Source organism: Centropristis striata, chromosome 17 (genome assembly GCF_030273125.1).
Source record: "Centropristis striata isolate RG_2023a ecotype Rhode Island chromosome 17, C.striata_1.0, whole genome shotgun sequence".
NCBI classification, from domain to species: Eukaryota; Metazoa; Chordata; class Actinopteri; order Perciformes; family Serranidae; genus Centropristis; species Centropristis striata.
The window spans coordinates 23,312,288-23,373,235 of record NC_081533.1 but is presented as its reverse complement, the minus strand read 5'-3'; the positions used below and the strand labels follow the sequence as shown (position 1 = coordinate 23,373,235).

The following is a 60,948-nucleotide window of genomic DNA, read 5'->3' as shown; positions in this document are numbered from 1 at the left end:
AAGGGGCGCTCCAGCAAATATGTCTCATGTTTTCTTGATAATGATCAGTGGTGGAAAAAGTATTCAGATCCCTTACTTAAGTAAAAGTACTGATACCACACTGATGTGAAATTACTCCACTACAAGTCCAACTTATTTAGGCAAAAGTAAAAAAGTATCGTCATCAAAATGTACTTAAAGTATCATGCAGAATTTATGCAGAATATTTATGCATATCCTAAATATATTATTAGATTATTTGTATGGATGCATTTATGTAAGCAGCGTTTTATTTTTGTACGGGTAGGGCTCATTTTTGCTACTTAATATACTGTTATGAGGTTTGATTAAAACTTTAAACTTTGAAAACTCCTTGCAGATAAATGTAGTGAAGTAAAAGAGTACAATATTTGCCTCTAAAATGTAGTGGAGTAGAAGTATAAAGTTAAATTAAATGTAAATGTAAGTAAAGTAGACATACCTAAAAAGTGCACTTAAGTACAATACTTGAATAAATGTACTTATAGCTACATTCCACCACTGATAATGTTGCTATTTTTCATTATGATCATTATTATTACAGGTTTAAAAGACTTATCATGCAGATAAGTTCTAACAGAAATATGCTATTGGTTGCATTATGGGAAATGTATGAATCAGTGTGTTTGGCCTCAGCCTCTTCTTGTCCTTTTGGCTGGAATCCCACCTTCATGAAGGTGCAATACTCATCACCGTAGCACCCTGTTAAAGAAGTAATTTAACAGTTTGAGGATGTGTTACTATGCTTTCTAGACACGGGTTAGATGAGACAGTTCATACCACTCTCTGTCTGACTGTTTAGCAGAAAGCTTAGCTTAGTATAGAGACTGGAAACAGGAGTGTGTCCATGTTCCCTCTGCCCAATGATAACTACACAATGACTCAAACCTTCATATTTAACGTATAGGTATGAGAGCTGTATTAATACTTTTATCAAACACTCATCTACTTACTAAGAATACAAAAATCCCTCTGGTGAGTATGGTATACACATCAAATAGTTAATGATACTTTCTCAGAGCTGAACCACTGAAGTCATCTGAGATAATAAGCACAATAACTGCCATTGAAAAAGTGTTCACAATCAGGATTTCACTCTCCTCTACAAACACTCTTTGCACTGTTTGCTGTTCACTTTATGACTTTAAAACAGGCAAAGTCTACAACACACTGACCTTAAATGTGTAAACAGCTTGTATTGAAGACTCCAAGGAAGAAGTGTTGAGCCTTATTAAAGAAGCATAAAACACTACCATGTACTGTGTACCATGCTTCTTTTTCCCCCAATGAGTTCACCCAGAGTTTAATGAGAAAGACAGAAGTTTGTCGTCGGTCTTTCTCTTTCTGTTTTTCTTCCCCCACTCTGTCTGAAAGAACAGAGGAGGGAGGGGGAGACGAGTTCAGAAATTTAGCCTCGACGTGTAATCAAGTTACTTTTGGAGGACTTTCCTGTCCAGAAAGTACTCCAACAGCAGGTGGGTAAATAAAGAAAGAAAAAAGGGGATAAAGAGGGATGATGGGGATAAAGAGCAGCAGCAGCAGTGACGGGAACAGTCTGTACCTGTTATGCAAGCCAACCAGACACAGACAGGTTCATCCAGCCAGCATTCATCATGTCAGCATCTTTTCATGTCCTTTAAATGTTTTTCTTCCTTCGTCATCCTCAGTTCAGGATAAACACCCACATGCTCCCCCTCTCTCTCTGCAGCATTCTTTAACATGTCAATTAGCCGTTTTTCCCTTCTATCTTCCCATTTTCCCCGCTTCCCATCTTGTATTCCTGCCCTCCTCTCATGCTATCTCTCTGCAGTTAAAATGCACAGCGTGTCCGACACAAACCAGCCGCCATTAACTGTCACCACAGCAACAGAACAACAGATATAATGCAGAGAGGGAGAAAGGAAGGAAGAAAGACAAGAAAGAAAGAAAGTCTTTGCTTCTTTTTTCAAGGCTCAACTTTTAACGGTGTGATTAAGTGGTTGGAAACCGAGTGAAACAACAAAAACAGAGCGTGGCAGAGGGAGGGAAGCGGAGGATGAGGTCAGACTGTTTTACTGTCCCGTTTGGTCCAGAACAGAAAGCCTTTGAAACACTAAAAACTTTGTCTGATTGGCTCCTGATGGGACAAACACACTGAGGGGAAGTTGTGATGTAGCAAGTAACAGGTTTTCTTATTAACAGATCCACTATGGAGAAATATTTTACATTTTTGGAGCCATTTTTATTAATAGTTATATTTACAGACAGCACAGCTGTTTCTGACACACATACACACACTGACACATTGCAGGGGATTGATTAGTTTCATATTTAGTTGTCTGTTCAAAGAAACATAAAGGATTCAATAATATTATCTTGTGCAGGAAGTCGGCTCTGTAATTTATTGACCACATGTTGTCCATGTGCCCCCATGACCTATGGTCTGTTCCCCAGTCTTAAAGTTCCACTTTCCATGCTTCCTCCAAACAGTAGCAACAATGTTTTTTCTATTCAGTGGACCCTAAGATGCAACTTTGTTACATATTAGTGTCCTGGGTCAGTCCAGAAAGCACAAACAGAAAAAGATCAGCTCCTTTTGGTAAAGTCCTCGCCTCAAAGATACTCCAATCCTAAGCAGTGCAAAAACATGTTTCCCAGTCACTTCATAAGCTCGGCAGACATTTTATAAAAGAAGAGCCAAGCCGCTCTCTCGGCTTGTTAAAGTGAGGCCTGTAGCCTGGGCTCCTCCTGGCAAATCTAAACGGTTCTGTGTGTGTGTGTGTTCAAGTGAAGTGGCTGGCTCCAACCACACTGTGGCTTGGTACTCCAGTTATGGGTTTGACCATGCAAACACTCACTCTCTCATTCTCAAACACACACACACACAGAGGGTGGCCCTACAATAACTGCACTCCATTTCATAATGCAGCCGTAATGTGGTTTTCTCATAGTTGTGAGCTAATCTACTCCGAATGAATCCACCGTCTCAAATAATTATGCCAGTCCACAGATGGAAGAAATGTGCTTCGTCCCTACGAAAACTGCAACAATAAAGGCATCAACCAAGTTTTCTGCATTAGCACTTCTCTTTTCACAAAACATTTCATTTGCTGAAGCAAAACAAAGATGTCAAACATCTCCCAAGTTGTCATAGATGATATCTGGTGATCTTAGAGGCGCCTGGTGTTGCTGATTATACCACAAATTCGCAGATGGAGGCTTGGACACTTTGCTGTACAGCTCCCTCCCCCCGTCTCGTCCTCCCCAAAGATTGTTGTTATTGTTCACATTACTGCCAGGACCTCCATGTTTCCCAGGAGGCAGAGGCACCGGCTCCTTCCGAGTAAATGCAGCTCTGCCGGGCTTGGGCGCGGTTATTGGTTTGGGCCACCTCGGGCCCAGAGGTGTGCCGCGGCTCGGGCCAGGCTGTGGAGGAGAGTGTCTGTGGGACTCTGATGGCTTTCCGTAGGAGGGGGTGCTGTAATTTCCCTCCGGTCCTGACGGGGCCGCCACCTCTTCCTGTCTCTTCTGGCTGTGGGGTTCCAAACGGGCCTCGTCATAAATACTAGCGGGCATGCTGGTGCCTCCTTTGGCGCAACCCTCGGGTTCATCGTATATGTGCTCCGGACGAGAAGCAGGAGGGGAGGAAGCCCCTTCTGCCTGACCTCCTGGGGGTCGTCTGTTACTGTTCACCCCTCTTCCTCCACCTGTAGCCCCGTTCAGACCCAGCGCACTCGTTTTCTGGCTCAGCTCCAGGCTGATCCGGTCGTATACATGCGAGTACAGGTCTGGTGGCTTCCTGTGGTTGCTGCCTCCGAGGTGATGATCGCCACCTCCCAGAGCCTCGTCTCCGACAGGTCGGACGCGTGGGGTGGGCACAGGAGGGGTGGATGGGTTGCTGGTTTTGCTTTGACCTTTGATGCTGTCCACGGGGTCGGAGTAGAGGGAGTCGGCGATGAGCAGAGGCAGGCGGACTGAGTCTGCGGGCTCAGAATAAAGACCTGCCTGTTCATCAGCTGGGGAAAGAGCTTTCTGCCCCCTGGGAGCCTTTTGAGGGGCACCTCCCAAAACCCCCAGCATGGCTGGTGGTTCTGGTAAACTCCTCCCCTTGAGTCCTCCTGTTGTCCCTTGCCCCCTTCCTCCTCCTCCTCCATCTCCACCCTCTCTCTTCCCTAACACACCGTCAGCAGAGCCCGGTTTGCTGCCGCCTGAATCGCCGTCTGCCTCCCGACTGCTGCAGCTGCTGCTGTCTCCGCTCCCTGCTGTTACGCTGCTTGGAACGGCGTTACGTATGTGCTGCAGTGACGAAGGGATGTCTGGATCAAAGTTGTTGGGGCAGCTGAGGTGGCGCTCCTCAGCCAGTGCCTTCTGCGACTGGATGGCCTGGTCCACCAGCATGAAGATCTCGTTGCCTTGCATGGTGTCGAAGGTGAAGTTACCGGGACCTGAGTCGCAGCGACGGCCTGCTTCAAACGAAAACATCACCTAGGGAAAGAAAGAAAGAAAGAAAAGAAAAAAATGCTTGAATGTTTTTTACATGTGAAAGTGTGTGTGACAAAATATGTATATACTGAGGTGTCTGAATAAATGCCAAAATGGAACTGAAGTAATGGAAGCCAGTCACAGAAGTCCCAGCACTGTTTTCCAGTCATCACTCATTTATCATTTTCTTGGCACTAAAAGAGTGCCTGCTTCCTTTTTCCACTGAATTTGAGTTTTCTCTTTTCTCAGCATATCTATTTTATTACTTCACTGCTTTCACTTACTGGTAAACTCTACTTTAAACACAAACGTGCTTTCCCTGCTTTCTTTTGCAGAGACCTACACATGCACATCAATGACATTGTATCTTGGATGTGCACAGCATCAAAGTTAGTATCAGTCTCACACATGCATAAATAAACATATGCAGACAAACCAGACAGATGCTTTAAAGGTCATCAGAAATTTTTAGACACTGATCTCGAGCTCCGAAGCATCAAAGTGACACAAAAACAACCACAGTCTAAAGCTAATATCGTCAGTGACGGTGAGGCTCTGACCACATGCGCACACACCGAGCTAAAAGTACTTTTTGCACTTCCTGACTACGATCACGTCACACACCACACTCCCTCTGCCTGTACGCAGAGATGTTTTTTTAATCCCTGAATAGAAGCTTTTTATCTCTAATAAGCACAGGCACCCACCCGGTCTCGCCCGTATCTCCTCAGCAGCTTGTAGGGCCACACGAGAATTTTCCTCTTGGTCTTTGGATCCTTCAGGATTAAAGTGTCCTTTTCCGCTTTCAGCCAGTAGCTGCCCGCCAGCTGACAGCGATCTGACGCCTCGGTACGCTGGACGCTCACCCAGAACTCGTTCACTGCCAGGAGAGAATAGGAGAGGTGTATTTTTTTTTGGGTTTACTTACTCAAATGATCTTTTTTTGATGTAATATTTTAAGATTAGTGTCCTTACCCTCCTCCCTGGAATAGTAGATGAGGTTTTCAGACATCTGCAGGTCCTGGGCTCCTCCATTAGAGTCTGTAGTGGGACTGGTGCTGGTGCCGCCTCCTCCCTGCAGACACATAAATACACAGAGACACTGATGGTCAACCAGCTGAGAAAGAGGCCAAATTAAGATTTTGCTTTTTGGGTTATATGTTTATTAGGACTTTCAAAATTGGCCAAAAATGAACTTTGAATATTCCTTTATGCCTAAACATTACAAAAATGAACATACAATATTATGTTTGTATAGAATAACTTTGTAAAAAATACTAGTTGCATACGGAGTATAGATGTGTAGAATTTGTACCAGGGATTAAAAGATATCTCTTTCTCCATTTCAAAATAAAAGCATATTTGCCTCTGGGTGCAAGGACGTGAGATGAAAACACCTTTTTTGTGAACTAGCAAGCTAATTCTTTTTTGTGCCCAATTAACAGTAAATTCATCAATGCAGTAGTGTTGCGTCTTTTTATTAAAAGTCCAATTTCAATTTAGAATAATGTTCTTCCTGTGTGTACTTTTCAGTGTGTATGAACAAAAGGAGGGGAAACCTAGAATACAATAGAGCAGGTAAAGAGTGAGAGAAGGGAGAGAGACATAAAAGAGTTAAAGAGGCTACAACAGAAGATGAAGTCGTCCTCTTGGAAACTCCCTCTGGCTTCCTCTCTGCAAATATGTGTAATGTTTATGTGTGTGTGCGCACACAATAGACGCTGTGGCCTGTATAGACACTCAAGAGACATGTGGGAAGTTTTGGAAGACACACAAACAAAGAGAATTAAGCTGCAAAATTTAAAACAGCAGTTCTGCAGCTTTTTCCCCCAAGCTCAGGAGTTTTTCTTCATTGAAATATTTCTGATGGCTCAAAAAACACACAAAAAGGAAGCTGGTACCTTAGAAACTCATACACTCACACAGGAGAGAGAAAGTGTAAAGATACCTGAAATGCAATGTCACACATGGTATCCATCCAGTCCTTGGCGGTGTTCTTCTCTGCAGCAAACACGTGCGTCTTGTCATTGGTCTCCACGCAGAAAGCAGCCATGTTGTCTTTGGGACAGCTCTCCGTCAGCGACGGCAGGATGGAAATGCACTCAGACAAGCGGATGATCTTCTTGTCAAGCTTCCTGGTTTTCTCATTCGACCCACTTCCAGAGACTCCGCTGGAGCCGCCACCTCCGCCCGAGGGGGCGTCGTAGAACTCGAGGCGGGCGATGCCGTTTTGGCTGGCGGGGTAGAGGACGAACCAGTTCTTCTTCCATTTCTGATGAATGGGAAAGAAGGAAAAGTTATAGTGGAGGAAATTTAAAGCTGCACTGATCAATGATTAATGACAAAACCTACAGGGGAAAAATCACTGAACCCAGTAGTTACAAATCAGTTCCATTCCTGCAACCTACATTTTTATTTCATTTTTTTCACAGTATAATTTATTGAGATTTTCAGGGCATACGTGGATCAGTTTAAATGCCCCATTTCATGTAAATGGAAATAAAGAGTACTAATATTCATAATAAATTTTAAGTACAACAATTTCATAAACATAAAACACATAAATTATGTTATCATTATAATAAAAATAAATTAATAAGATAAAATAAAGTTGGTAGACTGCAATGGTAATATTAAGTTGAATAGGTAAAGAAAGACTAAATAAAATATAATTTACAGTTTAAAAAATTACAACGTCCATATAAATAAAATGAGTAAGTAAGGTATTCAAATGTATCACAATTTGACTTAAGTTTGTCATATTGATTTTCCTTCTTTAAGTTGACATTGTGTTTGGTTGTTCTTATTTAATTCTTAGTGTAAAACATATTTTTTTCATATTTAAAGTGCATAATGTGTAATGTTTTCCTTTTATTTATTTTTTTATAATTATGTATTTATTTTTATTTGTATTAGAACAATAAGCGACACATGTTTTGTTTCTTCTAAAAGCTATTTATTTATTTATTTATTTATTTATTTATCATTTTAAGCTTGGAAGGGAATCAAATAAAGAAGAGGAGGCTGGAAAACAGAAAGTCAGATATCTGTCCTGTTCACATCTGCCTGTGGAGGAAAGGACAATTTGCATGTGGTTTGTTCAGACAGCAATGGGGAAAATGCAAAGTTTGCAACAAATAATCAAAAACTGATGAAAAGGGAAGTGGAGAATGTGACCGTTTGAAGTCCACAGTAGATGTGAGTCAAAATAATATCCAGATCTTTCTCTTACTTGTGTAGGAGGTATGTGGTGATAAATCCAATGCAGTTTGACTCAGACAGGTCGTACACACCATTGTTTCCTCTACAATCAATTAATCAGCAGCAGCAGTATACCACAGTTACAGATTAGTCAACACTGCTTTGGAAAAGTGAGTAAAAGTTTGATTTGACAACCCAAATCACAATAGAACTGGTATCCAAACAAGGAAAAGACCTAAAATAATAAGAAGGAAGTGTGCTGTGGCCCCTAACAAGTTAAAAATATGTCCCAGTCCAAACTAGGGGACAGGTGCATCATCTGTTCCTGACAGCAGTGAGGAAGCAACAGCTAACAATGATCTCTTCCTCCACAAGGACATGACCAAAAACATGACACGCAATAGTGCACAATGCACAGTGTGCCAGATCCAGATGTTCAGGGCTCACAATGGACATGATGACACACTACAATCACGACAGAAACTGCTATAGCCTACATGTGATTATGGTAAAGCTGAATGAGACACCAAAACCCAACACTTGTTTGGAAAATCCCCGTGGTCCGCTGTACCCCCTGGGCTACCCGACATCACTATGCCTCATTTCAGCAGCAGAGAGTGTGTGTTTTCCCCTTCATACACTCATTTGGGCCGAGGCTGCCTGACAGTCTGAGAGCTGAGCTTGTGACAGGAAGGTCAGTAGTTTGACTATCCTTCGACCAGCTGGAAAAATTCTGATAATAAAAAAACAGTGGGAAACCCTAACAGGACAGGTCTTCAACTGCTCCGTAACCAACATAAACCAAGTAGTTCCGTTTTACATGAATGTTAACACATTTAAACAGAAATTGTCACATGTTTAAAGCAGCTACAAATAGCACACACGTCATTAGACATACACATACGGTTCGCTGTGTAAAAAAAAGGCTGCAGTTTCTGTGAATTTAGGCTACAAAACAAAAAACGTCCTGGTTAGGCATTATAAAAGACAGTTTAGCAGTAAATAAATGTACGTAAATGCTGGAAGCAAAGTAGGAGGGTGACATGAGCCACGGAAGTTACATAAAAGAAATGTTATGTAAACAGTAAACAGTAAAGTAAGACATGAAAATGAGCATTCACAATACCAGGACACTACTGTTGGTTCTATAATAGGGAAAGATATCTAATTGGTATTATTTTTGACTGGTTGCAATAGTGATATGATTCATGATATTGCATCATTGTGATCATTATGATGGTATGATGTTTTGCAAAGATTTTTCTCTCTCTCGCTGCAGCACCACAATACTTCATACAGAATTAGTACTTTGACACATACAGTACTTTGCCCTTTACAAATGCTCCGCCTCCTGCAATTTGGATGTTGTATTATATCACAATTTTAAAACATTCTCTTTCTCATTTCTCATAATTATTCAGCTCTGGTCTCTAACAATACATCATATGTTATCAGATCAGCATATGGTTTATATGTAAAACCATAATCTGCATGGTAACTAATGATTATAACCAAAGGCGTTAAAGGAGAATAATTCTCTCTTTCATGTACCTAAGTAAGGTAGTATCAGAGTATTTGAAGAGTTATGCTGCACAATTAAATATTAAAGCTGCAATTAAACAATAAGCACAAACCAGATAAGACTCCGCTATAATAATGTTTTTATAAATTGTAAACATAAAATTATTGCAGGAACAAAACTTGCAAGAAATGAAAAGAACAGAGGTGCACACAGACATAAAAGCCAACTTCATTAGTTTCTAGGTTTCATAAGTGAACATATGCACATGTGTATGCACGCACTCTGACCTGATAAACCAACTGCCAGAAAGGACAGGAAATGTGTGGGATTGTCATTACCCAGGATTCTCTTCACTTCCTTCTTCTGCATCCAGGTGTGTCTCAGTGTATGTGTCTATGTGCATATGTGTATATGCGTCTGTTTGTATTGTTGTTATTATTATTATTCCCTTGGTGCATTGTGGACCATCTGTTGCTGTGTAAGTGCATGCACACACACACACATACAAGCGAGTGTGTGTGCAGTACATGAACAGTGTGTGAAACATTAACCCCTGTTGCAATATGGGCCTTATATGTATGTGTGTGTGTGTGTGTGTCTGTGTGTGTGTGTGTGTGTGTGTGTGTGTGTGTGTGTGTGTGTCTGCATGTGAAACAGCTGCTCCATATAAGGCAACAGGCCGTTATCAGCCACTAATACACTCAGTGGAAATTATGCAAAACAGATCATGACACAGCGAGGGAGAGATACTTCCTCGCTGATGTCCTGCCTGTAAAGAGAACAGAATTAACTACAATTGTGCATACAATGTGTGTTTGTGTTTCTCCCTTTCGCTGCACAAACAATACCACTGTCATACCGACCAGTGTTTTTGCTGTTGCATTTTAAAAAACGGACAGTTAAAAAAGACAGATATCAGCTGCATCAATCTGAAATAATTCATTTCCATTTGACTTAAGTGTCCTTGAGCAAGTGCGACACACTATTTCTCCCTTGTTTCTTTGTGAAAAACATGAAAATATTATGAGCAGAATGAACGCACACTCAAGAAATTATGCCCCACTTGCATAATTCTATGTGTCTTTGAGTATCGAGAAAACAGCTATATAAATTAAATGTATTATTATAAATTTTTAACATTCTGAACATGGATATGAGATGAACACATGTAAGCCTTTTGTAAGCCAGTTTGGACACTGTTCCTGTTTATGTGCCAGTTTAGAACGTAATACAAATGAAGAAAATACATTTGCACGAGGCTAATGAATGCAAAATATTTGAAAGTATTTTTTTCTCATTTGATTTAATTTGATCAATTATTATTGTTGTTGTTATCATTATAATTATTATTATTATTCATTTTTATTTTTTTATTTTTTTGCACAAGAAACATGTACAAAAAAGACAGAGTATGGTTATACAAAGATGAAGGATACATTTAAATACACAATATACCACAACATTAGAGGTTACGTAGGTAACGTAGGTAACGTAGGTAACGTAGGTACCGAAGATACCGAAGTTGACGCAGTGGCGGTTTCGTTTTCTGTTGGAATCATTTTGCATAAAAAACAAATATGCTTCTATTTCTGTCATTGTGATAATTTGTTTAGGGATTAAAATCACATTTTCATTTTGTACGCATTTACCGGTTAACTTTTTTTCGATACATGACATCTTCTCTTGTATTCCAGTACTATCCGATGTGTGGATACACTTCTCCACACACAACTCAAAGACAGGATCCTCTCCATGTGTCTTCATGGTGTTGAACTAAACCGATCAACCGTGTTCCCACCGGCCACAGACAGACCTCAGTGACACACGCAGGAGCAGTGAACGTGTGTTTATCTGACAAAGTCAACGTTTGTTTGTGTATCGGAGCGTTTCTGTTTACAGTGATGTGTGTGCAAGAGAGGGAGAAGGAAAACAGTTGCAGTGTGTGTGTGTGTGTGTGTGTGTGTGTGTTTAATGTTTATTTAAGAGAATGAGTGGGAAGAAGTGTGAGAGAGAGTGAGAGAGACCACTGCTCTGACCACAGATCTGCTGCCCTAACCTCAGTCATCTGTTGTGTCAAAATACACAATAAAAGTCTCAAACATGTCGGCAGGACAGCAGCAGCAGTGTTCTGAGGAACTGTTGATTACACAATTATTGTGCTGCTTTCAGTGTCAAACTGATGCTCATGTTTACTGCACTACAACATATTTGATGCAATTTATTTTTATATAATTAATATATGTTTTCAGTAGTTGGAAGTGCACTAAAGTTATCTTTATAATTTATATTTTTGTATTATCTATTCAAAACAATATACATTTATAGTTTATACATTATTTATTTTTATTTATTAATGTAATTGTTACATGTAGTTTATTTTTAAGTTAAATTATATCTAAACATTTAGTTTACAGTCCATGGTTAAAAAAGAGTTTAAGGTTCAGTGAATGCATGATTTTTCCAAAACAATGGTGCTTTCTCTAAATAAAGAAAATGTTGTTTTTTAATTTTTTTGTTTAGCAGTATTGACTTGAAAACTTTAATAAATTACAAGTGACAAAAAAAAAAGATATTTCCAAAGCCAACGAGTACTCGTGTTAAATAATTGTGATAAAATTATTGACCAAAATAATCATGATTATGATTTTTGCTATAATTGAGCAGCTCCAGGATTTGTGAGGAGCAGAATGGACATAAATTGACGCACATTTGACGAGCTTTTAGACCGTTGTTCAGGTTGTGGATTACTACCTGAAACTGATGAACAAAACTAAAACACACTGAGCACAAATTTAAATCAAACTATGTAAAAATTAGATGACAGTGAATTACAGTAATGAGTCTTAACGTTATTTAACTTTATTTTTACCTCTCCAGAGAAATTTAAGAATATCAGCTTTGTTTTAATGCAACGTGATGAGTCAAGTAAAAAATATGCCAGATTTCCACACAATCAAAGCACTAAAATGCACATGCTGTATGTCCTATTTCATGGCGATAACGATGTCCACGAGTAGAATAGACTGGGTAACACAAGAGACAGCACACTTACAACCACAAAATGTCTCTGCAAAACATAAAGTGTTCTTAGTTTATCAGTTATTAGTGTTAAAATCAAAAACATTTTCTCTTGATCGACTTGACTCAGCAAGTGAAGGCAGGAAAGACCGTATTTTTTCCATCACAGCAAGCAGCGATTCCAACACTGTAAACAATTGTCTTGTAAATTAACAGTAAAATACTGGCAGCAGGGTTGCCAGCATTCTATTGTTAATTTTGAAGTTCCCTTACTGTTATCCACTTTACAGTATGTTACTGTGATAAAACCACATACTGAATTAGAGTAAAACCCTGCATTTCATTGATTTTTCACAGTAGACTAAAACACATTATAGTGCTGAAGCTAGTTGAAATATTGTTGCAGTATACAATGCAGTCATTTTCTGAAAATAGAGCATATTACTGTCTGAAAGCCAATTACTATGAATTAAGCGCTGTCTTTACAATAACCTCAGTAATCTTAATATACCATATACTGAATGAGTTAGTTAAGTAAAATACAGCCATTAAAAATGTGTACAAGAAGAGACTTAGAAAATATCATATAGATATATATCATATATTTTATAGGAAACGGCAAGCTACCTACAAATATTGCCCAGAATGCATTGTTTTCTACAGTATAATACCTTTTTAATAGAAAACAGTATGTTACTGTCACAATTTGTGTTTTCTTACAGCAACCTGTTACAGTGAACATAATCCAGGTACTATAAGTATTTTGTGGCTACTTTAAAAAAGCTTGTTTGGGCAATGAAACAGACAAAGAAAACCTCATCCACTGTTGTTTATTTAAATATATTCACTGTACTCCAATTGAATTAGTGTCCACTGTCGACGGCAGAGAAAAGAAATGGACTTTTAAAGTTTTAGTTCACAATTTTCAGACCTCCAGTTTCACATGCATATAGCAAACACATATGATATTGTGTTTAGAATATAGCAGGTGCAGTTTTACAGCAAATTATAAACCATTTCATGTCATGCAGGAAGTCAGTCTTACATGACAAAGCATGACCATGCAGCTTCTCTGACAGAATCAGCTGATGTCCAACTCAGACAAAAAAAGGCACAAATGTAATGCTCAATGTTTCATTGAGTGCATTTGTGCCTGACAAGATATGTATTTGGTACAATACAGAGCTGCAAATACTGACAGTAAACTGAATATCTTGAGTTATGTAAAAAAACAAGGCATTTTAGGGCGTCATATTGAGTTTTTGGGAAGAACAATGAATCGATAAAATGTAACACCCTGCGCTTAGCTCGAAGAGAGGGACCCACCCTGCACTGTGATCCAAAAGATAGGTTCGTGAAAATGTAAAATGCTTGCATTACCAACAACGTACAAGTTATTCTCATGCATTCAGGCAACAGCCACAGTGTCTGAACAAATTAGGAGGAGATGACGCATTGTGAAGAAAGTAAAATGCAAAGTTACACTCTGAGGTAAAAAAATGTGAAAAGAATCCTATCATTGAAAATTAATGTTGATGTGCCAGAATTAACTTTTTTTCAATTACAATCACTGTGAGTAAGAACTGATCATTGTTTCTGCGAATGTTTAATCATTCAGTTTTTCTTAAAAAATACACCCACCGCAGAATGAGTTGGTTCCTCATTCTACAAATGATCTACTGCTTTTTTTCTTAGAAGCACGAGTTAGTGTCTGAGATGCTACCTGTTATGACCACATGAGAAGAGAAGAGAAGAGAAGAGAAGAGAAGAGAAGAGAAGAGAAGAGAAGAGAAGAGAAGAGAAGAGAAGAGAAGAGAAGAGAAGAGAAGAGAAGAGAAGAGAAGAGAAGAGAAGAGAAGAGAAATCCCATTAATCCACTTTAATACCACTTGATCCTGACACACCCCGTCTGTTCAAGTAGCTGCTAGCTCCCAGCTGAAGCCGTCTGCAGCATCTGCCCACATCTGCAGCCTTTACTGGTGGTTGGCAGCTGCTAACATCAACATCAAACTAAAAGCTTTTTGTAGCTCTAGGGTGCAGCAAAACTACAAACTGCACATCCAAGCATCTTGGATCTAAATGTGTATGTGGCAGACATGCACATGCACGCACAGACAGTTAACATTTAACTAAATTGTGCACACAATCACATTTATGCTGCATGTGTTTGAGCCACAAGATAAAAACAAATAACAGCTCTACAAGTGTAAAAACTGTCACCACAACAGAAGACAGTTTAACCACATTAACTGTATATATAGTCTCAAATGCAGTCCAGACAGTAGCTCAACATCAGCACTAATACTTGGCATGCTTTACACGTCGGCGCTGTTCAGATGTGCTCCTGACTGGCTGAGACAGTGACATGCTTTGGATGTTATGAATACCTTTGTTACGAAGTGTACTTCAGACTTCAGAGCTCATATTTCCTGTATGTCCTGCAGTGGCATTTCAGAGGGGTCTGGGACATTGTTGTTATAATACTTTATGTTTATTTTAATAATGGACATTGAGAGGATGCTGAAATACATGGGTGTTTAGACAACTGTACTGTATGACTGAATTTGATAAAAGGAAAAAAAATAAGTTCAATGGATTCATTGCAAGAAGTTATATTTAAAAACAGTTGTGTAGTGGAGGAGCTTTTAAAACTTTGACTAAATTACGCTCATGATGACGCATTATTATACAACACATAAACGTCTGTAAGTGCCATACTAAATCACTGGAGACATCCTTTAACCACAAGTTTGAATGGAAGAATGACTAATTCAATTAATTTGTGGCTTTTTTTCAAAGACTTTATGAGTCTACCAAGTGTAATTTGCTGTCCAAGTGCCGAGGGTAGATCGTATAAATACTGACTGTTGTCGGTTGAGTCGTATATTAATTCGGGGAAAGAAAAAGTGCAATCTACTTAAGCAAACAGAGACAAAACAAATAATAACTATGTTAAATAAATGTTTGGATATTGAGTAAGTTTTGCCTCATTTGTTATTTATAAATTGTTTATCAGATCCAAAGAAAACAGCAACAACAACATCATATCAGCAATATACACGGTCGCCCATAAAATTGGAATAAAATATTTGTTAGCTCTTTCCATGAAATGATTGTGACAATGTGATTTATTATGGACATATAAAGCGTACATCTTCTCAAACTTTATTAATCAATCTCTTCCAAACATATCACAATAAAAAAAGATTCCACAATTAACAGAGGATTGTGTCTGAAAACCTTTTATATCAGTAATCGGTCCTGCTTTCTAAATATCGACATCAGCCGTTAAAAAACCCATGTCGGTTAACCACTAACAACATCAACAGATTTTTGATCAAACAAATTGTCGCTAAAAATTAAAATGTCTATATAGCCTGTGCCTTGTGTGTGTATGTTTTGTATGTAAAAACTCTGGTGGTTTGGGCAAAGTCTAACTTGAATTTTTCATTTGCATAACAGCACTTAAACCAATAATAATAGATTCCTTTACTCACTAGTCTCCCTAATACTGTTCACTGGATTGGATATGGACCTTGGAAACTATAATCTTACACACAATGTAAAACAGCCTGCTGTATAAACTCTATAATTGCCCTAAGAACTTGACACATGATGAAACAGCAGTCAGAAACAGAAACCTGGGTCGGACGTTGCTGCTGCACTCTGAAGTCACATTTTCCAACCATACACGTGGGAACGAGCCTATATGAGTGTGTGTGTGTGTGTGTGTGTGTGTGTGTGTGTGTGTCCACTGACAGCTCTAACGATTGCATAATTCACAAAGCAAACCTCAAACCAGTTTCAACACTTTCAGTTCGGCCAGCAGATGAGCTTCCTGTACTATTTCTTCTACTCTGGTGCTTTTTCATCCATTTCTGTTCTACTCTGCAAAGATAACATGTCATTTATGAAAACGCAGAGATTTTTGTTTGTTCATTTTCTATTGTATTTTCTAAAAGGCTTTGAAACTGTGTTTTGGAGATATGAATATCTATTGTGCATTGGAGATTTCAGGGCAGGAAACAGGGCCAGAACGTTTTGTTGATCCATGTCATATGACCAGAGAGAGAGACAGAGAGACAAAGACCCTCTTACAAATCTCAAAGAGTAAATGAGTTCTTATCCAGCGGTGCACCGAAACCAAAGGCAAGGTTGCATGGAGGCCATGGACTGAAACACACACACAGACCCACCCACAGGTGTTATCACTGACATTTAACTAAGTCCACTGCTGCTGCGTGATCTTCTAAATCAAAATGAGTAATCACAGAAACAGAGGCGATGCAAAGGAGACTTGTTAGCAGTGTTTGCAGTACATGTAGCGAAGACGAAGTGGAAATATGTCTGCCACCTTTGTAAAAAAAAAGGTCTGTTTCTCCATTGTCTCACCTTACCAGCTCTATGTAGTTCAAATTGTGCAGCCCTTTGTGGTGTGCTCATTGTGGGAAGTCAAGTCAGTCATGTTTGTTTGTTTTTTTATCATGCAGCTCTATTGCTACTCCAACAAAGTTAGGGGTCTCCAGCTTGTACACAACTTACAATAACTCTCAAACCTGGCCCTACTATCTCTCTGTCCTTAAAAAAGTGCATCATAGAATTTTACATTTACTGAATATTGCACCAGTGCACCAGGATTTTACTAGCTCATTAGCACATTCACATGCTTGCTTGCTCACACACAGAGATGCACAGCAGCTTTACTCCAAACCACCACATCAAAACAAGGTCAGATCAGTGAAACACAGCTGTAACTTCCTCTCTCTGCATGTACAGTTAGTTTGTCTTTGAAGACGCTGGGCACAATGACTGGACTCTAATTGCACCAATGTGTGCTCTATTTATTTGTCATGACGTAAAATGCTCCTTTACAATAGGAATAGCAGAAAAGTCCCATATGTGAAAATTAAAAACATGTTGAAGCCTTAATGGGACACTGCCATGTCCCAAAATAAAATGTCATAAAATACCAACATAATACTGCTATTAGAGTTTGTACTGCCTCATTAACAGGCTTTATTTGTCCCATAAACATATGGTACTACTTTATCATTTTAATACTGTTTTTGGAGAGAATATTTTTATAATTTTCTCACCCTTAACATCACTTTTTCATACCAAGGACTTATAGACTGTTTATGATAGGAAGCAGTGACCTTAAAGTGGACTTTTTTGGGGTGCCTGAGAAGCATTTTAGTTTTTGGTGCCGTCAAAACTTAGCGAATTAGTTTATGCTCTCACATATCAGTTGTTTATTATATCCCTATAACACTGCTCACAATTTTTAATGTTATATAGCATCCTCAAAGCATCCTTATTATGAGCTCGCTGTTATTTACTTCATTTCTCTCAACGCCACAGCCGTACTCTCAAAATAACTGTTTTTTCGTGGACTTACCTTTCCAAACTTTTGATGCTGCACATAAAGTTGTCCCTCCTTAATGTGGGTGTCCATGTCCCCAAACTCTCCAGGACAACTCCTTCCTCTAGAAGAACGAAATTTGACTTGAACTTGACTCAGGAAAATCACTTTTTAGGGGTTTATTTTTCCTATATCCCCTCACAACTTCCCCCTTCTCTCACTTCCGCTCCTCAGCCATTAAAACGCATTGGTCGTCCCGCTGGCGCACAGTTAAAGGTGGCATTGTGTGAATAGAGAGGACCAAACAGAGGCTGGGTGGTCCCGATAAAGTTAAATAGTGTCCAAATGTTGTCGGTGGGTCGCCTATCTGTCGCCTCTCACTCCTCATGTAGGGCTGGACCAGTGGAAAGCCACAATTAATAGATAACTTGAGGCTTCCGGTTACACCTTTCAGAATAAAAGTCGAATTGATGAACATTTTTAGTTGACTGATGGAGCAGACAAGCAGCTACTTTACAGCTATGTAGGTTTTTAGACTACACTGTAAAAAAACAATAACAATTGTTGTTTTTACGGTAAAAAAAAAAAACGGTAGCTGTGGTTGCCAGAACTTTACCGTAATAAATACGGTGCAACTTTTATTTGAAACCAATATTACGGTAAAATTATATTAGCACTGTTGATTTCACATTTAAGATTGCCATTTTATTCCATATTGTACCGTAAAAAATTAAAAGTTTTTACATCAAAAGAAATGCTGTTCTACAATATAATTGACAGGAAAATACTTAATATATTTATTATAAATGCTGCATAAATTAAAGATTTTACCATTAAATATTACAATATATTTCTGTTAGAGATGTGGTGTTTAGTAGGCTACATTTAACAGTGAGAAAAAGTATTTTTACAAAAAATAAATGCCAAAAATCATGGCTTGTATATATATTACAGTATAGTTTTTGCTACAAACCCGGTGCCAGTGTATTTTACAGTGGAGTAATGTATTTAAATATATATGTATATATACATATATATATATATATGTGTGTGTGTGTGTGTGTGTGTGTGTGTGTAGTGTCTTGGCTGATATATACATTTACAGTGTTTCATTGTTAATGAAACTGAATTAACCCATTAATCATTTTACAGTCTTTTAGTGTCATGGTTTAGCAGTTTTTCACCGTAAAATCTACAGACATTTTTACAGTGTAGATTTTAATTTAAGGGGCCGTCTAGGTCCTCAGAGTCAACATAGGACCCCTGTTGTTTCAACTGACGCTGTGCTTTCAGTGCATGATGTATGACCAAATATTTGACTTGCTATCTATTAGGGACTTTGTGTCACTGAAGTACTACATTAACTAAGGTTAGCTGACATTATTTCTACTGCATGGGCCTAAATTAAGTTGTTTTTTATTACTAAATGACCATAAACTAATTGTTTAATAAGCTCAAGACAGAGAGTCTGCTGTGTGCACTAAACTTAATGACAACTTATATTAACTTTTTTATATTTTATTTACTATTTATACTTTTATTAATATTTCATTATTATTTTATTGCTGCTGGCATCCCTGAGAGCGACCAAGCAAACAAAGTTTTGTTGTATAACTACAATGATAATAAAGCCTCTGTCTCTTACTCTGTCCCTGTGTCTTTTATGTCTTATGTCTTATGTCTTATATCTTAACTTGGAGCCAACAGTGTGTACACCATGAACTGCTGTAGAGTGGGAGTGGGAGCTTATATAGGCCCAACATTATTTTTTGTCCAAGGGAAACCTAACGACAATTAACAATACAAAAAATAAAAAATAATACATGCTATACTCATGCTAAATTATCAGAATTTAATGTATGTTCTAAATTCACCAAACTTTAACCAGAGTTACTGAAAAATATGAAAAATAAGACGGAAATTGACAGAAGTGTTAATTATCTCTTGAAGGAGGTATAATCCTGAGCAATACTGCTTTGTATCATGCAAATCATTATCATGACAATGATGTCAGTGTCGTTGACCAAACCAGAAGACTTTATAAATAAGTTCACACTGTTTCTTAGCTTAACAAATTTCTAAACTGAAAACACATCATATGGAGTTGAATCATGATAGAATTTTGCCAATTATAAGTTTGTTTGTCTATTATGTGTGTCTTTGTCTTGAATTATTCTTGGATCATATATCCATATAAATATTCAAATATTTATCTATTTTTATACTAGCTGTATATACCACATTTATTTATTCATTCATTCATTCATTCATTCAGTCAGTCAGGCAGTCATTCATTCAGTCATTTATTCCATACCTACTTCTGTCTTTGAGGCTGCTGCAACGTCTGAGTATTCCCCTCTTAGGCTTATCTTGTCTTTTGTTTTGAAATGTGAATTAGTAAACATCCGGTGGTGTACTGACTCTGTGCTGCTTGACGCAGCTGTCTCCCTGCAGGGGTAGTGAGCAGCGCGTGGTGAGCGCACCGAGCCGCTCCTCTCCTTCCTCTCCTCCCACCTCCTCACTCTTGTGTAACTTCACTGTAGGTTTCAGCTTTGACACACGCACTTTCTAACGCACATACTAACTATATGCGTGACATAAATTGTGATGTAAACTGCACTGATGAAGTTGATTTTGGCAAGCTGCAGGACATTACAACAGAACTATGCAGTTAATAGAAAACTGATATTCCTTATAAAAACAAACAGCATTGAGTAAGACCATGTTTATCACTATTCTTCAAAGATATACTTCAACTACATAGATATTACAGGACTTTTGAAAAGCCAAATAATGATACTTATTTTTAAGGAGTCTATGTTGGCAAAGAGAAGCTGGCCCCAAAGTTAATGTGTTACAGATGCCTCCTGCTGGCTCACACTGTAACTCAAAGTTGTCGTTCCTCTTTCCAGCCCATAACCAAATGGTGCTAAATCTATGTCAATATTACACTTGACACTGAGCATGGTTTTCTAGACAATAAGCCAGGACACCCAATGAGCTTTTTACTTTGCCAGTGTTCCTTCACAAGACTAGAAACCCTATTATTGTCTTGTCATTCATTGTCACAAAGCCATTCAAAGTGTAAGAACCTTTTTTTTGTAAGTAACAAGTAATATTTTCTGCTGTAGGCTACTCAATCTTTACTTTTTTATATTTAAAAAAGATAGATAGATAGATAGATAGATAGATAGATAGATAGATAGATAGATAGATAGATAGATAGATAGATAGATAGATAGATAGATAGATAGATAGATAGATAGAAAACTGGATCTATAACTATCTCTGTAAGTTGGAAATACACCGCTGCCACCTACTGGTTGTTTATCAACATTGCAGGTTGAAGCTCAGCTGCTGCTATCGCGATATTTGCGCTTCTTGACTGGACCAAAACAGGAAGCAAGACATGGCATCAGTGTTCGGCGGCGTAGAGGGGTAAGAATTAGTTAAAATATACGACACAATTTGAACAATTTGATTTTTTATGAATTATCAGTTAATTCAAGTGTATTTTTGAGGCTGTTATTCGTGTTGTTAAGGTTACCATGGAGATATTTACAGTGAAAGAGTTGCATTCTGGCCATGTCTGTCTCCTGAATGGTAGTTTTTGTGTTGTGTGTGTGCGTCTCGTGACCACTGCTCCTCCCTCACATGCCTCAGTTTGAATTTTGTAGCAACTCTAAACAAAGGTTTGAAACGAGATGCCCACATTTCAGGGGGGTATTCATAACAATTATGTATTTATGTATGTGTGAAAAGTGTTTTCCACTTAAAAACAAAAGTATCTGTGTCCTTATTGTCACAAATAATATATAGGCAATTTTTTTGAACATGCCTTTGTGACTTAAGCAAGATATGGTAACACTTTATTTTGAAGATGTCTACATAAGAGTGACATGAGCGTGTCATAAACATGACATGGGATGTGTCATGAACATTAATGACACTTTGAAGTAACATTAATGCTCATGATACTTGCCATGTCATGTTTCTGACAGGCTTGTGTGACTCTTATGTAGACACCTTCAAAATAAAGTGTTACCATATCTTGCTTAAGTCACAAAGGCATGTTCAAAAATTTCCTAAGTCATTTATTTCTCTTAAGTTACATAATTTACACACAGTGTTTTTACTATGCCAATAGCCATCCTTTGTTACATCCTTTTTGAGTGAAATGATCAATAAATGTCATATGTTAAATTTTTAGTGAAGTTTTTTGTGTTTCCTGCAAAACTTGAAAAGATGAGTTAGGCGATTATTTTAACAGGGTGACGATATGTTTTTTCTTGATGCTCCTCTATGGTATGTCCTCTATGCACATGTTTCTGTTTCTCTCATGCCGTCTATATTCTGTCTGTCTGTCTCTAGTGGGGGGACACACTCCAAGGCGGTGCTGCTGGCAGCAGATGGAAAGATCCTGGCAGAGACAGAGGGACCGTCCACCAACCACTGGGTGAGCACAAGTAGGGACAGAGGTAGATTTGGTTGTGGAGAATGGTAGGAAACACACTTTTTTTAAAACAATTGATGATTAAAGGGAATTTGGGGGTTTGTACTCGGCTTATATGTTTATCGAATGCATTTATGTGTGTGTCCGTGTGTGTATACAGTTGGTAGGGGTGGACAAATGTATTGAAACCATCAACGACATGGTCCAGAGAGCCAAGAAGGAGGCAGGGCTGGATCCAAACACGCCACTATGCTCACTGGTCAGTTAAACGCCTAAACACTGTTATTTACCTCAAATGAAAGTAATTGATGAAGAAATGAGAGTCAAGTGGACTGATTTGGATTTGGTGGACACTGATTTCTGTGTGTGTGTGTGTGTGTGTGTGTGTGTGTGTGCAGGGCATGTCTTTGAGTGGAGGGGAGCAGAAGGACGCCATCGACAAACTGATCGCTGACATGAAGAAACGGTTCCCCACCCTCAGCCAGCACTACTTCATCACCACTGATGCAATCGGGGCCATGGCGACCGCCAGCGATTGTGGTAACTAGTGTTTTTCTATCCTGTTATAAGACATGCATTAAAGAGTAACTTGCATTTACATCTATTATAATCTCAACCGCTTATATTCATTATTATTTTCAACCATTTTACCGTATACTTTTGCATAAAATGTAATTAATCCACATTGTAGCTACTTTTGTACCACTTACACTCACATTTGAAACACTAGTTACAGGTGCAGTCTTAATCATGGCCTTAAAGTGTCTTAACAGGGCAAGTCTTTATACTTTACCCCTTTAGGTGTGGCTGTATAAATATGATATAATTTATGGTGTGTTTCCAAACTTTATGGCTTAATGAGATCAATGCAGTTGTCATTATTGTCCTATACTCCTGCTCAGCTCAGACTGTTTCCTCTGTAGGAGGTGTAGTGTTGATATCAGGGACCGGCTCTAACTGCAAGTTAGTCAATCCTGACGGCTCACAGATCGGCTGTGGAGGCTGGGGGCACATGATGGGCGATGAAGGATCAGGTAACCATGCCAATATGTTCTGTATATGAATCATGTATTGCTTCACTGCTTCTACTGATTGGACCAAACTCTCTCTAAACATCTTTTCATTCTCAGCATTCTGGATCGCTCATTTGGCGGTGAAGACAGTGTTTGATGCCAAAGACAAACTGGTGGCTCCTCCTCATGACGTTACACATGTCAGAAAGGCTATGGAGGAATACTTCCAGGTCAGATTGCAACAATAGTGAGACATTTAGTCACTTGTACAGTAATTGTAGCTCAGGTTTGAGTAGGGAAGTGCTGGATGAAGTATAAATTAAAATAAAATCAATTAGATATCTGAAACACCTGTTCAATTAATCTTAGGTGTCAGATTTGATGGGCATGCTGCCGCACCTGTACAGAAACTTCCAGAAATCCCACTTTGCCGGTTTCTGTAAGAAGCTGGCTGAAGGTAGGCGGCACATCACGTCTTGCTTAGTTGTTAAGGGGGAAAAAATGGAAGATTTGAATGGCAGGTTTAATGAAAGTGTGTTTCAGGTGCAGAAGCAGGGGATGCTCTCTGTCGGTATGTGTTCACTGAGGCAGGGAGAGTCCTGGCAAAACATGTAGAAGCAGTCTTAGCTGCAGCACAAGAGGTAAAGTAACTCACATGTATACAGTATACTGTGCTTTCACTTATACTTTATATAAGTTAAGACATTGATTTTTTTTTATTTTGTCGTCTCTGTGATGGCAGCCACTACTGAGTAGTGACCTGGGCCTGCCCATCCTGTGTGTGGGCTCTGTGTGGAAGAGCTGGGAGCTTCTGAAGCCAGGTCAGTGTCTCCAACTCAAGACAATGAGGTCTTAACTTATTTCAAAATATCATTTTGACACTGAAAGAAAATGAGCTGAAGCAGCCAAAATTTCCGCTAAATCTCATTTCCTCTCTTTGTCTGTGACCAGGGTTCACCGAGGCCTTGGATAAAGTGGCTTCATCTGACAAGTTCAAGGGTCGCTTCAATGGATACAGCCTCCTGTTTTTGCGTCAGTCCTCAGCCCTCGGCGGCGCAAGTCTCGGTGCTCAGAGCATTGGTGCTGCCTTAACTATGGATTACAAAGCAAACGCCAAAGTCTTCTGCCAACACACTTTTAACAGCAGCCAATGAGAATGCAGCTGCACATTCCATAGATCCTAGCCAATCAGGGTTCACCTGGAGAGAAACTGTTGGTCATTATGTCCAACTTACTATAAGTATGATGATTATAATGATTGTGTAATAACGGCATGGCACTTGATTTGGTCTCACAGGTAAATAAGGGGGTTGGAAATATAAAGAAAAAGTACTCTTTTGACAAGTGCACTGACATTACTTTCATTGTACTGTAATTGCAAATTTTTGCACCTTTACAATACTTGTTTACATTTGACATTTATAATAAAAAAGAAAAAATTAGGTATGTGAACAATATCTGATTCCCAAGATAATTAAGGTTCCATTTAAACTGTGATAATAATAAAAAAGAAACTGAACGAAAAGCAACACTTTATTCATCTCTAGGCTTTCTACACTTGTGTTTTTTAATTGCAGATGGTGCTATTACACCACTTTTCCACCTGTGACAAACACATCACAGTGTCAGTTTCTTCAATAGTAATGTAAAAACTGAAAATAAAACACTCATTCAAATGGATCCACATGTACTGAGATATTAATGATTCTAGAAGACAGCATTCATTCACAATTATTCCTGTTTTATACTTTCTTTTTTATACATTTGTAATTTGGGTAGGGCAACATGGTGCGCAGTGAGTCAAAGGTGCGCCAATTCCGTGGCCAGGCTCACTTTCTGATATCTGAAAGAGGACATTATCATACATTTTATGTGGGCACTTTGCATTCTGTTGCAATCATAGCCAATCACATTAATAACTTTCATCCTTGGCATGGCTCTTCCCGTCATGATGCACTGACAGTCTGGGCACCCTGTGGCGTGCATACAAATTGATATTCAGCTCTTATATACAGTCAGATTCTGGCAGTTTTTAAATTGGATTCCCATTTTTTTGGACATGTTGAAGCAGTCATCATGTTTGTCATGCGTAATTGTGCGTGATGTTATCACAGTGATCCATACAATAACCATCTGCCGTTAAAAACCACAATGGTGCCATATGTACAATAAAGTATAATTAAAATTGCAGCGTATTGTTTGATGTTGTATTTCTTTATTTCTGAAATTAGTTTTAGTTCAGTTAGATTTGACTGTATTGCACCCAAACAAAAAGGGATGTTTTAAATAATACCCTTACTGTGGAACACTATAGAATTTAACCAAACCAATGTCTTTTTTGCATAGTGAGTCATTATAGCAACAAGTTTGGGGTGTTTTGGATAGATGCATTGGGAGATGGCTGGCAACCACATACAGTCTTGACAGATTTATTTGTGAGATTTTATTTTACCTGCGAGTTTTCATTGAACTTAACCGTTATCATTTCGTCAATCTGGTGCTGGTTACATCAAATATAAATAGTGGATCAGCCATGCTTTATTGTGGCTTTGTGTGCAACATCAGTCCCATCAGAGAGTGCAGATGAACCACAGTGTTTCCTTCAATAGACTGTCCACTGAATTACAGCATTACCTGTCTTGTAGCCTCCATGAACTGTAGCAGAAGAAATAGTAGTAACGTTTCTTCTGCTGCAGTAAATCGAATCAATATAGATGAAATTTAAGTAAAAACATTCCAGTGGCTCTCTTACAGAGAGTGTCTGGATAGACTCAGTTCAGTTGAGCTTCACTGCAGTGATGGAGAAGTAAGATTACTCTACCAAAGAGAAATCAAAAAAACATCAGATGATTCCCTCCAAACAGCTGAAGGTAAATACTCAGAGATTCAAGCAACTTCTTTTGTCTAATAATGTTTCTTTTATCTTTGAGTTTAACTATGCAAATCTTGTTTATGTTTCTCCCGGTATGTTTTGAATTGAAATGAGGAGGTAAAACATATTTGACTCAAAAATGAAAACATCTCTCCTGCTGCTGCAGCTGCTGTTAGCCTACTACTACTCACCACTGACCTTTCCCTTTTTTATGTGGAGTCTGTTGCCTCAAGGCAAACTTGTCACCATCCACTAACTGCACCACAGGCAGCATTACTGATATAGAGCTAAAATTTCAGCTCATGTATAACAGTGTTCTTAAAATGAAAGCCATGAGGATGCATTTAACTTTTAATTCCATCACTCTACTTTAATTACATTGTCATCAGATATATGAGAAATGTGATTTATTTAGCTAGCACTTTTTCATTTAAACTTGCATTCATGTTAATTGATGTTTGGCCACATGGGGGCAGCAGAAACAAGCCATGAACCATATGAACACACGACATAGGCAAGATATTAATTACCAGACACAGAAGATATTACAAACCTATTAACACATATTTAATCATTCATATGTAGTCGTGTTTCTGAACACCTGAATAATATAAATCCCATTTTAATTCTCCTTTAAGATTAATTACCAGTCTTAACTTGCAAAGTCCAGAAAAAGAAAATGACCCAGCCTAGCTTAAAATTTTGTGCGGGTAGAATTCAGCCATTTTTGGGTGTTTGTTGTTTTGTTTTGTAAGAAGTAAAGCAAAAAAAGGTGCCTACCAGAAAACAAAGACAAAGCGATTTGTGCCACACTTTACTCAAGTACTTTAAGTTTTTATTTTACTTTGCTACATTTCAGAATAATGTAATTTTTCTACACATTTCTTTGGCAACTGTTAATAGTTACTTTACAGAGGCAACTGTAAAATGCTACTCTGACATTAGCCTAATGCATCTGTAAAAAAAATCCAATAAGAGATGTCAATACAGTATATCTATGCAATATCAGATATTTATTTGGCCAAAATAATTCTCAATATTATCATTATAGAATTATATTGAGAACTTGAAACAAAATGAGTCAAATTATTATTAGCAATATTATTTATCTGTTTTTTTGCAATTAATTACTATCACAATATGGATGGAGAGAGAGTATGTTACCATAACTGTAAAAAAGAATTTAAAAAATGAATCTAACGGATAGTAAAGAAGGCAACCAGACGAATTAATAAACCTATAATCACAACCATTTAAAATAATTTACACAATATTATATGTGCTAATGTGATATCAATATTTATCTTCTTTTTTTTTATATTATGGTAATAGTCAATACTGGTACGTTGTTGTATTGCTGTTTTTATGGCTACTTTTAAAGTATCTTACTACCGCTTGTTTGTCAAAAAGCTGTGTATGGTCAAACCAGTTTCAAACCAGATTCTGACACTGTTATGTGTGAATCCTGTACATGATGCATGTTTTTCACTTCCAGACTCTAGGGCTGATGCCTATGGAGAGGTATGTCACCACCTATAGTAGTGACTATAAACCTGTGAGTGAGCGCCAGCTGAAGCCCAGAACTGAAGCTAAAGCTGCTCCTGCATTTATCAGCTCACCACAGGTTGGATGCATTAATAGATAGATTGACTGATGAATACATTGATTCACTGGCATGATGGTAATTATGTTTTCATAGACTTATCGTGATACCTGGCCTGTATATCCTCAATACTTTTACAAGACAACTAACAGCATCTACGGCTCCAGTAGCAGGTCACAGGTGAACCAACCCATACACTCACATGTAACAAGTTCATCATAGATCTCTGTTGTCAGTACCACTCTTACTCTTCACCCATCCCTCAGCCTCCCTCTTGTTCCCTCTTCCCTGCCTCCTTGTGTCGACTTGGCCTCCTCCCTCCTTCCATGTCTGAGGCCTCCAGGGATGTTGGCTCTTCCCTGACAGATGCAAGGACACAGGAAGTGGGAGTTGCAAGAGAGACTTGGCCTTTATTTGGTGATGAGGAGAAAGGGCAGCTGCACTATGTCTATGGTGGAATGGGTAAGGACTTTTCTCCATCTCACTCTGAAACACAAACAAATCAGCATTGGTACTCAGTCCATCTTCTTCTGACAGGGAATGTGTTGGAGCAGCAGAAGGCAAAAGATGAGCCCAGGAAGAAGATTGATATTCTCTATGAGGAAGGTAAGACAGTTCTTTTCACTTCAGGTATCTTTATTTTATTTTATTTTATTTTATTATTATTATTTTTTTTTTATATATTTTTTTTTTTTCCCCACACAAAAAAAACACTTATCTTTAGGTATCTTTATTTGATCATTCAGTTATTTTTAAATACTTTTTGCTTGTGGTCTCTGCAATTCACTGCACTTTCACTGCACTTTTTAATCGGCTATTTTTTGAAGCCAGCTATTGTTTCAAAGTCCTTCAAATTGAAGGTTAAGTGGCTCTTGGAGTACACATAATTTCCATAAACCTGCTCTTCATTTGTACACTTTCAGGTGTGATTGTGTTGTCATCTCATGTCGGTCCGGCCTGCTGTGAAGACTTCAGAGAAGCCGGACTGCAGCACCTGCTCCACTGTCCTGTGGCCTCCAGTCCAATTATCACAATCAAAGGTAGGCCAACTCTCGGTCACACACACAAACATGCTAACACATGATTGTCTGAACACTGGACACTATCTTGACATCAATGCAAGAGGACCTACTCCCTATGTAGAAATAGGGAAGCTAAGCTAACGATAACGTGGTGATTCTTAGTTTGAAGTGATTATACACTAATGACAAAAAATGTCTATGAATATTCTCTTCCAACCGATAGATTCCTGTAATTAGCACTCAGAAGAACCACACTTATCATCTGAATCTTGAGTCTTAAGTGTTCAATGACATGAATGACCATTGAATTAATGTGCTCTTAATTAGATGCTGAAAATTGGGATACGCATGCCTTCTTGAGGGGCTTTGGACCGGCTATTGGACTGAAGAACAGCCCCTTCCTTCAGCCTGCTCCCAGACAGTGTAGTTGGTAAGCCACAGGCACATAACACATCTCACATTTTTGGAAATTGTTTTAGTTTCTTCTCTCAGACCCTCTGTACCCTGTGTTCATTTCACACTCTCTCATTGCCCCTCTCAGCTGTGCATGGGAAACTGAGTGTCCCAATGGTTGTTGCTTTAAGATGCAAACCTTCCCCCCCTGCATGCCTCGCAGCAACACATTACCTCTGGCCCATGTTCAGCCCACTTTCTACTGCACAGAGCCCAGCAGGAAGCTACCGTTGACAGAGTACCAAGCCAGGTACACTGCTGAGGTAAGCCAGGTCGACCGAGTGTGTTTGTATGTGATTTAGGGACCACAATGGAAATAGGCCTTAGGGCTTTATTGTGTCATCCCTGACTATTTTTTTAATTATTTATATTACGTATGACACAGGTTGCTGTTTCATATTGTTTATATCAAGAATGGTCAAATAAAATCAATCAATCAATCAATGATCACCAAATTCAAACAATCTCTCTGGCTCTTACTTGTATATTTGTCCTTTATCACCTTGTGTGTCTCCCCCCAGTGGGCCCAGTCGAAGGCGCAGCAGAGTGACATCGACCATCGTTATCCTCCTTGTCACCAGATACTTTATCCTTCGTTCTGAATCTCAACTTTTGTCTCAATACACAGCAGATGATAAAAAACATTGTTTGTGTGTGTGTCAACCAGGATGAACCCCTTTTAAAGTGCTTTATTTCAGTGTAAATGTTAAAAAGAGTTGCTTCTTCATCCAATTGCCCACCACTTCCAGGCCAAATGGGTTACCACATATGAAAAGTCCTTCCTGACTGAGGTAGAAGTCAAGTTATCTTGCCTCAGATACAGAATCTGAGAATGAGTCATCACACAGCAGTAAACCATCTGCTGGCAGGCACTTCAAGGAGACAGTGAAATGTGGTCCTTGTCATCCTGTTGGGAAGAGGTTTAAGTGTGCACACAGCAGTGCAGTGGTGAGAGAAGCACTCAGATTCTTTACTTAATGCAAGACACTACAGGCAAAAACAGTCTTTTCATGCACTGGTCAATTTAGAGATTTAGAGAACTACTTTACTTAAAATGTCCTCTTTCAGACTAGTGTGGAAAAAAACATTCAAAGTATACATTTAGGTGCCTATTTTACCACACTCTGTCTATTTGTTTCTGTATATTTCTCCTAAGTCATTTGCATATTTAAACATAACATTAAAAAAATCTATCTATCTCTATATGGCTATCACCAACAATAAATGAATAAATTAAATGTGCATTGTCTGTGAGCTTTATCAGAAGGTGACTGAAATTCAGTTTTCTAAGGAAGTGCATAGCTAAATGAATAAGCTGTTGTTTTTTTTACAGACATCAAAATGTATTTAAGACATGAAGATAATAAAGTGCCATACCATAGTTAGCATAGAAGACTGAACAAACAAGCCTGATCAGCATGTGCTTATTAAATACACAGTATTATAGGTTATTCAAGGTCCTGTAGCAGAGAAATTTGACCTTTGACCAATTGACTGTGTTATTTAACAGAGTTTTTCTTTGGGGGTTTTCTAAATTGAGGCAAATGTAGTATTATTCAATTGCTTAATAGTTTAAAATGTTAAATTACAGTGAATTCAATGTCAAAATAAATAAATAAAAATACGCATATTGCAAAATATAGGCTGAACGTTCTGGGTTTTTTATTTTATTACGTAAAACTTTTAATTCAATGTTAGAAGAAATCGTAAAAAAAAAATGGTTAAAAGTCTCTTCCCGTCATATTAAAGTAAAGAAATATAAATTATTAACTTTAGATATTAATATCTATATGTTATTAGATATATTATATATATGTCTTAAATACAGATGCTTACTGTATGTTACTGGCGCTAATTGTTTGGCAAATTTTGCTGCAATTTTTTTAACGTTTTATTTTCCCTTTTTTTTTTTTTACAGCGTGGGATACAGCTACTCCATGGCAACAGCACTACACAAACATTCACGGCGGGTTGCTCGGAGCTCGGTACTGTTAACTGTTAGTGTTAATACTGTGTCACTTCTTCTCATCGTGTCAAAGAGTGGTTTTCTGTAGTATTTTAGCCAGTAAAAGTAGCAGCGATGCCGAAGAAAAAAGCCACCAAAGTAAAGAGGGCGAAAGCCGGGTAAGTGCGTAACGTTACATTTCGTCACCCTGTTAAAATAATCGTTATGATTATAACTAATTTTTTCAAGTTTTGCAGGAAACACAAAAAACTTCACTAAAAGTGTAACATATGACATTTATTGATCATTTCACTCAAAAAGGATGTAACAAAGGATGGCTATTGGCATAGTAATAACACTGTGAGTAAATTATGTAACTTAAGAGAAATAAATGACTTAGGACATTTTTGAACATGCCTTTGTGACTTAAGCAAGATATGGTAACACTTTATTTTGAAGGTGTCTACATAAGAGTCACACAAGCCTGTCAGAAACATGACATGACAAGTATCATGAGCATTAATGTTACTTCAAAGTGTCATTAATGTTCATGACACATCCCATGTCATGTTTATGACACGCTCATGTCACTCTTATGTAGACACCTTCAAAATAAAGTGTTACCATATCTTGCTTAAGTCACAAAGGCATGATCAAAAATTGCCTAAGTAACATTTTATTTTGACTTAGGCATAATAAATCCGCTTAAGTCACACACTTGACATAGGCCATTATATTAAAGGGGTAAAATCACATGATCTGATCAACTGAGGATGCAGCAATTTCACCAAAGGTGGCCGGCGTCATGAGGAGATGATTTAGGCAAAAAAAAACAATTTTGACAAAAAATGACTTAGGCGATTATTTTAACAGTGTGACGATTTCTACACTATTTTATATTTTTTTACTGCGTTGATGTTGAAACGGAAACGCGAACTCCTCTACTGGTGGACTCAGGATGTTTGAGGGGCAGGAGCGGAAATAATAAACAGGGGACCTGCTTTATGTGGTGGGGCACCAGCGCCACTAAGAAGGGCACATCACCATGTTTTGTCATCCAAGAGGGCACTTTCAAACTGAGTCCACCAGTGAACTGTATTTTGTATTTTGTAACAGGAAAGGAAAGAAAGAAGGCAAACAGGATTCAAAAGCGGACAAAGAGACGGACATGGAGAAAGCCAAGGCCAACGCTGCCCTGTGGGAGCTGAGGTTAAAGGTCACCGACCAGTCGCTCGCCGAGTACCGCGAGGCTTGCCGTAAGTTGGCAGCCGCAAATGAAGACCTCACCAACCAACTGTACCGCCTGGAGAAGGACACTATAGATATAACGGGCTTTCTGAAGAGACAAGATGCAGCTAAGGAGGAGAAGGTCGTAAAGAAACATTTGGTTTTTTTATGTGTAAATGAACAATATGAATGATTAACTCGGCTGTTTTTTTGTTTTTTTTACCAAACATACTTTAACAGATCAGTGCACTGCAGAAGAGCCTGAAAAGTCAGGAGGCACTTGCACATGAAGAGCAAAAAAAGCTGGTGAGTTCATTTTTATACACAGCCACAAGAAAAGAAATTCAGTTTTTTATGCATCTGCATTTATCACTTTCACCCCAAAACTGTGACCATTTGAAAAAGTGACTTTGAGTATGTTTTAAACTGCTATAAAATGTATTATTATTTATTATTACCATTTGCTGGATCACACAGAGTGAAAATTGTAAATGATGCAAACCAACCTTCAGAAATATTGGTGCATTGATGTAAATTAACAAATAGAGAGTGATGTAAAGAATAACGATAAGGCCTAAAGTTGTAATCAGATTGTTGATTTCCTCTAAGTAAGTCCTCACGTAAATGTCTCTGGTGACTCATTTTGTCACATTTTTACTCAGACCGGCTTTACCAGAGAAGCATCCTGAGGTATTTAGCCTGACTGGTCTGTGCTTAAGTTTGTTACAAAAGAGTACGTCCTGTGTGAACTTTGGTATAAAAGTCGCTCACTGATACTCGGTGCAGTTATGGAAACTATGCAGAATTTCTAGTACGCAGATAAGCAGATGCATTTTTACAATAAAAGTATGCATGCATATATTTTCAATTTTGTGTATCCAATCTGATTTTTTTTAACAGATTAATGATTACACAAGTCAAATCAATGACATGAAGGAACTGTTCAGAAAAAAATCCAGTGATTTTAACATGATTCAAGATGGGATGAAGAAAATTAAGGAGTTCCAGAAGAGGAAAGCCCAGATGGAGCAGGAGCTCAATGATGTGAGGGGAAAAAAACAGTATAAAGTGCTTGCTATAGAGGGCAGTTATTGTCTTTGTCAGGATGATACACGATGACCAATAACCAAAACCTTTTTATTTTGTAGGTTAGAGAAAGCATGGACACTGCTGACAAGGATCACAGGGAAAACCTAAACAAGATGGAGTACAAATTTCTCAAAGAAAAGGTATGGTCAGTTCATCCTACTCTGACCTATTTGGAAGATACTGACTAATAATAAGGGGGAATCAAAGTTAGATTGTTGTGGAGACCAATATTGTCAAGTGAGTTTTGCAAATGTACCTGCAGGAACGCCTGGAGAAAGAAGCTGAGCGAACAATTGACCGGGTGGTGGAGAGAGCCCACAATGAAGCCATTGTGTGAGTGTGTTTCCACTGTCCCTTACAATCTAATTTTATTCTGTAAACTGAACTGTGATGTCTGAATGTAAAGAAAAAAAATGTATCATACATACAGTATATAACCAGAACTAATGTGATTTCCTGGACCACAATGGTTGGTAATATTCAGATCATGTACATCACCGAAGCCAGTAATCACATCTTCAGCTGCCCCAGAACGAGTAGAGTGTAATGTGTGTGGGGCCATCAGATATATAATTCACTTCTACTATTAGTTATTTTTTAGAGCTCATAAAACATCAACATTGACACTGGTGTTGTCCTGCCAGTCCTGTGTCAGTAATTGATTTAATTTTAAACAGCTGAGCTTTCTTTCGTACCCTTTAGTCACTGTGACCTCACAAAATACATTTTTGGCCACAACTTAAGAATTTATCTGCTAGTTATGACTATATTTCACATTTTATATCCAAAGGTTCAAAGTTCAACTTTATTGTTACATCATACATTTCTTCAAAAACAATTTTGGCCATTATTCAATGCCATAACTCAGTAAAGAAAGCATGTTTCTCACTGGAAAATACTCTCTGGAATCGTACATATACTGTAGTGTTCAATATAATAGCAGTCCAATGTGACTAACCAGATTAATCCAGGTTTTTAGTATATTTTTTATTGCTACATGGCAAACAAGTTACCAGTAGGTGCAGTAGATTCTCAGAAAACCAACAAGACCCAGCATTCGTGATATGCAGCTCTTAAGGCTGTGCAATTGGGCAATTAGTTAAAAGGGGTGTGTTAAAAAATATAGCAGTGTCTGCCGTTGACTTTACAAACACAAAACTATTTTGTAACGACTTTTTTGGTTCTTGTTTTAGCAATCCTGTGAATCACTAAACTAATATTTAGTTGTATGACCACAGTTTTTTTATAACTGCTTCACATCTGTGTGGCATGGAGTCAACCAACTTGTGGCACCTTCCAGCTGTTATTCCACTCCAAGATTCTTTAACAACATTTCACAATTCATTTACATTTCTTGGTTTTGCTTCAGAAGCAGCATTTTTGACGTCACCTCACAAGTTCTCAATTGGATTAAGGTCCACTCCATAACATCAATGTTGTTGGTTTGGAACCAAGATTTTGCTCATTTACTAGTGTGTTTGGGGTTATTGTCTTGTTGAAACACCCATTTCAAGGGCATGTCCTCTTCAGCATAAGGCAACATGACCTGTGCAACATGACATGTTCCTCCATTTCTCTTTAGGCCAGTTGATGTGTTCTTTGGCAAATTGTAACCTTCAACAATTGCTGGCTTCATCCTTAAAATAGAGGCCACCTGATACACCCCTTTTTTTTTTTTACAAAATTGATGACCTCACTGATTGAATGCTACACTGCTATATTTTTGAACACACCCCTTTCAACTAATTGCGCAATTGCACAGCCTTAAGAGCGTGCATATCATGAATGCTGGGTCTTGTTGGTTTTCTGAGAATCTACTGCACCTACTGGTACCTTGTTTGCCATGTAGCAATAAAAATATACTAAAAACCTGGATTAATCTGCTTAGTCACATTGGACTGCTATTATATTGAACACTACTGTATGTCTTATCGTGACATCTTTCCTTTCACCCAAAAATACAGTTATTGTCTTTATTCCTTCAAAGTCTTCACTGCACATTTTATATGAGTCTGGACAGACATAAATGTAAACTGCACTGTTTATGCAGAGGCATACAACCACAAGGCAGTCATTTGAGTTCACCTTGGAATGCTCCATGCAGGTTTAAACAAATCTTAACTCTTTGTACAAATGAAGTTTGGCATGAAATTAGGATTCAAAGGGATATGTTCATAAACAGACTTTTTTGTTTGTCCTGTAAACTCTTTAGGCAGCTGGATGATGCCTCGCGCTCTGTGTTCAAGGAGAATGTCCGACTCAATGAAGCGCTGAAATTTCACATAAAGGAAGGAGAAGACCTGTATGCATTGATAAAATCAATGGAGAAGGAAAATGCGTCCCTGGCACTGGACAAGGTATGTTTGAACCATAGGACAGCAAACAATGACAGTAAATGAAGGGGGTAAAACCATGTTGAAGCTTTGGTCACTCACTCAGTTATCTGTTCCAGCTCTAAATATTGAAGGATTTCCATATCTAGGTGTCATCTGTGCTTTCTACTTCGCTCTTCTGTCTACTCCCCCAGAACACATTTGAGTTGATGGTAAAGAAAAATGCAGCTCAGATGGAGGCCCAAAAAAACGAGCTATCTAAACTGAGGGCCAAGGTAGCTTCCCTGGAGCAGGCCCTAGTGCAAAAAGCTGGGGAGACAGAGAGAGAGGAGAAGAAGGAGGAGGAGAAGACCCTGATCAGCATCCAGGCAAGCCCGGTAGAGTTGGAGAAGCTGCAGAAAGTGCTGACCATGCGGGAGAGGGAATTGGGGCACGTCAAACGACTAGCGAGCACCATTGTAGAGCAGCGCACGGAGTTGGAGCAGTTCTTCCACGAGGCGCTGGCCCAGGTGAAGCAGGAGATCATGACCAGCAGGCTGCAATACAAAAAGGAGGCACTGCAGGCTTATCGCTGGAGGCTGAGAGAAGCCACAGCAGGAAAACTGAAGTTCCCACCCATCCGCACCTTTCACAAAGGCCCCCACAGTACCAACACTGTCTATTCAGACATGGAGGCGGCTGCAACGTGGTAGGTCCACGTCATTTCCATGACTTAAAAATGTGAGAAAGAATGTGTACATTGCCATGGGGTTAACAGAAATTTTCATTTAATCCACCTGTTTTTAAGGACTCATCAACCAAACAGCAAGGTTGAAATCTCAGATCTCACTTGGGAGCAGAAGGAACAAGTGCTCAGGCTGCTCTTTGCTAAAATGAATGGGCAGAAGGACAGGTAAAAAAAAACTCCCCATAGTTGCATTATGTTTGTCTTAGCAGACGACTTGCTCGTTGCTTTTGTATTGCTAAACTCCATCCTAACTCCATGATCCCTGAAAAATCCCTGAAAAAATGGCTTAAACTTGTAGATCAATTACCTCAATTACCTTATCTTCTAGTGACTCCTCCCTTTAACAAACTTAAATTATTAGCCTGGCTTCAAACAATTTTCCTCTTCATCCAGAATGAAGAAAGAGTCTGGGCACAATAGTAAAAATAGGCCCAGCCACAGAGTCTTGTAAACAAACATCTGGTCACACTGATTTGGTTTCAGCCTATTGGCCCCTCTTCACATGAACCAGCAGTTTATATTTTGTTGCTTGTGGTCAGAAAGCTGCTGGTAACATGATTTTTTTAGAAAGGCATGTGCAGGGAATCTGGATGTATGGGGATATGGCAGGCTAGATTATATATATATATATATATATATATATATATATATATATATATTCATGTTAACAGTGGTCTGGCACCTAGTCCAGCAGAATAACACAGAATAGTTAGCAGCATGCAAATCCATGTGCACCGTATTGACCCAGAATAACCCCTTCCCAAGAGTGAGAGACACCAGTGTGCTAAAACATGACTTTTCACTATGAGGTTCTGTATTTAACGACAATTTTCCTGATAGGAAAGTCAGCCAACATCTGGCTGTATCTGCCTCCTCTGAGAAGAAGAGCCTTATTGACAGTGATGCTGCCGGGTAAGAAACTAAAGGAATGTACAAGAATAAAAGTTATACCTCATCATTTCAATAATGAAGCCTGAGCAGATTTATTGGTGCCACATTCCATGTCTTGCTGAAAAGGCATTGGCTGTGAGAACATGCATGCCTACTTTTGATTTATGCATTTTAATGTTGCATAATGCTAACTGTCTTCCAGGACTAGAGAGGAGCTCTCCTCAACCTTCATCACCCAGGCACCTCAGCCCATTGTGCGATCGAACACAAACAACCTGCCTGATATACACACCGAATGACCTCTGTGCAGCCTCTGCTTTGTACGCTTCCCACAGAGCGCCAATCATGTGTGTAGGTTAATACAAGATGTTTGTTTGTGCTCATTATAAATATCTTACCATGCATGTATATATGGCTTGTGAGTACTTGTTTGAATTCTTTAAAAGGATCTCTTCACTGGAAACAAAATGCAAAATGCTTATACCAAAATATGTATCACATAATGTACATACTCTCTGCATCCACATTGGTTAACATTTATCTACATATACACATCTAATTTAACTTATTAAATATGGCGTATAACTGAACCATTCACATGCAGGACTCTTGACCCCAAAGTGCAGTTCATTTGATTACTGTGCACCATCACCAGGCACGGTTGGTTGATTCGTGCTCCCAGTACATTTGGAAAAGAGGTGTACAGTTTATGTGTACACATGTAGGGTTCGCATAAGGTTTGAAAAATACCTGCACCAAAAACATGGAAGTGGACTAATATATTACCCAAGCAGCAATCAGTGAAGACGATCAGTGTGGAAGACAGGTGTGTTCAAGGTGGCATCTTCAGCTTTCCACTGTGAGGTTACAGTTTTTATCTGTGTGTAAAATAGATGTCCTGTAAAGAAAAAATAAAACATTAACATAAAAAAGGCTAAATCCCTGCTTTTCTTAACTGTAACAAGAGATGCATTTGTTGTTGTTTTTTTGCACAGAGGTAGTGGACAATTCCCCAGGGTTCCTAAACTGATAGCATGAGAAAGATGTGGTCCGTCAGTGTAGCGCTTCGTCTCAAGCTGGGAGAGCAAGAAACATTTTTTACTTGCAGTTTAGTTTGTAGTTAGGTTCTCAAAGGTACTTGGATACATATAAATATATTAAACTCAAGTACTGTGACATTGCAGATGAGGGTGGTACACACAAGTTGCCATTCTAGTAACCCTTGACCTTGACATCTCAGCCGTCCAGAAAAACCTCAGCGCCCTCAGCCACACCACTCTAGATCAGACTAGAGTCTCCTTGGTCTGCCGAGAGATCAGAGGCCCCACATCTGCATCGTGCTAATCACCTAGCAGGGCCCCTGAAACAACCAGCAACAACAGCCTACACATTTTACATAGTAAACCTGTTCCACATTTAATCCATAAAACAGATGTTTAATGGACACAAACTTAAACACATAGATGGAACATTTATAACTGTGGCTCTTCAGCGGGGATGCTCAGCTGCAGGCGTTTTGCATCTTCTCTCATGTGTACAGCTGGCAGTCAGGAGGACAAAATGCAACAAATATCTGTTGTTCAATGCTGCCTCCTCCTGAGCATTCACAGCAAGTGTCAGGCATTTACACCTGTGTTGGGTTCTCACTGGAAACTCCTGTGCATGTTACTACAACATTCACTCTTCATAAATCACATTAAGGGCAGATTGGAGAGAGATTTGTGCTTGTCCCCGACATTCCACTCTGAAATCAATCTGAGTTACAGATTTGGCTCAGTGAGCCTGAATGTGACAGCGACTCTAACCTCAGAGACTAATGCTAACTGGGGCCAGACATTTCTAGAACAGTACTTGTTACGAAGCAAAGATCTGTTGTACTTGAAGCACCAAGGATTGAAGTAATGAGTCGTTGCAAAGCCAAAACTAGTTTAGTAGAATAAAAGCCTGAGAGGTAACCGTGTCTTAATAGGAAACACAGAAGTAACTAGATCTTAATAGAAAGTTATGGAAAATGATTGTTAAAATTCAGGCACACAGTCAAAATTTCTGCTGAAATGTTCTAGTTTTATTTATTATTTCAGAAAATAAACAGTTCAGCTGTATGAAATCATTCACAATCTTATATGAGAATCTGGATGTCATCCTAGTATTCACAGTCTGAGGCATCTTTGTTTGGATTGGTTGGTGCTTCTCTCATCAATGGAGGTTTCCTCCCTCTTCCTCTTTGTCCGAGGCTCCTCCTGTTCCACGCTCTGCTCTTCCACAATGGGGAAGTAGCACAACACTGACAGTGCCATGTGGCCGTCGTCAGTGTAGTCAGACAGCCTGAACCAGGCCTTTCTCTGCTCCTCTACAGCGATGTAAACTATGGACACCACCCTGCTGTACTGCCACCATCACACTGCATAGGGAAGACGTCATTTCTCCGGTCTGCTTTTAAAAGCTTTTTTAAAAACTTTGTTTGGTTGGACTGGAAACAGCAGTCTGCCAGCAGGAGCCCTAGATGGAGGAGTAACAAAATCTCAGTTATTGCAGAGGAAAGTGGTGATTTATACACATCTTGCAGCCCTACCTACCTAAAGCCTGCAGGGGTCATCATGACCTGTGCTGATTTTTTTTTAGCAAATGACTGCATGTGGCATTCTCCAGATCCTCATGTTTATAAGTGAAGGGTGATCGCAGGCAGAATGACCTGACGAATGCCAGTAATGTACCCCTATAGTTATATCAAAAGTTATTTGGAACAATAATCATAAGAATCTTAACAGCATAAACATAAATTAACTGTAGAAGTAATAAAATCTGTGGAAGGAATGTCTAATTTTTTCATATGAAAACATACTTAAACAGGTCATATTGTTCTTACTTGTATTTTGGGTTTCTATTAAAACATGTTTATATGCTTTAATGTTAAAAAAAAACAAAAACATTTTCACATGCTGTCTGAATGTACCCCGTCTCAAATGCTGTTTTAGCACCTTACTCTTGAAGGACAACTCCTGAAAAAGACAATTCTGGTCAGCATTGCAGCATCTTCTGCAGCCAGGGAATGACTGATATGGCACGGCAATGACACTTGTGACATCACAACATTACAGTAGACCTGACAGCTCATTTCAAGGCACCGTGTCTGAATAAAGGCTGTGTACATTTCTCTATGGAGTATTTTTGATATGTTCACAGTATTTACATAGTACCTACACCTGCTCTAACATTTTCTTATGAAGTTTATTCAGAATAACTACCTGCATAGCTGCTAAAATACATACCTGATCAGCTTCTGTTGTAGTAAAAATTAGCAAAAAAAGACAAGATGAACATGAAGAACATGTCTTGACATCTACTTATTGTACGTTTTTGACACTTGTCCATGTATCCTCTGCGTGAAATGGGCCTTTTCCTCAGCAGACACTATGACAGGTCGTATTCAGGAAAGCACAGGTGACATTGATCACATTAACGATGGCTCTGTTCCAGTAATTCAGCATGCACAATACCAGGAGCTCCCCTGTGCTTTCCTGCAGTGATAAGATCCCTGGAGCTCTTTAAAATAATTTGGCAGTTGAGACCTTCTCATACAGTCTATGGCTGAGACCCGTTTTGAACCCTAGCAATTGTTTCTGCCTTAGAAAAAAAAAACATCTTATCCTTACTATCTGACTAACTTAAGACCAAAGTTTTGTTTCGATACGACAGTACATTCAGTGCATGGGTAGAAAAAATCTGGTCATATTGGAGAGGCCCTGTGTGTGTGGCATTAAGTGACATAAGAACATTCACTGTCCGTAATACTGAACTGACATAATCAACCAAACCATATGGTTTTATCAGGGTTCAGTTTGGATCCAAATGTGACAAAAGAATGACTGACAGAGAGCATTTGTCTTTAGCATCTTTATTCTTCTTTTTTCATTATTTTTGTTTGTATTGAAATTCATACTCTGTGTCTTCTGGACCTCTTTTTTTTTTTTTTTTTTTTTTTTAAACGGCTTCCGTCCTCTAAACGCGTCTAAACAAAATCACCAAAAATGATTTCATGTTGTACAATCCACCTGGCGGACATTCCTATTGGCTTCACCAGGGTGCCATCCAACACTTGTGTGAGGAAGTTCCATTTTAACTGAGATTTGACGTCTTCTGCACAGTTTAAGAACACACTTTAGTACTTGTGAGGCTGAAAATTGGAAAAGCTGCATGGATGTAAAGAAGTGCTTTCACCTGTCAAGACAAGTACAAGTGCACAAGTGTCTACTTAACACTTATACAGTCAAATACACCAGACATTATCGTCACTGTTAATACCACAAATGAACAGTGGCATGAAGAACATTACGTTCAGGTCACAAGATTTCAATACTGCCTCTGCATTTTCAACCAAAAGGGCTGAGAACTAGAAAAAAAAAAAAAAAGACCAAATAATTTATAATTCCTGTTGATTAGAATCTGCGTTTCCTAAAAAGCATCTTCACATATACAACTTTTTTCTACTGGCTCACATCTTGACAGCCATTATACTTGCACTACGAGGCGATGCTTCAGGGAAAGGCAAACCACAACAAAGATTTACGGTTAAAAAAGAACTTCCTCAAGGACGTCAACCGACAAAGAGAAGAACAGCAAGAAAGCCAAACTGTCTGCCACGTGTTCTATACTGCTTTATTCTGATTGGCCATGACAACATTGTCCCCTCACATTTCCTCCTGCTAACAGGACTGAATGGACACCACAGGTTACTGTACCCAGTAGAGACACAAAATGCCTCATCCTCACAAACATGAAGAGAAAAAAAAAGAAAAAAGGAGGAGAGGCTATTTGAAAACCTGATTTGGATATGGACACTTGATCTGATGCTGGACAAACTAAGCTGTCCAGCTGAAAGAGGCAGTGGCTGTGTTCCAGACCAAATACTCCCCTGTAACAAGGTTGTTCACTACACTCCATGAATCCAAACTGAACTAAAGGATGAGGCCGTGAACAGAACAAAAATTTGTTTGAGGATATTAAAAGAAAAATTCTCTGATCTTCCCTCTATAATATTTTTCTTGCGTCTCGATGCATGATTGAGAAACTCACGTCTCTGTTTTAATGAACTGGGCAAAACATAAACATGGACTTCCACATAAAATGGGAAAATAACTTCTGTATCCATGATTACACCTGTCCATGTCTGCTGAGATCATGTCAGGGAGGGTGGGGTCTGTATTTGGTTTGGAACGGAGCCGCCGCAGATACAAATAAGAACCCGCATTTCTAGATGCACAAGAGCCGTGTTGTCACAAGGAGCTTATGACATCATAGGAGCAAACGTTTAGCGGGTCTGACTGACCGTGATGATGCAACAGAGCAGCTGCAGAAACTCATCGAGTCCCCTAAAATGTTAGTCGATCTCGCTGTTATGGAGACCCTCGACCTTCTGACGATGTTTTTCAAATTTGACAGCGCACAAATCTAAGTATGTGAGGTCATTTTTTTAATGTTTTAGATGTTTATTTTGATTGACGCTTTGTCCAGGCATCACTCCCTGGTAGCTGCCTCAGTTCCAAGGGGACATCAATGAGATCTGCGTACTCTGAAGACATCAACGGCGCCTTGTGAAATGCAATGATGAGCTAGCGCCTGCAGTAGGGCGGTGCTGGTATTACACCCCTCCCCCACCCCTGTTCCCAATGTCCCTCAGTTTACAAGAAACAAACAGGAAAATAAAAAGATTAAAGAAACAAAAAGAAAGAAAGAAAAAGAAATCCCCCCACCCCCCAACTGGGCCTGCCAGCACGCCATTGACTTCAAGTGTGTAGGAGTGTGTGTGCGTGTGGCTGTGTGCATGTTTGTGTGCGTGTGTGTATCAGTGTGTGTGCGGTCGTGGCCGCCAGAGTCTCTGAGAATATGTGAGAACTGGTGTATGTGTGCGCGCGTGGAGGCTCCATGGGGGTGAGGGGGACTCCTAGTATTTCTTCCCCGGGACGAACTCCTTCGCTTCGGGATTCAAGATGCTCTTCCTCTGCAGAAAAAGAAGAGACAAACAGTATGAGCATCCTCCTCTTAACCTAAACTCTGAACGTCATCCTCTCAGTGAGCTCCTCTGTTAAATTAGATGCATCTCTGACTCACCGCCACTTCCTCCAGGTTGTTGTGGTGATCGCTGACAGACAGGCCGTTGAGCTGCTGCTGCAGCTGCCCCACCCCCTGGTTGTTGAGGTCACGCGAAGGGATGAACCAATCCTGGTCCTCCTCTTCCAGCATTTCCTGGAAGCAGCGCTCCAAGAACTCCTGCTCCAACAGCTCCTCTTCCACCTGGAAGATAACCGAGAGAGTGGCATAAATACAGCAATACCGACAGGGTAGGAATGTATGACAGATTATTTGCATGACAAGAAGGAAAAATAAATCTTCTAAGTAATGTAGTGGCATTAAAATACATGACTCATCCAGGCAAGCAAGAGAAAAAGACTTGAGGGGTCGAGAAACCACAGAGCTGAAAAGAGCACAGCATGTGGGGGGGTTGCATCACATGCACATTTCTACCTATACATCACAAACCATATAGCTCAAGTGAAAAAGGAATCCAAGAAAAATAAACTGTGGGTGGTTATCAGTCATCCACTGACCTGACAACCTCTGCCAGGATGGCGATGAAATGATTAAGGAGGGCGCAAAATATAATGACAGAGCTGAATGTACAGGAGAGTCAGAAGGCTGCAAGTACTGGTGAGAACAGGGGTGGGTGATATGTCCCTAAAAGATTATCACAATATTTCAGAGTATTTATGCGATAACGATATTCTTGACGGTATTAAAAAAATACAGAAAAATATATATAAAATTAATTTTTTGTCTGTATAAATAAATAAAAATTGTACAACAAAATAAAAATCAATCATAAATCTCAAAAGTAGCCAAATACAAAACATTAAATAATGAAAATAACCATCTGAGGGTCCGTGGGCTCCCCAGGAGAAAATTTTGTACATTTTAAAGTACAATGTGATCAATCTCATCCACTTTGAGAGCTAAATGTGAGCAAATACCTCACAAAAGATTTTTCACAGTCAACAGGGCTTTCCACTAGGACATGGAGCAGCCAGACAGTGTTGAAAAATAGCTGGCTAGGGGGTCCAGGGGCATTCACATACGATCATTTTTTTTTTCATATATTAATTTCTATTGTAATTAATTATTGTAAAGGAGAATAAAGGCTCTTCTATGTTTTATTTAAGGCATCTTATTTTGACAGTCTTCTTGTACATTATGGTGGATTCTGTGCTCCTATTTTGAAAGCTGAATTTGTTTAGTGACAGGAAGTAATAGTAGCTTTTTGTGATTAAAAACACTTTAATTGTTAGCTAATGTTAGCTCGCGGCTAACTAACTGCATAATGCAACAGTGTGTTTGGACCTCTGACGGCCCGGACGGGTTGATAGTATTTAGTTCGGCTCGAGCGCACACAGAGAGCAGGTGGGGACGGACTGATACAGACAGGTAGGTGCTTGTTTTGAGGTGCAGTGGGAGGGCAGCTCGGTATATTCAGTGTGTGTGTGTGAATGTGCGCGCATGTCTCCGAGGAGGACGGAGAGGTGGGTCGGGGTTTTGACTGACAGGTGTCAGACACTCTGCTGAGCAATGGTAACACAACGCAAAATAACTTTATATTATGAATAGTGTACATATACTTTCAGTAGCTTGAAATGTGATGTTAGCGCGACTACAGTGGGCCGCCATGGTTTAAGTAATTAATTGGAAATCCTTATGCCACTAAGTCAAGAAGTAGGAAAGTTGCCAATATCATGATATGCATTTTTTCTTACCAATAAAAAAATATACCGGTATAATCGTGAACGACACGATATGGCACACCCCTAGGTGAGAAGACTAGAGTATTTTTGGTTGGTTGTTTTTTTTTAAAAGCAAACATGCTTTTTAAAATTAGGGGTTCACCGAGCTAAATATCTGTGACCAAGAAATGTACTGAGTGGGCTGAAAAAACAAACATGTCAATCCTTTCTGGTGAACAAATGGGGGCACAAGTTGTGTGACCATGAACAAATTTCTCTATGCATTTTTGAAAATTTGAAGAAAAAAAAAGGAGCATAAAAGTTTTTAAGCCGACTTAAGGTGTTTTATGTTTTTTCAAAAAGTAGTTAATGAGCTAAATGGGAGATTTAACCCTAAACCTAATGACTGATCAACTGTTTCTGAGCTGATGTGAAAAATCAATTATAAGTTGCTCATTTTAATCTAATTCCTGAGGACTTCTCTTCTTGTTAACAACCTCTTTTGTTTACTCTCTTCTTCTACTGTTTATTGACTGATTAGCCTGCAGAAATACATCACACTGACCATGACCAAAGTACCTCTGTGCAGCTTTGTTTATTCGCTCTAAACCCGTTGATGGAAACATCCCTAATTCACATTTCCTTTAAGGAGACAATTCCAAATTTTTCTTCCAAATTCACTTTGACTTTAATGGAAACACAGCTACAGTTTCTAATTGACCTTAAAGATATCCTTGACATTTCTTGACTGGCAAACAGAGGCAGATGTTGGTCTGAACACGACATTTAGATTTTCATTTAGAGTTGTGATATTGAGACAGAGCCCACAATACTAGAACTTTGATTAAACTAATTATTTCTGCCAGCTGAATTTTCTCAAGATGACATTGAGTTTAAAAGGGAGAACGTGTGTGTGAGGGGGATATTGAAAGACAAAAAGGGACAGAGACCAAATAGAGAAAAGTAATGAGTAGAAGGAGACTCAAGGTTCTCGATCTCTAAAATCTGTTGCCCATAAATTGTTCATGGCGTGCTTTAGGTCTATAAAACATAGCATGAGCACACACCTGTCTGTTATACTCTTCTTCATTCTCCATCCACATGTACTCAGCGAACGGGTTGGCGTCGCTGCCCTCTCCTGCGTGCCCATTGGCCACTGGCTCCTTTCCCTCCTTGCCCGGAGCTCCGCCTCCTGGTGTCTTGGCCACCTCTGGACCGCTCATCTCAGCCGGCTCTGCAAGAGAGGACAATTATGAAAAGAGCAATTGTTAGAAAACTGGTCAATACAAACAGGAACAGGAACTTTAATGATAAATCACAACAAAAAAAAAACACTTTTTGTTTAACATTTTATTAAACTTCAAAGACAAACAAATTAAAACACCATGCACCATTTTCTTCCTTTCTTAAAAGTCAGAAAACTTCTCAGCTACATTATCTCATCTGAATCAAGGCTCCACTCAGCCCAGATCCAAACTGAACAAAAAGCAGCATCTCAGAGCATTTCTTAAGCTGTAGATAAAATATAACTCACTGTTCATACACAATAAAACCGCCAAAAAACTATTTTCTATAACTCACAGACACATTGAAAACGGACACCAGCTGGGACTGATAGTCATTGCCAACACTCCTCCGTGACATCTAAAAATATTCTTACTGCAAACACCTAAATGAGTCTGAGGGCTTAATCGAGTTGTTGCCATTTTACGACTCCAATCAATCGTATTTCAGGTTGGTGATTTTCAGTGCAGCGTTAAAAGGCCACAGTGCATTATTATCAAGAAAAACACAAACACGCACGCAAACACTGAGTGTTACATCAGTTGGATTACACTAACAAAAAGAGAAAACATGGCACAATGTCCTAATTTCTATACACAGTTTGGCTTCAACGTCTGGAGCAAAACAATCAAGTCAAGGAAGATTATAAGCCAAGTCAAGGACAACAAAATAAGAAAAGCAGGACTGTAAAAACATGAAAGAGGAAGGCACAAGTTAAAAAGCGTTAGTTGAAAACACATTAAAGCAGTGCATTGTTGTATGTAATGGTAATGTCCTTGTAAGATTATAAGAACGCAAACATTACATGTATGAGAGATAACTTCATCTTCAGATAAGGAGCTTCCATCCTATTGACCTTCTTCTCCGCCTTTGTACTGGGTGTTATAAACACCTTTTACTTTCTGCTACATGATTTATCCACGGTTTAAAAAGGCACTGACATTGTACGCAACAGGAATTATTAAAAATATCACAAAAGATGGTGATTAGATTAAGATTATTTGTGCATCCCTACTTCTGTGAGACAGAACTCTGATGAGAAATGCCCACCACACATAATGACATAATCCTCAGACTGCCAGCCAGCTCAAACAGACTTTTCATGACTCAACTGCGGCCTCGCAGCGGGGAGAGAGGGACAGAGAGAAAAAAAAAGTAAAGCGATGATCTCAATGGAGCCATGCACACAGCCCCAGGGTCAGCCTGATGCAGACACACTATAGCAATGTTTGACTTGCCAGGACGACTCCCAGCAGCTTCACTCATAAGAACCTGATTTCGAAACAAGACATAATGTGACACCTACTCCTGAGGTTTCTGTTTATCGGCCAGTGTAACAACATCAACACATGAGACGCATGCTGCTGACTGGACACAGGGACAACACGGGACACACTGTCCTTCAGAGGAGTTCAAATAAGCACGTATAATCTAAGTAGGTTAGTAGACTATGTGGAGGTGTGCCTGCCTGGCTCAAAGCTGTCACTGTTTCTTCAGACAATGATAAAGCAGTCTAATTATGCAGTGCAGAGATTTACACAAGATGTTAGCTATGAAGGCAAATAATAGTCAGGGAAGGAGGGCCTGAGAGGGTAACAAAGAACATTTTGTAAAGCCTAAATTTAATTCTGCACTAGTTGAGCGCGGCGCCGGCATGTTCAAAGTGTTTGAAGCCCGCATGTGCGAGTGTGCCAATGTGTTCACATTCACTTTAACTGCAGTCTATAAACTGTTATGGAACAACAAAGCCTTTTAGCATCAATTGCCAAAGTCTGACAGTTTAAACAAATGCACATTAAAGATGTGCTGCATTTAATTCAATATATCAGGCTAGAGTGTAAGAAAAAAACAACAATCAAGTTTCTCATTTATATCTATATCAAAATTATTGATATTAATTTATCAATTACAGATTTCTGGTTCCAGCTTCTCACATGTGGGGGATTTGCTGCTTTTCTCGGTAATGTATCATTTTCAGTTGAATATTATTGGATTTGGGACTAAATACAAGCATCAAGACATCACGTCTGGCTTGTGACAGGCAATTGTTACTATTCTGACATTTTATAGATTAAATCATGACTATTTAACTTTAAAAAAAAAGTTCAGTATAAACTTGAGATATTATTGTAGGATTTCTTCCAAAAAGCATGAAATCCCTCAAGCTAATAACAATCATGTGAATCCCCAAGCCTATAAATCAATCTAACAACTGAGTCACTGTAAACATGCCTGGGCTCAGGCAACACGAGAGCGCATGGCAGATAAAATCAGCATGAACAAGGAAAAGTGCAGACAGCGAGCACTGTGCCATTATGTCCTGCATGTAGCACTTAACATGTTCGCGTTGCATAACCATGTGTTGGTCACCATGTAATATTTAGTTAGCAGAGCCTAGCATCCTCCATGCCCTGCAGCTGAATGCGATTGGAGCAGATTTGATGAGCGTGTAGGATAAATAGCGGAAAGGTAAAATGCTGATGTGCAGTAGGACAACACAGAAAATAAATATTTAGAGAAAATCAACAAAAAATGCAATATGATTGAGGTGTAGCTCTGAATTAGATGACCTCATATGGCACTCCAGTTTTAGATGATGTAAACATGTTCTGACTGGTTGACTGACTGCGTGTTGCACTTCTAAGCTCAAATGAAGCCTCCCTCTTAATGTATGGCACCTTGATTATTTATTTCTTCACTGCAAATCCTTAACACAAATTCTATATCATCCCCATCTTATTTTGCAAGGCCAATGTCTCTCCTCCCTAGATTATTACAATGGAGATGGGAATTTCCATTTGAAAATTGTATTGAAACATGTTACTTGGAAGCTATTTTTAAAACCAATCCAATAATTTATCAAGCAACTTAATAAACATTCACTGGTTCCAGCAGCCTAGGTATGAATGCAAATTCCATTTTTGTCAGTGTAAAACAGTTTTTTGCAACTCATTCAGCTCTGGGACACAATAATTAGCATTTAGTTTGCAATTATCTGCCAGTTTAATCAAATAATTGTTGTTTCATAGCTCCACGTTAAAAAAAAAAAAGAGGATTTGCCATATCTCACCATGCATATCATTGTAAACAGAATTTTTGGGGGTTGGGCTGTCGGAAGGGTAGATAAACAATTTGACAATGCCACCATGAGCTCCAGGCTGTGATGGACACTTTTCATAAAGATTGGCGTTTTACAGACTGAATTTCAAGAAAATGGATGTGGCATTCATGAATTGATCATTTAAAAAATATTGACTATAAAAGCACAAGTTAATAAAAAAAAAACAGAAATTTCTCCAACTGAACTTATTCGTCCAATTGATTTCTAAAGTGCCCAGTCTAAACTAACTGATAATATCTCTGTCTGCAGTAAAGTGAACAAATGACGCTATTTAGAGGCAATATCGTTACCAAACACGTTACCAATTCCTGCTGGGAAAACTCTAAATATAGTTTTGTTTTTTTAACATATTGTGGCTTACATTAAACCAATGTTTTGCATGGTAATGTGTTTTTTGCCTTAATCTGGACCCTGCGTGTGAATAAAAGTTTAATTGAAAAATGCTCCGTAAACAGCTCTAATTAGTGGGATAAGAAGAAGATAACGGGATAAGCTTCGGTGCAAATACCATAAATAACAACTGTTTTAAAATCAAATTTATCGGTTTTCATATCAACGGTTTGTTAGAGGAACCAAAGACACTTGGTGTACTTACATGTGGAGAAAAAAAAACTTAGAATTCTCAAACTGAGATCCAATCAAAAACAAACACAGTAAAAGCAGAGCCATGTTTATGCAACTTTGTTTACTGTTCATAATAGCAGCTTTGAAAATGCCCAGAATAAACCGCTTCATGACAGATTATGTAATGTAACAGTGAGTGCACTGTGTGTAATGGGAGCTGTGTCGTCGTAGCTTATAGCATGCTAACGCCTTCTGGAGGCTAACAGGCTACACCAGGTGTCCGGGCCTACCTGGGAAGTTGGTAAAAGGATTGTACGGTTTTAGCCGAGGTAATGCTAAGTGGCTAGTTCATGTTAGCTGCAAATAAAGATAGACACATAGCTGTGCTGTCAATGGGCGGGCCTAAGGTGAAAGCTATCCCAGTAACAACAAAGGCTAGCGGGCTGGCTTTTTTTCAATAAAGTGACTTCGCGTGAAAACAGCTCACAAGCAAACAACGTGACGGATAATTTAAACAATAACATGTATTTCAACACATGAGGCGTTCACCGAGGTCAAATTCCAGTCCTGTTCGGATGCTTGAGGCCAAACAAAGTGGGCTGCTCAGCTCCGAGCTAGCACGCTGCTACAGCATGGCAGCATCACTGGAGCAGGTCAACACAACAAGCTCCGCTGCGGGATTACGACAGCTTTACACCGACAATAAACGCCCTTCAAGGTGTTCAAAGTTGAAGTTACCTGGCATTGTGCTCTCGGTTCGACGTGTAACGTTACACAAAGTTCTTTAACTACACCGTGAAGAGTGCGTGTCCGTCGTTTCTCCAGTGGGGATTACTCTGTGCTGCGATGCAACGTAGCTCAAGTTAGCTAAATCCTGTTAGCCACCTTGCTAACGTTAGAAAGCTGGGTCAGTCACGTGGTCTAGTGCTGCGTTCAGGTTTGTTCAGGAATGCGGGAATTACAAACACTGCACTTGTAATGGGGAAAAATGTATATTAACCCTCTAAAGCAGGGGGCCACAATTTTTCATCGACACCACCACATATAGGATTGTGCACTTAACCAGATATGATGAAACTGCCATTTTAAATACGTTAACAGTGCAGTAATTTAACATAGTTCATGCTCAAATGCATGTATAACAGTATAAATAGGAATACAAAAGGTTTAAAGCAAATAAAAAATAACGACTTACTGTGATTTCTTTTTTTTTTCAGTGCTAGAACAGCAGACCAACATTAATTGCAAGAAGTACTTTTGTGCATTTTTACACTGCACTTTTAAGATTTCATGTTCAAATGCATGTAGTTGTACTGAGGGCCACTTCAAGTGAGGGTGCGGGCCGGGTGTGGCCCCCGGGCCTCCAGTTGCCCATACCTGCTCTAGAGTCCATGAAAGCACTGGCACATTACTTCTTCACGATGTGAAGACATAAAAATGAAGCAACGTCAAGCTTTGCCATCAGCTTCTCTCTAAAATTCTGGCTTGAAACAACATGCCAGATTTTTTAACGATTTTATTCGGCCAAGTAAAACCGGAGATAATGTCAAATATATTAAGTATAAAAATATAGAACTAGAGATTATCCTCATTTTACCTGTTATATGTAATATTTGCAACCTGTATTCTATTTTGCAACATTTAAAATTCTGTGTATTGAAATATAATTTTCAAGATCAGATTTTATGTTTTTTCTTTGTTTGTTTTGGGTTCAACATTTTTATCAAGTAAGTCAAAGTTAAATTTATCAGGACATATAGGTGAGGTAACGCTGAAAAAACTGATACCAACATGGCATGGTGAAGATTTTTTAACAGAATTTTTAAATACATAACAGCCCAAGATTTCAGAGGGATAAAAAAATAATAATAATTAAATTAACATTAACAGATCACAATTTCCCCCAAAAACCTGAGGTAATATCTGTACATGTCTTGTTTTATTCTACACCTGTCAACAGCACTTGAATGTATCAACCCTGCTACGTATCTGAAATGTTTTAAAATTTTTATTCTTATTTCAGGGATGGGAAGTTTTAAATATGTATTACTAGATTTTAATGCATTGATTGGAGCTGGGGAGAAATGGTACTTTATTTCTTCTATGCATGAGAATACTATAATACTCTTATACCAACAGTCCTAACAGAGTCTCAGCTCTAGCTTTGAGAAAAATGTAATTATAAACTAACAAAATTAGTCATTGAAGCTTTTATTTTATCAATACAGTTGTCCTATGCTGTCTGCAACAGTGATTTGAAAATCAGTTTTCATATTTTATGTGTCACATTGCAAACCTTAGCCACCATATTGAACAGCCCTAGCTCATATGTCTCATCTGAAAATTGACAAATGTGGGCAAGTGGCAATATTTAGACCATTCCATAATTAGATAGGGTCCAGGTAGACAGTCCACGTAAAGAGCAAATTAAAAACAAATGGATCCAAGTGCAGAACAATATTTACAGTGATGCACAGAAACAGATGTGCCCGGATACGCAAGCAGCTACACCACAACATCTGGTTATATCCTGCCACAGTTTTTCCATTCCTATTCTCCCCAGAGGTTGATAGTGCGTGATTTGGTAATGGATCTTAAGATTTAACAAGATCCGGCTCTGATGAACTCCAAACATCAAAACACTGTAAATCACTAACCCTCCAGCCAGGATTTGTTTCTACTAAAAAAATACATCAAATGTAGATCAAGGTTTGTTTTCTTCCCACAATTCTACTTAATCAACAACAAATATCACAATAAATTAACAGACTCGACGGACATTATGTTTCTGTCTTCTTTGGTTTGAAGTCCCTGTTGTTAATGTTGTTACGCGAATTGAGTGACTGACAGCAGCTTTCTTTGTGGTTGCCTAGCGAAGAAGAGTAATTATCTTATTTTAAGTCCACAAAGTGCATAAAGTTCAACCCCCACACCTATAATTTAGAGTTTTACACTGAAAAAAATGATGGCTGGGAATATCTTAAGGCCATGAGTTTATTCATATAGGGACAACTGCTCACTCAGTCATTAAATATGAATGTAACTATCTTTACTTTAAGGTACTACCTCTTTGGTACAAACACTGTTTTCTACTGTTAATAAACAAACACATTAGCATGGCTACAACCACAATTATTTCATTATCAGTTAATTGAATAAAATGCTGAACATATGCAATCAAAGTAACATCTTCAAGTTTCTCATTTTGTCCGAAAACAGACCCAAACCCAAATTAATTATTTTTTTTAATCATACATAAGAGCGAAAAGCAGCATATTCTCACATTCACAACAACAGCCTTTTAGAGTTTGGCATTTTTACTTGACTGATGAGTCAATTATCTTTAAATCAACCAAACCATTGGTTCCTAATCAGGAGGTAAGGATCCCACAAGGAGGTGTGTCATGTTCGCTATATGAGAGTCTTCAAAACAATGCTGGGCTCATTTCTTCTTCTTTTCGACTCACCCTTCTTTACCATAAAACATTGGATTGCATAATCTCTTCAAAAAAACATCTTAGTTGCAACATCCCGCAAGGAACCATCACTTATTTTCTTGAACTGTTTGCAACTCAAACAGCATGTGCAAACGCAAGGCCAAAGGTTATGCGTCACAAAGGTTGGGAAACCAATCGAGTAATGTAATCGTTTCCACACTACACGTCACAGTAACGCCAAAAGGCAGAAATCGGAGCTTACAAATGTGTACCTGAATGCAACACGTGTGAACAAACATCCCTCAGGCTCCGCCACACCACCACTACACTTTCTACACTCTTCAAACATAAATGCCTGCGTGGCTTCGGAAATAACAGCAACTTTGTCGAATAATAATACATGGTCAACACTTTAACTAGCTTTTTTGTGAATGACTAAAGGATTATCACGATGAACAAAATACTAATAAAGTATTTTACTCCAACCATACAATATAGTAACATATCGTCTCACTGTTAAAATAATCGCCCAAGTCATTTTTTGTCAAAATTGGTTGTTGTTTTTTTGTCTAAATCATCTCCTCATGACGCCAGCCACCTATGGTAAAATCACCTACATCCTCAGTTGATCAGATCATGTGATTTTACCACTTTAACATCATCACTTCTTTGATAATTTGCCACATTCATAGGCATCAGATAATAACCCAGCAAAGAAGAGCTTGAGGGAGATTGTTTAGTTATCAGTTTAGTTCATCAGTGTTTTATTGTTGACACTAATATTGGTAACACTTTATTTTGAAGGTGTCTACATAAGAGTGACATGAGCGTGTCATAAACATGACATGGGATGTGTCATGAACATTAATGACACTTTGAAGTAACATTAATGCTCATGATACTTGTCATGTCATGTTTCTGACAGGCTTGTGTGACTCTTATGTTGACACCTTCAAAATAAAGTGTTACCATATCTTGCTTAAGTCACAAAGGCATGATCAAAAAATTGCCTAAGTCATTTATTTCTCTTAAGTTACATACTTTACACACAGTGTTATTACTATGCCAATAGCCATCCTTTGTTACATCATTTTTGAGTGAAATGATCAAGAAATGTCATATGTTACACTTTTGGTGAAGTTTTTTGTGTTTCCTGCAAAGCTTGAAAAAAATGAGTGAGGCGATTATTTTAACAGGGTGACGATATCCCATGTCACCAATCTAAGTAAAATATAAATTCAACATGTAAAAACTGCATATATTCACGAACATGACAGTGCTCTAATGTTATAGTCCGCTTGAATGCAACCATTTCTAATGCAAGAAAAGACTTTTGAGTTGGTTTGCCACCATTTCATAAAAGTTTTCCCTTTTCAGACTGAAATTGAAGGGCATAATTGTTGCAGTGCTATAAGTAGCCTGGTGTTAGCAAATTGATGCAAGTTGTTAAAGAGATATGTGTTTATATAGTAAAGATGTAGTATTACCAAGTTAACTGTTTTTTAATCAACATTGTTAGCCGTTTCTTGTTGCTTTCTTGCTACTCTTTCTTTCTTTTCTTGTAGCAAACAGCTATCTTCCCCCTTTACTCCACCAATAACAACAGACTCACCACACAACTTCAAGTGCAAATAGGGGGGAATCCGCAAACCAGCTGTCGGGGGAAAACGGCTCTTTTCCGGTCCCGGACGTGACAGGAAAACCACACCGCGAAGAAATTCTTCTGATAATCTCCAATACGATTAATAAACACGTGTCTCCTTTGTCAGTTTGCTCGCGTTATTGGCTAAAAAACGGGCAAATCCACTGTTTTTTCAACCGAAACGTCGAGGGGGAAAATCGTTGTGTCGTGGGTCGCGTTTGTCCAGCTGTACACTTCAGTCATTGGTTGGAATGTGCGTCAGTCAACGGATTCTAGCGATGCTATTGGTCCAGATGACCACACGCCCCTCCCCCACCCCTCAATTCATGTAAGTAAACAAAATATCACCCTTTTTTTTCGATGCCCCTTTTTGTAGTCAATATGACCAGTTAATATTTGACAGCGTGTCTGTATTAACTCAGTCTAGCCTTTATTTAACAGCTGAGGCTCTAGTTTTATGTTTGTTGGGGCTTTTAGGGCGAAAAAGCGGGAGTAAAAGTAGAGCAGATGAAAGAATTTAATATGTTTGTGTGAGCAGAGTGAGAGTGCACATGCTTTCCAAATCCCTAGTTTGTGCCTCATCTGTAACTGTAGCATTGCAGTCACATCTGTTTTTCAGCAAGATTTATTGGATTTAATTGAATAAATATTTGTTTTTATAGTAATGAAGATTTATTAAAATACTCTCACTGAAGAGTCCACACAAACACAGAATTGTGTTTATTTGATCGCTGATCATTGACAGTGGTGGAAAAGGTATTCAGATCCCTTACTTAAGTAAAAGTACTTATACCACACTGTGAAATTACTCCACTACAAGTAAAGTCCTGCATTCAAAACTTACTTCGGTAAAAGTGCAAAAGTATCAGCATCAAATTGTCTTTAAAGTATCACAGTAAAACTATGAGTACTTTTACTTTGATGCTTTAAGAACATTTTGATGGGCTCACTCAGATGTTTTATATATTCTAAATATAATTTGATATATTTATATAAGAATAATTTAAATATGGTCAAGGTAGAGTTCATTTAGGTAGAGCAAGAAGTAAACATTTGCCTGTAAAATGTAGTGGAATAGAAGTATAAAGTTTCATAAAATGGAAATACTCAAGTACAGTAAGTACTAAGTACAGTACTTGAGTAAATTAGTTACACTCCACCACTGATCATTCACTATCAGGAGAAAAGAAGATTGAAAAGCACACACTTGGGGCTGATCTTGTGAAAAGAAAACCTCACAAAGTGACAATGCAATAGGATGAACTAATACATTAAAACAAAGACATTGATGGTGTGTGCTGGAATGTATTTTTCTTATATTGATATATTATTGTGTTTGTTTAATAGTTAAATCATGTAAATGAAACATCAATGTAGACAACTAACTGACAACATTGTCATACAAATTTAGCAATGACAAACATGCATCTTTGGATTAAAATCATAGATGTTAACAGGGATTTTTTTTTATTGCGGGGTCAAAAGAATATGTTTTAAGCAGATGATTAGTTGAAGTTCAGCTCTGGGACTCAAACATAGAGACAAAAATAATTTAACTGAATGCACTGATTCTTAATAAGAAAGGTTATGTTAATTTTTTTTAATGCAGAAAATGTTCCAAATTTAATGACTTTAATGAAATTTAATGAATTCAAAGGTTCAACATCCCTTATGTCGACTCTCACAGAGCAATATAACTTGTTTATAGATTTATTTAATATTGATGTATACGTCAGCTCCCCTGATGATTTTGTTGTAATATTTAAAGACATTTTTTTAAAAACAGGCCGCATGTTGGTTGTAGCTATAATCTAAACATAAAGACAAACACACACAAAATAAACAACATGATGGGAGACATTTTTTTCTATTTTTTCCACATGTTAACAGAATAATTGACCCAGGTAGAGAAAAATGTAAGATTTACCAAAAAGTGTGAGAGTTGAATGCATTCTGTTCATTCAAGAGCTGCCACCTCCTTTGCATCAGAACCTTTTATACCTTCAGTGAATATTTTTGGTCAAAGCAAAAATCTGAGCTTCACCTGTTTCCATTACGCAGGTTTGAAGGGCTGACAGTGTTTTTAATAATGACAGCTGTTCTAAATCTGAGAAACTGTTAATACCAACTAACAAATAACATGTATGTTGGTGTACGCAGAGATATATTTACTGTTCCAGACTCACTATATTTCATATATAATCTTTGTGGAAAAGTGAATTATCACATCCTATGTTGAAAACCGTCCTCCAGTTGAGTTGTAAAAATGGCCATTTATTTATTCTCACAGATTTCTCAGACCTAAACTCTACTTTTCTATGCTGTAACTGCCACACCTGTCAAAAATAATAAATGGCTCACTTTTTCAAAATCCTTAATAAGCCTCATAACGAGGTGGAATTAAAAAGTTATTACATCTTTCATCTGGATTAACCTGGCTGTCCTGTTGAAGCTGAAAGAGAGGAGATGTCCCGGGTCAGCAGCAAATCAGCGGGTGCATTACCCCCAAAATCACAGCAGAGGGCGACTGTGACACACTGTGTGGTTGTTGGACAGAAGTAGAAATTATGTTGACAATGTGGAGCAAAGCTTTGAAGCTGGAACCAAGGAGACTAATTAAAGAACTCCACTGTAGTGTGACCAATTCAATATAAGAGAAAGAATGCTTTGTCACAAAATATTAAAGGAGCTACAGCAACATGTTCCATTTTATTATTTTATTCATATTTATTATTTTTACTCCACACATTTAGCTGCCAGTTTTAAATACTACTTACTTAAGTGTTACTTTTACTTTTGATACTTTAAGTACATTTTGATGCTGATACTTTTGTACTTTTACTGAAGTAACTTGTGAATGCAGGACTTTTACTTGCAGTGGAGTCATTTCACAGTGTTGTATTTAAGCAACCTAAATACTCTTTCCACCACTGCTTTTTTAGAGCTGTTTTCAGCCCTTATAGCTCGCAAAGATCAGAGAGAGCATTTTGTGATTGGATCACACAAGCCACAACGTCAAATCGGTGTGTATGGTGGATTAACTTGCCAAGTAGGTTTTCACATACAACGAATTTGCTGTAGTGTATTGGTGCATAAGAAGAAACAAACAAAGTACTAGAATATAGATATAGATTAAGGCAAGTACTTCAGAGTAGAGTAGAGCGAGTAGAAAACATACATAAATTATTTGAAAATATATGAAACTATAAACAGTAGAAACAACATGTAAAAATATTGAATTATTTATAGGAACCCATAAGAAAAAAGGCATGCCAATTTTTTCCTTTTGGGCATTATTTAGCCCTCGTCATGACAAGATATCATGATGTGGCTGGTACCAACAGATTCCTCAGATAGTCTAGTTTCATATGATACCAGTAACTGTAGCTTTAAGACGAAACTGGCTGAGGCCTCTGAAAGGCGGAAAGTCAGCTGAGGACGCCAGTGTCCTCCAAGACTTGAATAAGTTACACATGGTAAGTCATGAATGTGAAATGTGTCATTATTGGCAAGAGATAAATGAAAACACACACACACACACACACACACACACACACACCTCCCTGTCTCAGACCTCACCCACCTGCATTATGATCAACTCTATTACTGTAAAGTTCATGACTGCATCTTGTAAGGGTGATGCTATCATGGTGAAAAAATCTGTCCACATGCATGCAGACACATAAACACCTGACAGAAACAGCTTCTGTGGGAGTTCCAACTACAGTACAGTGTAATCATCATCATATCCTTCTGTGAACCTCACACTACATCACTGCTTGTTCTTTATGTAGTTAATTTAGCTCCACGTCACTGTTACAGATTTTCAGCTTGCTGTATTATTTCTGCATTCCCTCAGCTGGATTCAAGATGCATGGCCGTGCGTGTTGAGAAGGCGATTAAGAAGGGGACATTAAATCAAGAGCGCCAGATGTTCGTCAGAGTGTCACCTCAAAGTGTGTGCAGTTGATTTATCGGCACTGACCTGTGATATCTCTCACTGGCAAACTCATAAAGGGCTGCAGGAATGGTCTTACTCCTTGTGATGACAAACACACAAACTTGTTGGAAATGACTCGACGGCCCTGGACTTAAACTGTGAAACGCGGTTTGATATAAAACGATTCAGATTTAAGATTTAAAACCCACATATACTGCCATGGGAAGTGACACAGCAATACAATGCATGCACAACTGTTCTCACTATTTAGTTACAGACAAAAGGTACTCTACTCTTTCCTTCTCTGTTACATGGCGTCCCCTCCCTCTTCTCTCTCCCCTGCTATAAATTTCACCCTCTCTATTTGCTATTGAATCATAAATCATAAATTCCCTTCCTGTACCTCTCTCTCTCCGCATTGCTCTCCCTCTCTTTTTATTGCACAATAGCCCAGACTTGATGTCAGAGGCCATTCATGTTTAATATGTGTGTATGTGATATGTGTGTGGTGTGTATCTCCTACCCCAGCCTTTCCTGTGGCCCTGGGTTCCCACCCCTGGCTTCACCGGTGAGTTTGTCCAATGCCACTTACACGGATACATGCACATACACACACATACAACACACCCTCGCATGCAGACGAGCAGGAAGTGGCCAAGGTACAATATTGCCCTTATTATTTTCTGCACAAACTTGATATTCCTGCACGTCCAAGTGCTTATAGTCCAAGCTCCTGTTAACACTCAGCACTGAGGTGCTGTTAACACTCCAGTGAGCAACAGGCAGACATTAAGTTCCACTTTAACAAGGACAAATACACTCCTGTTACACATTTGTTCCAGAAACCTAAAAGAAAACAAGGATGCCAATATTTCTGCTCCCCCTCTAATGGTTCCCCGGTGTTTTATACACTCATGTTCAGACTCTGGGCCCCTTGTGTGTTTTGCTCCGAAAAATGGTGCAAAGAGTCATGCAGTAGAACTTGTGCAAGGCGATTTGTTTCACAAAAGGTTGTATAATTACATCCACTTATTACCCACAATATAAGCACACAATGAGTGGGACAATTATTCATTTTGATGAAAGACAAGGGAAGAACAGCATTTTCCCAAAAAAGGCATGTGATTCTGCTGAGAGCATTAATCACTGCTAAACTTGAATACATAACTAGATGTACTTATGTAAGTGATGCAGAATTAAGTTATGTACAGAAGTTAATTTACAAGTTTTTAAAACATGATAAAGCACCAAGATCTCCAACCTAAAGACAGAATAGGTTGTGTGTCAATACCACCCATAACGACCCATATGATCTTTTTGTGGTTTGCGGTACAGAGCGGAGTGGAGCGTTCTAAAAAATAGTATACACCTCATTATATATACAACAACGGTTTGCAGTTGTAAGAAAAAGGCTGCAGTTTTGTTGAATTTAGGCTATAAAACCACTGACCTAGGTTTAGGGCAAAAAAAATTCACAGTAAGGCATTATAAAAGACAGTTTAAACAGTAAATAAATGTATGTATATGCCGGAAGTGATGCAATTACGAGAATGTGATAGGGGAAGTCACATGGTTACATAAAAGTGTGAGGCACAAAACGTGAGGCACGGAAGTTCAGTGGTGTTTCAGTGACATTGTTTACTTTTGTTTTCACATGGGACACAAACCCGTCTCTGCTAAAGTGTCCTCTATGATGCCCTTGGAGTGAAGAAGACGTGGAAGTGTAGTTCCACATAGGCTGTTACACGCTAGAAAACCTGCTGTGTGCTTGTGCACCATAGCATGAAGCTGGTGCCCTTTCCATTTTTTGCCCCTGCCCCTCAGACAGCTTGAGTCCACCACTGGTTATTTCTATGAACGCTATCTAGAGGGGAAGTAACAGCTTCTCATTTGGGCAGCGGTTCAGATAGGGCTCTATTTAGAGCAGCTGGAGGAAGAACAGTGTCTTATAGTGTGTGTTTGCATGCACGCTTCCATGTGT

The 60,948-nt window shown here is 38.7% G+C and overlaps 5 protein-coding genes across 6 annotated transcripts; 3 read left to right on the top strand and 2 right to left on the bottom strand.

The window, feature by feature from the left end:
- Positions 1-1,825: 1,825 nt before the first annotated feature.
- Positions 1,826-17,953, bottom strand: dok1b (docking protein 1b). The gene is made up of 5 exons (XM_059354994.1): positions 17,619-17,953; positions 6,428-6,751; positions 5,455-5,554; positions 5,187-5,359; positions 1,826-4,482 (listed from the first exon to the last, which is right to left on the bottom strand). Exons 1-5 carry the CDS (start codon positions 17,673-17,675, stop codon positions 3,127-3,129), a joined length of 2,010 nt encoding a protein of 669 aa, XP_059210977.1. The 5' UTR covers positions 17,676-17,953; the 3' UTR covers positions 1,826-3,126.
- A 3,022-nt stretch (positions 17,954-20,975) lies between these two features.
- On the top strand, positions 20,976-25,243 carry nagk (N-acetylglucosamine kinase). The gene is made up of 10 exons (XM_059354984.1): positions 20,976-21,020; positions 21,954-22,038; positions 22,196-22,294; positions 22,434-22,575; positions 22,959-23,069; positions 23,166-23,278; positions 23,418-23,505; positions 23,592-23,689; positions 23,791-23,869; positions 24,000-25,243. The coding sequence occupies exons 1-10, from the start codon at positions 20,992-20,994 to the stop codon at positions 24,200-24,202; spliced, it is 1,047 nt and encodes a 348-aa protein (XP_059210967.1). The 5' UTR covers positions 20,976-20,991; the 3' UTR covers positions 24,203-25,243.
- Positions 25,244-25,785: 542 nt separating this feature from the next.
- LOC131989692 (uncharacterized) lies at positions 25,786-29,739 on the top strand. Its single transcript, XM_059354997.1, has 9 exons — positions 25,786-25,918; positions 27,416-27,544; positions 27,620-27,703; positions 27,790-27,985; positions 28,061-28,129; positions 28,447-28,563; positions 28,873-28,975; positions 29,087-29,261; positions 29,520-29,739. The coding sequence occupies exons 1-9, from the start codon at positions 25,895-25,897 to the stop codon at positions 29,598-29,600; spliced, it is 978 nt and encodes a 325-aa protein (XP_059210980.1). The 5' UTR covers positions 25,786-25,894; the 3' UTR covers positions 29,601-29,739.
- Positions 29,740-29,823: 84 nt separating this feature from the next.
- Positions 29,824-38,123, top strand: si:ch211-163l21.10 (basal body-orientation factor 1). Its single transcript, XM_059354996.1, has 12 exons — positions 29,824-29,946; positions 30,917-31,122; positions 32,060-32,312; positions 32,411-32,476; positions 33,071-33,214; positions 33,319-33,399; positions 33,522-33,592; positions 35,472-35,616; positions 35,787-36,280; positions 36,380-36,484; positions 37,160-37,231; positions 37,413-38,123. The coding sequence occupies exons 2-12, from the start codon at positions 31,079-31,081 to the stop codon at positions 37,507-37,509; spliced, it is 1,572 nt and encodes a 523-aa protein (XP_059210979.1). The 5' UTR covers positions 29,824-29,946; positions 30,917-31,078; the 3' UTR covers positions 37,510-38,123.
- Positions 38,124-41,455: 3,332 nt separating this feature from the next.
- Positions 41,456-55,262, bottom strand: paip2b (poly(A) binding protein interacting protein 2B). Of its 2 annotated transcripts, none has more exons than XM_059354986.1 (4): positions 54,998-55,262; positions 46,047-46,213; positions 43,319-43,501; positions 41,456-43,208 (listed from the first exon to the last, which is right to left on the bottom strand). In XM_059354986.1, exons 2-4 carry the CDS (start codon positions 46,200-46,202, stop codon positions 43,152-43,154), a joined length of 396 nt encoding a protein of 131 aa, XP_059210969.1. In that variant the 5' UTR covers positions 46,203-46,213; positions 54,998-55,262; the 3' UTR covers positions 41,456-43,151. The 2 variants fall into 2 exon arrangements, with proteins under 2 accessions (XP_059210969.1, XP_059210968.1); XM_059354985.1 differs by lacking the exon at positions 54,998-55,262 and adding an exon at positions 50,687-50,854.
- Positions 55,263-60,948: the final 5,686 nt, after the last annotated feature.

Excerpts from the sequence above, each read along its gene's own strand:
- dok1b (XM_059354994.1), bottom strand. The coding sequence starts at position 17,675 with ATGGACACCCACATTAAGGAGGGACAACTTTATGTGCAGCATCAAAAG. Across the intron at positions 5,555-6,427 it reads TGTGTGACATTGCATTTCAG|GGAGGAGGCGGCACCAGCAC; the intron begins GTATCTTTACAC and ends ATGTGTCTGCAG. Across the intron at positions 4,483-5,186 it reads GGAGATACGGGCGAGACCGG|GTGATGTTTTCGTTTGAAGC; the intron begins GTGGGTGCCTGT and ends TTCTTTCCCTAG.
- LOC131989692 (XM_059354997.1), top strand. The coding sequence starts at position 25,895 with ATGATTCCCTCCAAACAGCTGAAG. Across the intron at positions 27,986-28,060 it reads CTATGTCTATGGTGGAATGG|GGAATGTGTTGGAGCAGCAG; the intron begins GTAAGGACTTTT and ends TTCTTCTGACAG. Across the intron at positions 29,262-29,519 it reads AAGCCAGGTACACTGCTGAG|TGGGCCCAGTCGAAGGCGCA; the intron begins GTAAGCCAGGTC and ends GTCTCCCCCCAG.
- si:ch211-163l21.10 (XM_059354996.1), top strand. The coding sequence starts at position 31,079 with ATGCCGAAGAAAAAAGCCACCAAAGTAAAGAGGGCGAAAGCCGG. Across the intron at positions 35,617-35,786 it reads CGTCCCTGGCACTGGACAAG|AACACATTTGAGTTGATGGT; the intron begins GTATGTTTGAAC and ends CTACTCCCCCAG. Across the intron at positions 37,232-37,412 it reads ATTGACAGTGATGCTGCCGG|GACTAGAGAGGAGCTCTCCT; the intron begins GTAAGAAACTAA and ends ACTGTCTTCCAG.
- nagk (XM_059354984.1), top strand. The coding sequence starts at position 20,992 with ATGGCATCAGTGTTCGGCGGCGTAGAGGG. Across the intron at positions 22,295-22,433 it reads ACACGCCACTATGCTCACTG|GGCATGTCTTTGAGTGGAGG; the intron begins GTCAGTTAAACG and ends GTGTGTGTGCAG. Across the intron at positions 23,506-23,591 it reads CTGTAAGAAGCTGGCTGAAG|GTGCAGAAGCAGGGGATGCT; the intron begins GTAGGCGGCACA and ends AGTGTGTTTCAG.
- paip2b (XM_059354985.1), bottom strand. Across the intron at positions 43,502-46,046 it reads AAGAAGAGTATAACAGACAG|GTGGAAGAGGAGCTGTTGGA; the intron begins GTGTGTGCTCAT and ends GTTATCTTCCAG. Across the intron at positions 43,209-43,318 it reads ACAACCTGGAGGAAGTGGCG|AGGAAGAGCATCTTGAATCC; the intron begins GTGAGTCAGAGA and ends CTTTTTCTGCAG.